The sequence below is a fragment of the Hyposmocoma kahamanoa genome, unplaced genomic scaffold (genome assembly GCF_003589595.1).
Source record: "Hyposmocoma kahamanoa isolate Upper Pololo Valley unplaced genomic scaffold, ASM358959v1 76, whole genome shotgun sequence".
Lineage (NCBI taxonomy): Eukaryota > Metazoa > Arthropoda > Insecta > Lepidoptera > Cosmopterigidae > Hyposmocoma > Hyposmocoma kahamanoa.
Window position 1 is genome coordinate 13,043,877 of NW_020653900.1, and position 72,089 is coordinate 13,115,965.

The 72,089-nt window shown below is 35.2% G+C and overlaps 3 protein-coding genes across 3 annotated transcripts in view; 2 read left to right on the top strand and 1 right to left on the bottom strand.

Moving 5' to 3' along the window:
• Positions 1–13,482: 13,482 nt before the first annotated feature.
• LOC113232640 (Y+L amino acid transporter 2) lies at positions 13,483–37,548 on the bottom strand. Its single transcript, XM_026467411.1, has 13 exons — positions 37,544–37,548; positions 36,026–36,278; positions 29,011–29,154; positions 25,034–25,136; positions 24,264–24,389; positions 20,872–20,965; positions 19,024–19,165; positions 17,189–17,319; positions 16,879–17,047; positions 15,246–15,339; positions 14,375–14,533; positions 13,951–14,006; positions 13,483–13,717 (listed from the first exon to the last, which is right to left on the bottom strand). Exons 1-13 carry the CDS (start codon positions 37,546–37,548, stop codon positions 13,715–13,717), a joined length of 1,479 nt encoding a protein of 492 aa, XP_026323196.1. The 3' UTR covers positions 13,483–13,714.
• A 31,123-nt stretch (positions 37,549–68,671) lies between these two features.
• The window catches only part of LOC113232415 (NADPH-dependent diflavin oxidoreductase 1), a 13,969-nt gene continuing 10,551 nt past the window's right edge, over positions 68,672–72,089 (top strand). Inside the window, exons 1-3 of the mRNA XM_026467128.1 lie at positions 68,672–69,056; positions 69,257–69,543; positions 70,702–70,882. Coding sequence (XP_026322913.1) covers positions 68,672–69,056; positions 69,257–69,543; positions 70,702–70,882 — 853 coding nt within the window. The remainder of the gene's footprint in view (positions 69,057–69,256; positions 69,544–70,701; positions 70,883–72,089) is intronic.
• Positions 71,906–72,089, top strand: part of LOC113232478 (U3 small nucleolar ribonucleoprotein protein IMP4) — a gene marked incomplete at its 3' end in the record, with an annotated part of 4,097 nt that continues 3,913 nt past the window's right edge. The window contains exon 1 of the mRNA XM_026467220.1: positions 71,906–72,089. This exon is cut by the window's right edge and continues 3 nt beyond it. Coding sequence (XP_026323005.1) covers positions 71,906–72,089 — 184 coding nt within the window.

Consider the following 72,089-nt stretch of genomic DNA (forward strand, 5'->3'; position numbering starts at 1 on the left):
CAAAGTTTTCATCACACTTGCACGTAAATAGTATGATTCTATGCAGGCTAATTTGACTTTTCATTACCGACCATGGCTGAAATGAGAAGAAAAAGGCCCGAGGGTTATAAGTTATAGTCAAGAGGGTTGTAGGCCTCGTGTCGCTGATTGCAGCCATGTTAATAACTCAATTTCGCCTAAAATGTCCATTACGTTAGTTATGATGAGGGAAGCATAACTCACCATCCTGGTGTAATGTTCAAATTTATCTCTTAATCTTATCTTTCATACTCGAATTTTTATATTTGTTATGAAACCGAACAGGCCTCTCTCGGACCAAGAAGTTATAGACTGTCTTTTTTTGAGACCGAGTAAAATGACATTTGTAGGGTTGCCAGTTTTCATAAAATTTCAAATAATTATGGAGTTGTTGTGCATGGTTTTGTAAGAAAAAAAACGCCAAAAATATCTTAATTGTGAATGTTACAACGTTTTAATAATTACTAATTGCCTTCTTTATTATTATTTTGACATCGTACTAGTATCGAGATACATTTTTATTCACATTTTAACAAGAATAACCGGATTTCATTCTCTATATTGAATTAAACTGAAAAACTTTAAGATATGTTTCCTCTTTGTAGTTTTCACAGACATACTTCTAAATACAGTGTATGTACCTATATATAATATAATAATGGGTCGAGGATGATTCAAATGAAACAAGTTCGGCTATTTATTCGATAAGCTTAACCAACATTCAATCGATAGTCGATAGATATTTATCGACTGCAATCACTAGCTGCTCGCAAGCGGGCAACACTTTTGCATAGTGAACTGTCATTTTACTCCGTCTGCAAAAAAAGACATACTATAATAAATATATTACTCCAGTTTTTTGAAGCTATAATATTTGAATTTTATAAAACGCATCGACATCGAGAACATTCTCTAGCGGTAATTTCGGAACTACATTGATAACAGCGAATTTGACAGTTTAGTTTAAATTATTTTTTACAGTCACTAATATAATGTCATAGTAACTTACCAGCATAAAAAATTTATTATACCATAAAGTTTTGAATTCTTATTTAGGTTGACCCCGAAAATACTGCGGGTTTTTGGGTTATAATTCCATCCACACTTATAACGTTTGCTAGAGGTTATTTCACGAAAAAAAAATTTATATTGTGGTAGCAAAAACATTGTGATATTCGATAAAAGAAATACTGCAATTGATAAATGTTTACAAAATGCTTTGAATAGTATTGTTGAATAAGAACCGTCTCTACGGTTTTATTTACATGAAACTTCTGAAAACTCGGGTTACACCAAAGAGTTTTAGTTAAACGATCGGCTGTTTCTCATAACCATGTTTTGTATGGTCCGAAAAAAGTCGCTAGGGTAATTTTATTGTTGCCAATTACGAAAATTAATTTAAGACATTAATTTTACACTACTTATGTTATATTTTTTATTTAAAAATAATAAATCATGTCAAGTTGATTTTGAACCCTCGTTTTGGTACAAAATTATGTAGATTTTTTCTACTGGCAACACAAATATTGACCTAAAGGACTTATGTCATGCTATAAATTAAAAATAACGAACAGCTAATACTAGCACCATTCTAGGGTTCAGAAGTAACTTGTCTGTTATTACATTTGAAATTATTGAATACGTTACAACGTTTTGCTAGTCTTATGTTTCGTCTCACCTTTATCTATTCGAATTTAAGGTCATCGGAATTATTAATTTTCTATTATTTTAATTGAATATATACTAGGCAAATTTTTTAGATACTTTTATTGACAAATTTTATTCAAATTAATAGTGTAGACAATCAAAATCCGAAACTGAAATTTGTAATAATGTTTTTAACAGATTTCAGTGTACTAAATTGTCAAATCTTATAAAGATATAACGTTTAGCACAAATACATATTAAACTTTTTATAAACAATGAAAACTTCACATAAATCATTAACTGAGTACAAATTCATCAAATCATGTAATTAGAGATGAACAAAATAATAAATATATCCAGTTTGTAAACATTTTCTGCAAAGGTGATAGGTGGCTCTAACTCTAATAAAAAAAAGTAAGAATCGTGCTATTTTAAATAAAAAAATTCGACCTCAAATTACGCCTATTTGCCAAATTTAATTGAAATCGATTAACAGAAAGTATGTGAAAACCCATAAACCTCTTCTGTCCTCTAATTTATCACCTTTAGAGTAAATAACATTTTCAAATTTGAATGGGGACAACGTACCCCCTTTCCAACAAAAAAAATCTAATTGAGAGGTTTCTTTTTGAAATTGGTTAAAAATAAGGTAAAAAAAAGCATGATTTGAAAGCATTCTGCTTAAATTGTGTACAAACATAACACTCTGTTTTCTTCATTACCTATATTCAGGTGATCTGCCCGTGAATATGGAAACCTATATTAAGGAACTAATTCGACAAGTTAGACGTCAAAAGACAGTGCTAATGCTTTCAGGGTCCAAAAAACAACGTGTTAACCTGTATCTCGTTTTTACCACTATTGGATCTTATATTTAATAAAATAAGATATTGAAATCCACTCAGTGGAATGAGAACCGCACACCGGCGTCGCGTGTGCACGTCATAACAGTTGCATAGAGCGCTGTAACATAATAGACGAAATAATCTAAAGTAATTATAACTTTTTTTATAGTATAATAACCTTACACTGCCTGTGGTAGAGTATATTAGTCAAATGTATCTTTAATTTCTAACTTTTTAGTAATGCTACCGAATTGTTTGGTAATTTTTTTTAAGTCACAGATTGAAATTAACGTGTGCGGAACGAATTATCTGAAAGGAAAAGTGTTCATAAGTAAAATCCAACCATATACAGGGTGAAATGAAAAGAGTATGGAAGATTTAAGGCAAATCACCGCAGGAAAAGCGAGAAAAACTACTACTTTTGATCTAGCAACAGCATTAAAAAAATTGTCAATTTCATTCATTTTGTATGAAAAACGTTTGATTAAGTTTGACCAACTCCCGCTATCCCGATTTTTCGTTCCATACAATGAAACGATCCTTACAAGAAACTGAGTCGATCAGCACTGAAAAAAACATTTGATCAATTCTATTCCTTTTCATGGACAACTCACACTTGGCCAAAAAATTTACTATGCCAAAATTGTTTTCATAAAAAATTACTTATTATTTTTCCTTATATCTTCTATGCTTTCGGATTTCCTCATAATGTCCCATTTAAAACAACACTCTGTATTGTCCTGGGAGGTTGTTAGTATTTTACGAATAACCCTGTATATAATATATACTAAATGTATATTATTATGTAGCTTTGTATCGCTGCAATCAGCAATTTGATCTATTGTAATCTATATCTAATATGATCGGTGTTAGCACAGTATATTTACCTAACCATCCAATAATAAATATAGATTAGATTATACCTCCCTCTTATACCTGGGTATCATCATCATCTTCAACCCATTTATACGTCCCACTGCTGGGCACGGGTCTCCTTTCAGACGAGGGTTGACTTCACACGTTTTCCGAGGGTTGTGGTAAACCTTCTTCAATGTGCAGGTTTCGTCACACACGAGGCACTAGCCTCCTGAGAACCGGATGAAGTCAGTGACAACCTACTGCACTGGCAGATCTGGGGACAGAACCTGAAGTCAGAAGGTTATTTGGCACGCACAGGTTATAGTGCCCTGCTCGTACACCCTAAGGGTCGGTAGGGAGGGTTACTATAATCAAAATATTATGTAAAAAGGTATGGGGGCTGCTCATAAGCATTTAGCTATTTATTATTTCTGCTTTTTATGGCTAAGCCAATTTTAAAAAGCCTGGCAGTGTTCACATTCAAAGTTCTCGAGATTACTTACTAGATTTACCAAACAAATTTTGTTCGTTGCGTGAATGAGAGCGATTTATCTGTTTTAGACAGAGGACCAATCAGGGATGATTACTGAAACTAAATTATCTAGGATTTTTTAGCACAATACGCTTTGTATAGGATGAAAAGCAAACTTCCAACATTTAACACTTTGTGTTGCTTTACTAAAAAAAAATTGGCTTCCTTTAGATGGATAATGTGTGTCAATTTCCAAAAAATATTTATGTGTCGTAGAATTTATTATACACCGTGTATGATTCACCTTTTTTGAGCTCAAAATATTATTCAAATGTCAAAAGACAATAAACACATTATATTCCTATGAAACTAATAAATATCACTAGCTTTTAATGCTATTTATTATAAATATAGGTCAGCTAGAGTTAGTGAAAAAAACGTGGAACCTCCATGTTTTATTTGCTTGAGAATTTAGAAGAGGCTTTTGGCGACAATATTTTAACAGATGTAATAAAACTGGTAAAAAAGAAACAATCTGCCCCTAACAAACTTGAAAATCAGCCTGGCGTTCAGTCAAATTCTACGCATTTTTGAAAACCATGACTGAACTTCAGAAATCGGTAAATAACCATTTCAAGTTAGTCGCTTAGGACCTGGCAAAACAGATCTATTCATCCTGATTGACCTCTACTTTAAGTGAGTTAAGTCATAATGTGTATGTAAATTGATCAAAATGTGAATTGATATAGAATTTTAATGGATAAAAATTAAAATATGTAGACTTTTAGAGAGCCCCGTGTGATAAAGGAAATTCAGGGCCGTATTAAAAAACAGCTTCCTAAGTCCTGTATTAATAAAACATAATAATCGGCAACTTGCACTACACCATCTCAAGTGACCAAGACCAAAGTATAATAAGTACAAGCAGTGCAACTCTAGTTTAAAATATTTTTTTAAACTTTTAAAACTAGTAGCAGTGGAGCTCCTTGTGAAAAACTTTGAAGGTTGTAAACCCTAATAAGCCGTGACCAGGTTCACGGCAATAAAATAAGAAAACTTCAGGTCCACGGAAATTTACTAAGTTTTGGTAAAGAGAAAAAAGAGGCTGTAACAAAAATAAAGTATATAAAAACAGGTACAATACTACAAAACACTCCCTAACTTAATTACATACGAATATGCTCATGGATGAATATAAAGTAAACACTTACCCCAAAAGGGCCGAGTTATACTGATTTACAGATTGGTATTAAAATTGGCACATGATCAACAGTAGTTATCACAAATTGTTATCAAAGTTGGCACATGATTAGTAGTAGCTATTACAAATCTGGTAAAGGAATCAAAATTAGACGCGATTAAAATTTTAACAGCACTGTACGCTGCCGCGTTCTAGCAAGGAGTGACGATTGAACGAAACAAAATCAGAATGGCGAGACAAATAAATTATTAAAGAACGATTCAAAATTTAAAAACGCGTGGCCAGGAAGCGGAGAAAAGGCGATAAAAAGGTGGGATGGCTATGTAAGGAGGTCACATCGTCACAACTTTGTCCAGAGAAGTGCTGCCACCATACGTATTTCTGTCTTTGCGGTCCGGGTGACATGTAGACATTGACGCGCCAAAGTAGCGTGAGTTTTTTTATGACACCAAGTAACTGACAATTCGTGCGCATGGTGTTAAGCAACTCCCCTGTCAATAATAGTTGTAGATTTTTAAATCACAAAGATCTGACGGCCACTGCGCCTGTCAGTCTGAAGCATAAGTTGACAAGTCCCATGTGCCTGTAATTTCACCAGCAGCCTTACCCTTCAAAACCAGAACGTAGTGCTCACTAATGTAAGCTGCTAAGCAGTAATCTGCTTAGCAGCAAAAATACGTAAGGTGGCACTGCCCTCGACGAGCTCTAATGCTACTAAAAATTCTACAAGGAATAGCGCGAGCGACACGCGTTTTGCAACGCGAGAGTCACTCGAGGTTATGCGAATGTGTGCGTCCGTACACGGCGCGCATCACGGGCGTGCACACATACATTTGTATAGAATGACACTACTTGTCTTATACCATCTCGAGTGTTTAATAACATAACTTTGATAACTCTCAAATGATGCATCAATGAATGTGCACTTTAGTGGTATTTATTAATGAAGACTTATTGACATCAATTCTGAACTTGAGATGGATTTATTAATTACGGACTTAAAAATGCATGCAATGTGTTTATATGTAGTATTTTCAAACTGCGTATGGGGGTATATTCCACAAATCCCCACTGATCCTAAAGGGATCCTAAAGTATGATTTAATTTTTATCGATATAATCAACCCATCACATAGCGTTTTCTTTTAAAAAGTGTAGCAGCTTCGATTTTTGCCAGTGTCTGCGTAGCAAGTAGTACTCCAGTGGGGATTTGTGGAACATACCCATATGGGTCATTTTTCATAGCGTAACATTTTGTGTACTGTGCATTGTTACTAGTTGTATAAATTAGTGCCAATGGCTGGAGATACCTAGTAGATTTGTTGGCTGCATTTTCTAAATCCAGACGTATTAGTAAAATTTCAAACCATTTTTACTTTAAATATATTCAAATGGATTTTTGGAAAAGTTAAATGCAATAAGTTTAATTAATTTTACGTTAACATTACCAATTTATAAAATGAAAATGATAATCATCAAATGAAAATTTAAAAAAGAATAAATACGTGTCGAACAATAACACTAATTACTTTATCTCAGACTAGGGAATTCCCTATTCTATGAGTACCAGAGCAACAGAAAAATGACCCACAATGCCCAAATTGTACTACATAAAAGAGGATGGACAGTAATTTAGTAGTCTATTAAAACTAAATCATGTATAAAATAACAATATCAAATAATGGATATTTGTAAATAATATCAAGGTGCTTGTATTGAAGAGAAGTGTATTGGACAATGTTAAAATGAATTTTTGATATTGATATGAAACAAAATTGCATTTAACAAATATAATTTATGAAAATTTGTTTAAAAATACGATAAAACTGCAGCAACTGCCTCTGTGGCCGAACGGTTGCCATGCTAGTCTGCCAATCATTTATTTCTATTTATGATCTGTTTAGTGTATCGAGAATATTACACATCAATATCAAATATTCATATTACTAAAGGAAGTAAGACAGCTATTTTTACATTTTAGTCGCATGTTAATTATGCACATAATAATTTGAATATATATATATATATATATCCCCAAGCGTGTTGTTGGAATGTGTGTTATAATTTAGTTTATGCTACTGTTATATTTCAATAAATCATTAATTACTTACTATTTAATTGTTTTCTTTTATTAAATAAAGCTATTTAATATCGTCTGTTTAAAGGTAAAACCACATAAGTGATATTATCTACATTTTCTATAGCTATGGGAAGAATATCATTATCTTTCTGCATGTGTAACTCAATAACAAAAAAGCTATAAACTTAAGAAGGGTTTTATCTGCAGAAAGATGGTGAATTTCTTACAACTGGTACATTATTTGAAGATTTTTTGTGGAAAATGTTACTTATGTGATTTTACCTTTAAACAGACAAAAAATATTACACAGGAACATTTTGATAAAAAGTACAGTTAGCAACCCCTTCAAACGGCCCACACGAGTGAATTGTAGTTGTTTCTTACGATACTATGAAATAATTAATTGTAAATGACAAATGTGAAAAAATATTGATAGGTACCTACATCTTTTGGTTCGTGCAATTGTACGGTCTGTAATTGTACAATACATTCAAGGATGCTGGACGCGACATTCCCCCTCCAAATCAGAAGGCTGATACTAGGTTGAGAAGTCGACATCCAGTCTTGTTGTCAGTCATATATTGACTATAGAAGTGCAGCCACCTCTCTGGTTCACCAGTTAACTGTGACAGCTCCTTGGTCTGTGTGCTCTTGTGCAGATCGGATGAGTGGGTAATCTTGTAGCTCTGCTGTTGATAGGGTTGGCCTTGATAATGAGTATGATCTTGACAAGTATGAGTATGTCATAATTCATTTATTCAGTGTCATGTGGATTAACAGAGGTGTTACATTATAGTATTCCAGCACATGAACACTTTAAGGGCACTACAATGATAATAACTAATTATTAATCTTGTATACAAGCTGTGTCATTAACTATTTCAATTATGAAATATACCAAAATCAATATAAAAATTTAGATCACAATATTTAACATTAAAATACATAAATATAGTGTCAAAATTGGACACAAAACAAAAAAATATTAATAATCTTAATGATTAATAAAGTAAATTATAATAATATTAGCATGTCAAAAATGTGATAAAAATTAAGGTACATCATATGCAGTGATGTTCTTGATTGTCCGGAGAAATTTGAGCAGCCGCTTCTTCCACTTCCACTCAATGGTGTTGGTCTGTACTCCATAGAGTATCATTAGGCCACTGATGTCACCTGTACTTAATTGTAACATCATGTGTAATAGTCAATATTTTCAATAGAATCTCCCCACACCTATGTAATGTAAATTGTACCATCAATCTACCAATATTCATTCTTTCGCATGACTAACCATTGAAGCATCCTCCTTTATATCATATAGCATAATATATTGTAGTAGCAGTAGAAGCCCTCGTGAGAGTTCATCAAGGGAAGTATTGCCACCTTACCTATTTCTGCCATCAAGCAAGAGATTTACTGCATTCTTGTCAACTTATGTGTCAGAGTGTCTGGCGCAGTGGCTCACCTTAGTGATTTAAAGCTGATTTTGTGACTGCAACCGTTGTGGACAGGCATGTCCCACCATCAGGTGCACGACTTGTTCAACCCGTTACTAATTATAAAAACCAAAAATATATAATGACATTATAATGATGAACAATAAAGGTTATGCAGTTTGGCTACATCCTATAAAGGTACAAGTAAAGAATTGTTTATCAAGTGTTCTGTAAATAAGAAACAGCCTGCATAACCAACGATTTTATTCTAAATAATTAGGTCTATAAACACAATTTACGTACTTAGGGACAAATCTTGCAAAACTGTTTTCCAGTAAATTCACTTAATTATGATGATGTGCATTCCTAATACCACCAAAGTATCTGCAAATAAAACAACTGCGGTTTTTAACAAAACTTATAACAAATTTATTAATGGAAGATTACAATTTCATCACTTCTTTTTCATAAGACTTAATAATAACTTCGTGTCGCTAATTTGCGTTTTTTGGCGCCTTTTGTGTTTTTCAACAGGTTTTAATTTCGGCTTCTTAGCTTCATCTTTTAGTGCAGATTTCTTCTTATTAGGACGTTTGGATAACTCGTCAAGCTGTACTTGCCTAGATGTTATGTTCTGAACTAATGCATTAGGGTGTGTAACAGCTTCTTTAAACAAAATTTCCTTTTGAAGTGCTACTCTCTTCTCAGCATTCAATTTCTTCTTTAAAATCTTATTTGTCACCTTGTTCGTAGATGGTTGTTGCTTCTTTACAAGTTTATTATTTGCTTTGAACTTGCTTTTACTGAGTTTTACCATATTAGTACCTTTTATGCCGTTTCAGACTAGAAAATTTGGAAGAAATCCAAAAATCTTTGGAGAAATCAACAAGTCAACGACGTGAAATGACATTTCTGAACCACCCACCACAGACATAAATTCACACGTTATTCCACAGACTACCTAATGAACTACGTTCATTATTCTGTGGACAAAAAAATTATAGAAAGTTTTTTCAATCATTAAAAAATTTTTAATATTGTTTTCACGACATCGGAATACATAAATCAAGCCAAATGTTTAATTTTTTTTCATACGCGTTTTAAATACTTTGTTTAAGAGAGTTTTTTTGTATTTGAAATAGGTATTTTCGTGAAACATTTGATTCATAATTATATCTCTTCAATAGTGGCAATAACGTATGCATTTAATAATACATAATTATGTTCATAATTCTTTGTGTTCCGCAGTAAAGATGGCAAGAGGCGAGGACATCTTCTTATATAAAAATCTTTAGTAGGCATTGACTTACAATTATATGGACGTCGTGTCCGCGCTAAAAAGTGTCCGCACTTGTAAGGCGCTAAAATCGTATACAGAGCGCGACACTCCGCTTTAGTCTTCATTTGTTCTACGGACAGCGCGATACTGCGATGACATAACAATTTAGATTTCGAATAGGTTGACTTGGGACATTTTTTTCGTTGTTTTTGTATTAGACCCTTAGAGGATGGAAAAAAATTTCCATAGTCTAAGATTAGACCCGTCGTCCATTTATTTGTAAGTCAATGTTAGTAGGCCATTTAATAAGAAGCAGTCATTACATACTGAAGTGGGCAATGTAAAAATAGGTGATCGAGCGGCTAAACTCATAGTAGGAGCTTGGAAACTTTTAGTAATTTATGACTCCGAAGGCCAATCACACAAGATCGTATAGGATGGAAAAAAAGAATACAGGATGTAAAGCTTATGCCAATCAATCGGTCACAACTTGAGGATAGAAGTCTTATTATCACTCGTTGAGGTCATAGTAGAAACATATTAGCGCTAGTGTATTATTTTCCGTCAAAGCTGTAGGTCAAAGAAGATCAAATAAAAGGTAAATTCAATTTCTTAAGTTATTATTGTCATTTGTGTCTAACAAACATAGCGACATAAATTTCGACAGGACATCGACACATACAAAGTGGTTATGGTTACACATACTGCTTTACTAATATTACTAATTATTATGTGTTTTAACTTCACCGAAATACAGACTATAATATAATTATTCATCATCTGGCTTGATAATACTAAAATTGTTTGTACAAGTACAACACATGTTTATCAATAAAAATGGGCACAAAGTATAAATTCCAAAAATACACAAATTAATAAAAATTATATATGTATAAAAAACATTTTTTTCATACAAGAATAATGTAATAAACATAAAGTAATAAAATTAAATGCTAGTTCTGTATTAAATAATATATTATCGTCTAAAATAACTTTACGAAATAGGTAATTAATTGGAATGTTAAAGTATGATCAAAATGTCAATATTTACAAAAAAAACTATCAATAGCTTAAAATACCTTCATATATCCATTTGGATAACACGAAATTCATCATTATTTACCTGCCTGATGAAAAACACTAGCAATGGATGCAATGAACTTTTTTAAAACACCTCCTTCTGTGATTTTTAAAATTGTGCACTAGAATTTAGAATATTATACATAAGCAACCGATGGTCTCAATTATTAATTCATGTAATGTATGCTGCGAACTAACGCAGAAAACTAATAAAAAAACTTGATATCCCTCATTACCGTGGTTACTATACAATTTGATTATCACTAGTATCAGGCTTCTTGACTGACAACCAACCCGTGACCATGGAGCGTGCAACCGTTCCGAAATATCGGGAAAATAAAAATAAGTCATAGCGTGGTAAGAAACCCGATACTAGTGACAATCATTTAGTGAATAACCACGAAAGTCTTAAAATCTATATTGTACAATTTATTCAAATGATTTTATCAAAGAACACGATAATTGTTACGAAGGTTTTGTAGCTTAAACAAGTGAAGTTAGTTGTTTTTTTTTCATGATTAATTACTAACATAATTATGCAAATCTATAACGGATTTCTTAGGGAAAGTACTGGTTTCATTGCAATGGAAACTAACGACACAGCCTTTATGACTTCAATTAAAATTCACACAATACATACTCAATTCACATAATTTCAATTGACTAAATTATTTACTAAAGCTAGGAAGCATTCATAAATTTATCATAAAAATTAAAGTGAATTTATTACATACTAATATTTCAAAAATAAATCGAAATTACCTACAATGTTTTAAAAGTTCAGATAAGTTAAAAAAATATACTTATTTATATTTGCAAGTAAAAGGTGCATTTATTGTTTGACAATGGTTGCATCTTATAGCATATTTTGTTATACTCGTATTTTAGTGACAGTCGATTTGTTTGTGAGAACACTTCGTCCAGGGAAGTACTGCCACCACGCATATTTCTGCCGACAGGCAGTAATGTGAGCGTTACTGAGTTCCGGTTTTGAAGGATAAGGGTGCTGGTAAAACTAACAGACACATGAGACTTTATACTCTATTGAAATCGTCTATGTAATGGCGCACTCAGTTTCTCTTACTCTCTTATATATTTTGCATAGAAAAGCTACGATTACGTGTCACTACGTATTGTCCATTCAAATTGTACGATACAAAGTGAAAATTTATTTACTTTTGCTAAAATGTTTTGCTCAATAAAATGAGAGAAAGCAGATCTGAAAATGGACATGGACCCTGAATTTCCAATAAAGAAAAATGCAACGAAAATTCAGATCTACGATTTAAAATATAAAAGAGAAAAATATTAACTTACGTACAAAATAGTTAAACACTAATGATGGGCTTTAAGCTTTTAACAAATGGTAGGTAAATTTTTATGGAAGAATACGTTTAAATGTATCCCAAAATGCCCACATATTAATGGTCATTTTATTATTTAATAATGTATGAAAAAGACTACAACATTTACTCCAATGTTTTAAATTCTAAGATTCCTATTGACAAAAAAAAATCCTTCAGCTGGTAATAAAAGCCATGTTCCTGACATTTTGAAACTCTGATTCCAGGATACCTTGGCGTTTATTTTATAGAATGCACTTTTCCAACATCGTAATCTAAATATACACTTTAAGAACACAATATTCGTTCCGATTACATATATAAGTATACATGTCATTATTATATTGTTTACTACAACGACATACTTCTACTGTTTTAAATATATCGACTGCGGTTCAAAGCAAAAATTGAGTTCTTGTCATATAAAACTTGAACAAAATCAAAATTCTTACTATCCACATATATATTTTCCACAATTTACTATTTTATTCTTTACTTATTTAATGAATCTTAAAAATGATTAACATTATTGTTAACCTCCAAAACTTTATATAGCAATGCCATTTGTTACCTACTACTTTAAGAAAATAGGTGATTTACACAACATGAACTCGTAACAATCTACAATACCTGAGTAATATATAAGTATATATGTTTATATATTGTTCGCAAGTGACTTAAAACTACAACAATCAACAACGTGTTATTTTTCCTTACATACAAGTGTGTAACATTAAAAATGTACCAAATTGTCTATAGGCCGAATTTACTGACTCTTAGGGTCGTGTTCCAGAACTCTACTCAATGCTCAAGTCAGGATTTGAGCAGACTTGAGTATGATTTCAAGTGCATTAAACCATACTCAAATCCTGACTTGAGCATTGTGTAGAGTTCAAAATACAGATATCATCCAAATACAGATGTTAATACTTTTCATTGAATATATTCGTTCTTTTAAACAATAGATCATTTTTAATTACACCCTGTATACATAACACTCGATGTTCCTATAATTGCTATTTATATACTCAGTAAAACACATATAAATGCTAGTTGGAGAGCCTATTTTCTTTTTTAATCATTATTGTTCATTATTTTGTTTTCCACGACATGCACTTAGCAAAATTAAATATAAATTAGTAGCCGCTTTCAACATTAATGTAAGGATACTATGATGATCTTGGCCTAGCACTACCGTGCCGTCAGTTTTTTAATTCACTATTTTTTTATGAAATAAGATGTCAAAACATTTAAAAAAATAGGCTCGCCATATTGTATACATTATGTATAAATATGACATATTTTTTTTTACTGAGCATGTTCCGATGTATCATTTTGATAATTAATATTGTTTTTTATAGCCTTTTGAGGCAGCGTCAACTACTAGTTATAGGTGATTTTTAACCGATTCAATCCGATATGTCAGCAGCGATGTACATTTCCAATATGGCGTTCACTAGAAAACAAAAAAAAACAAGGTTAGTTGAGGTTATGGTGGGAAAGTGGTGGGAAGTGGGCTGGTTTTCGAAGTTACAATTTTTACACGAATAAATGTTTAGTTTAAAGAAATTACGTTTTGAGTTTATTTGTTGTCTTTTTAAGCTGATGACACTACAGCCAATGTTTAATAAATAAATACTTTATTAAACTTTTGAATCTACTTTTCAATTGATTCCTTATGGCGCTTACCTTCATTTTCGGTCGCACTGCTAAAGTTAATTTTTGTACTAGATGAGTGGCAGCATCTGAAGTAAAAAACAACAAGCACATCGTTATAATTATGCATTCAAGAAAACGATGCAAAAAATTATACTACAATATTTTTTAGTAGACAGATAATTCCGGTTAACATAAACGATAAAGTACAATTTTTGACTACAACTCAATGATCCGCGCGGTCGAGTGGCTTGCACATCGGTTTTCATGGCGTCACCATCTTTGCGGTCCCGGGATTGGATCTCCGGCCGGGTTAATGTTGTAACTTTTCTATATTGTCTCGGGTCAGACAAAGTAAAGGTAGTCTTTGTGATACCGTTGTTGTTTCCAATTTCCATAACACAGGTGCTTTAGTTACTTACTTTAAAGAAAAAAAAAAATAAAAAAGGTAACTTACTGGTAATAAAATCAAGTCCTCGTATCCGAGTCCTAGGTTCAACAAGCAGCAGGTAAAAGGGCACTGCAGTGAGGATCATCAGGCAACCGATGCCGGTCTCTTGTGGAGACGCAACAGCAGGCACGGAGACCACCAGGATTGTGCAGATTATGTACACAACTGAGAAAAAAAGGTGAGGTGAACTTGAATATCACTTTTCATAACACTTGCATGTAATTAGTATGATTGCATGCATGTTAACTGACCGTGGCTGTAATGAGAAGAAAAAAGGCCAGAGGGTTTAATTTGCGGCAATATAGTCAAGATAGCTTGCATGCAATCATAATAATTACGTACAAGTGTGTTGTAAGACATTGCACCTATATTTCACGGGCGGTACGGGAATTACGAACCTCGACTCCGATAACCCTTCGTCAGCCTTCATCAGCCTTCGACTTTGGGCTTCTAATAGAGTCTATAATAAATATATAGAGTCTATAGTAATTCCTTATTTACTGGGCGGTTATTTAATACGCAATGTACTATTAAAGGTCACATTTAACAGCTCGCTTTGCTTCATTTCGGACCCCTAGTAAAATAAAGCCACATGTGATCATACGTCAAAGTGCTTCTATATCGCGAAAGTCGTTAACATAATGCGAACTAAAGGTATTAAAATGTTTTAACTCTCTTACTTAAACATAAAAAGTTAACGACTGATTTCGTTCGTAGAATCTTTAAGCCTCTCTCTTCTGAAAAGTTATAATTTTGCATATGTGGCCTTATTAGGTTATTACACCAATGGTATTTACTGTAAAGTGCTAACAGGAATTATTTATGGATAGTTTTAAACTTTCACACTCCCGACTAATTTTTTACGCTTTCTACTTACTCGGGAAGAACATGTTGACTTTGATAGGTCTCTCCAGGTCTGGGCGTGTGTATCTCAGTACAGGCAAGCACACGACGGCCGCACCGATACTCAGCTGGGAAAAGTAACAAATATGTTTATTGATCATCGTCAGTTTAGAGTTTAATTGTCTTTGAAGAAATGCATTAAGGTAAGATTGAAATCTCTTTATGCTGATAAGAAAACTTTCTTCGGCGAAATTATTCTGTCTTTAGTAACTACCTTTTGGGGCCGAGCTGTTGAAATCGTACACGTAAATGCACAGATGACTGTGCTTTATGGCATTTTAAAAGAGGTTAATTCTTTCAACAAATAAACCTACTAAGGCAATAGCAGCAGTAGTTTTGGTTTTGAAGGGTAACGGCGCGTGTACACGCTAAGAAAAGTCGCCTGGTCTTTGCAAGAATTTGAGTCGTTTCTAAACACGAACTGTGTACCCAGCCTCGGCCGGACAAGAAAAAAATCTTGTCTACCGCATGGCGCATTGCCAGTAGACGACACGTTTATGCGCGTGGACTGGTGTTGCAAAGCGCCACTGTTGTACCACTAATTTTATTGCGAATAATAAAATGCATGATGTACTTATAAGTTTAGTAAAGGAACGACTCGTATTGTGGGACAAAATCTTACAGATTTATAAAGATAAACGACGTCCTTTTAAGGCATGGGGAGATATTCATTATTCTATACATATAATTTGCAATCACCATTTTTTTATTAGTAGTGAACATATTTCTTCACACAGTCGGTAGTAAAACAACAGCTACACTGACACGTTTACTGTACACACGTCTGCCCGAAAGCATTCGTATCGTGTACATACTCATCATTTTCTAGTCTGCAACAGACACGACATATTTTCGTGGCTAGATACGACAAAATTCTTGTCGCGTACAAGGCCGTTCTCGTCTTTTCTGTTGCAGACACGACGAATTTCTTAGCGTGTACACGCGCCGTAAGCGTGCTGGTGAAAGTAGAGGCACATGAGACTGGTAAACTTATATCTTAGGATGACGGGCACAATGGCAGTGTCCCTAAGATCTTTGCGATTGAAAGCTCTGAGTGGCACTGTAACTGTTCTTGGACAGTTACAGTAATGGACAGGCGTGTCGCTTCCCACCAGGCGCAAGATTTGTTCGTCCCATCACCGGGTATTATAAACAAAAGGTACTGAAAACAAAAGGCAGAGTGTCAAGCCTTTTTATATAAGACCAGCGTCCTGATTTTCATTTAAATCGGAACCGATGCGATCGGGTTGTCTCGAAATCAGATGGGTTTCTGAGCGAGAAGATGAACCTGATTCCTACTATCTCTTTCTAATTTGTGAGTTAAATCAACTATTGGTCCGATTAGAAATGTCAAAGTTTACGATGGGCCTGTTGTAAATCACAATTATGCGCCTCGACTCGAAAAAGACACAGTTTCCGATCGGGAGAAGCAATAAAATCAAGCTGCAGATTGTCAAGTCGTTCATAACAAGTGACGTAGGTACCCAATTAAACTAAACAATTAACCCGCCCGTTTTCAGTCTTACCGTATGCAGCAGACTGACAGAAATGGTCACCACAATACTTTACCACAGCTTTAACATCCATATCACCGTAGAAGTGCTTACCCAGGTAGCAAATCCAACATAGTTAATAAGCGCATAAATATCGCTGACAGTGAGGTACACAAGGCTGAGGAGGGCGACGGCCAGCACCGCGGGCGCAGGGGTGGCTCGCGTCGTCACCATTGTCAGCATCTCCGGCATCTGTCCCTGCGCTGCGCCGGCATAGAACAACCTATCGGGGAAGGCAAAGATGGTGACAAACTCATCCACTAATGACGAGGCCCTGTACTACACCTACCAGGCATAATAAACGATCAATCCGGATCGCGTTGCCATGATAAACACCGGTCGAAAACGCGAAGAAGATACTAACCGTGATGAGGTAAGAAGTACACCATTGACAGCGCCGAAAGTGGAAGCAGCGACGAACAGCGGAATGGAAAGCGCGAACCATCCGAAGAGACGTTCGGCGAAGGTCACTGCTACAGCAGCCGATCCTAACACCTGCAGGACGAATATGTTTTAGAGATGAGCATTACCATCTTCTTACGTAGGCATTAAGTAGACTTTAATACGACAGAGAACTCGCTTGCCAAACGCGTGCAAAGTCTCATTTGAAAAACTTCACTAACAAAACGTTTTTAGACGACTGAATCCATAAAATTATTACTACAATTTATAATTAAATCCAATACTATGTATTACCACAAGTGCATAGAGAAATCCGTTAAGATTTAACGGCTCGGTTCGTAGCTCAATTGGTAATAGCGGTGTGGAGTATTGTCACAAATAATAGGGGAAATACAATGGGGGAATCTGTACAAAATGACATAGGATTTTGTTTTTTAGTCATAATTATTTAGTGGTAATAGACAGCACAGTCATATTCTACACCAGTAGCTTTTGGTACATTATTTACTGAAAGTAATAAACATTTACAGAATTAAAACAACAGAAAAAATAATAATTCGTAGTTTAACTGAGACAAATCAAAAACCATTTTGTCCATATACAATGGACAAAATGACATACCTATTATGTATGGCCAAAGTGACATACACGTGAAAACTATACAATTATTGACAAAGTTTACAAATAAAACGCTTTGTTCTTCTAGGAACATGCGAACAATTTAAGCATCATAATCAGTTTCCGGGCTTAGATCAAGAAAAAAGATCGTAGCAATATATGCAAGCACAGTCCTCATCGTTAACTTGAGGGTTACACGGAAAATTTTCTTCTTCGCTGTCATCTTCAAACAACTTTGTAGTGACGTTTGGTCTCTTCTTTGCTGGGGTAGCTTTGAGCACATTTTTCATTTTAATTTTCCATGGATTTCCCTTATATTATGAGTAGCAGTTAAAACTAAAGAGAACTGCCGAGTCTTTGGTTTACGTTTCCCTTGTCCATTAATGAAATGTCCTTTTGGGGCTGAAGAAAGTTATAATATATTTTATTATAATAAATATTATAATGAAGAAATTAAGTTAAACTCCTTTAATAAGCGCATAAGGTCAAAATGGCATACCTATGTCATTGTGTCCGTTGTTTATTTAGGTCGTAGAGCTCCCTTTACGATTTAGGTCGTTTTGCCATATAACGGGTTTAAAAAAGAAAATTCAACATTTTTTTTTAATATCTTATTTGTGGGCAATAACAAACTATTATGGAATAAAATAAATCGACTCATCCGTAGAACAAAGATCTATGTTCAAGACTACTTGTTCTCAGGACATAGGTAGTACATTTCGTTCGTTCTTCTTCGCTGTGGATGTCAGATCGACCGTTTTTTGATTTTATATTTCCGAAATGAAATAAGGTATACAAATCCTCAAAACACCTTTACATGGGCCTTAGTTTGAATAACGAAATTATTCTCGTAATGTACCTATTCTCTTTTCGCTACATAATCACAACGGACTCTGTTCTTCGGATGAGTCGAAATAAGTACATTAGCGATAACCTTATTATTTACATATATAGAAACACTTGTCGTAAAGAAAAAACTCGTAACGTACAAAACCCACGAGAGTTCACGTTTTGACAGGTTAGTAAAACCCCCTTGGGCCATATAATGCAGTTGTCAGTTGTCTATGTCACTAAACTATGTCATTTTGTCCATATAAGTCATTTTGTACGTATTTCCCCTATATATATAATGATATACAATAAAATAATTATTACAATTTATAACGTTTTTTTTCTCACCTCTGTAGGCGAGAGTGTAGTGAAAAACGCAATGTTCGTTAAGGTGTACACAAGTGTAACGAGCGCGCATGAAATGGCGATAGCACGAGGCAGGTTCTTGACAGGGTCTTTTAGCTCCTCGATTATGAAGTTTAAATAGTTCCTGTAAGAAAAAAATAAATATCAAACCATGTGACTAAAATACACTACACTTGTCGGAGTGACTGCCGTGCGACTTCTTCAATTAATATTATGTTGCAGATTTGTCCCTCGCGGTAAAGATGGCGTGTAAAGTTAGTGCAAAGTAGCTATTAGCGCCTCTGTCGGTTAAATTTGGACTCCTTATGTTTCACTGTCAATCGTTAGTCAACCTTTTACCTACCTACTACTGAGATACGAAATTTATCTATGGTATGAGCCGTCTGACGTCGTGCAGGCACCTATATATGCTATATTGCTACAATAATTGTAACTGACAGATTCAACGTTATTATTATTTCCTTAAGAGGGAGCATGCCAAAAAAGTTTTGACGTTGGCTCCGCCCAAATTTGTGAAACAAATATATGCCTGAAGTTCGCGTGACCTGCGACAGGAGATGTTGAATTTTGCGCATTAAAAGTACCAAATTCGTTTTAGCGGAATAACTCTAAAACTAAAGGGATTCAAAAAAAATCCGTAGTGACAGTTCTCAACCATGCATAAATATAATTAATTATCTAATTTTTGTCCTAATAACCTGTAGCATTTCGAGGATGAATCGGAAAAATGTGAAAATTAGAGGTCATTTCGTGATTTTTATCTATCGAGGAAACTTAATTGTTTTATGTTTCTGATTAATGTCTATGCTTGAATATATCGTGCAGTTACTCATACAATATTTTATTTTTAACTTTAAAGTGGATATACCCCTCTAAAATCAAATCGAAGATTAGGAATTTTTCCTCTGCTCCCTCTTAATGGCGGTCGCAATGAAACTAATACGTACATTCTCGTTTATAAATGGACTTAAATTATTATTTTTATTTAAAAATAATCATTCGATGTTGTTTTTAATTTTCAAATTGAATTATCTCAATTCCACAATTATGAGTTACTATTAGTTAGTGTCATGTGCGACATGTAAATTGTTTACTTATTGTACAATAAGTAAACTTAGTCAATTTACATCAAACGACCGTGGCATACAGTACGCAACAAAATGGCGTTGCTGAACGTACTATAAGGTCAGTAGTTGAAAAAGCACGTTCTATGTTGGCAGAGTGTTCTCTATCGAAAGCGTTTTGGGAAGACGCGGTACAAACGTCTGCTTACTTGAAAAATAAGTCGCGCCATCGCGCACTTAATAATTTAACTCCTTTTGAAAAAAATGTATAACTTTAAACCGAATCTAAATAATCTTAGAGTTTTCGGATGTCGAGCTTTAATTCATGTACCTGATTGTCAACGTAAAAAAATTGATAAGAAAGCTGTGGAATGTATCTTTGTTGGATATTCGGATGACCCGAATAGTTCAATACTTCGAGACCCCCGATATCCGAGAAGGATTGAAAAATCTCGTGACGTCACATTCTTCGAAAATCATTTCTATTATAATCACTAACTAGTAAACAACGCTTTTCCAATTTTCTCCACAAAACGTAATTAGTTTTTTTTAAATTGATTTCATGGCCTAGTTGTGTCAATGTGGTGATGAATAAAATTATTATATCCTGCAATTCTAATATGGAGTATTTTCATTCTATCGGCAAATATAAATGCCTACTTGACCCAAATTTAAGAAGTAGCTGTTTTTAGCGATTTGGTTTCTTAGACTGAACTTAAAGGATTTCGACTAACAAATTAGGATTTATTGACGCCTATAAACTTACCATCCGTTGTACGCAAACAGCCCGGAGTAAAACGACAATGCTATCGACGTGACGTCATTTGAAGTACCTTCGAAAGAGAAATGCTCCGTTTTTCCTGAAAAAAAGAAACGTTTAAAATTAGATTTGACGACGACCCAATGGTTTATACAAGGGGCGCTGGATGAAGAGGTTCAATACCGGTAGTACTAAATTGGGAAATAAACTTTTATACATTACTACGGTAGTATGCTCGCCAACACAGGTTCGGGCCTCCATTTTGAAAGCCTTTCAAAAATTTTGCTATCAAAGTTAACAGCAGGTCACTAAACTCTATATCGTAAGTAACTTTAAATCGGCGGTCGGAAGGCGTCGGCGACGGCAAATGCTCATTGGATGATTGCCGCGATCCGGTGCCGTCTGGTATGAAAGGCGATTGTGTCATGCATTATTGTTGTAAGTATAATGGCACTGTGAAATTTTGTCTTAGGTATTCTAATCGACAGAAAACTGAATGAAAGAGAACTCATCATTTTGCCTTCCACCACACTCTCTCTCTAAAAAGCCCACTCTTTTAGGCCATAGTCGCTACGTTATAAACCATCTTCGACATGCAGATTTCATCAAAATGTTTTACTTCACCGATAGCTTGTGGAATTGCTACTAAACATACAAAACAATATACATCATCACCATAATCAAGCCATTTGTGCGTCTCAGGCGAGTGAGGGTCATTTGATTGGTCAATTTCTCGATATTGAATTTCTATTCCTTGGCTGAAAAACTTTAGACAATTGTCATCGCTGAACTCGGTGTTTAAGTACGTCTAAATAAATTAGTGCCTGAACAACAAGAAAAGATACTTCCTAATGATCAACACTTGGGCAAAATGGCGCCTATAAGAGATATCAACAAGCTTTAAACTGATATCGAAAGTACGTTACCTAAGGAATAAATCAATAACTTTTTTAAATAATAAATAAATAAAATAAAAAAATAAAAATCATTTATTTCAGGCCGTAAGCCCATGAAAAAAAAACAGCACAAAAATAAAATTAAAAAAGAAACGAAAAGGGGTATTAGTAACACAACACATCTTAAAACTATGTTAGTACAAAATTGACACAATACAATTAATATATACATATGTTAGGAATCACTACCTGCTTTATATGTCCAGTAGTGATCCCTAACATGAAATCCAGCATTGCGCTATCAATGCGACACGCAAACATCTCCAGGATGCCACCGCCACCACCACGCACTCTTTTCAGCAGAGACGTCACTTTTTTGCATCTAACTGCGTAAAAGTCGTCAGTCCGCGCTTCAGCGAACATGCCGGACGCGCTGCAACGCCGTGGTAGTCCCAACAACATCCTGAAGATGTTATTGTATTGCACTCTCAGAGTATTGTATGTACTCTGAGGAGTTTACCTCTCCTGTACATCGAGCGAATCTACGAGCAAGCATATTTCCACGCACAGCCAGAGCCCTGCGCTCCCTCTCTATATCCATGTCGTCTTTTAAATTGTCTGTTACGACGTGTCCCAGATATTTAAAACTATATGCTCTACCGAGAGGCACGCCACCGAGCACTAGCGATGGTACAACGTTAGGGAGGCGGTTGCCTGCTTTGAAAACAAGCAACTCACTTTTTTTTGAGTTGTACATCAGCCCATGCTCGACCGCATACCTCTCACAAACTGCAACAAGTTTCCTGAGCGCATTTATAGACGGCCCCAGCAGCACGATGTCATCTGCGTAGCAGATGTTATTGACGCACTTGTCGTCAAAAACACATCCAACATGCATGCTGCTGAGCTCGTCCAGAAGCCCATTCACATACAGGTTGAAAAGCAGGGGAGACGTAAGGCCCCCCTGCCTCACACTGCATTCCAATCTGTATTCATCAGACATCTCGCCAGCCCATCTCACCTAATTTATTTGGTTACCGTACCAATACTTTAGTAAGTATATACATTCAGCCGGCACATCCGTGTGTCCTAGTCTGTCCCACAACAAGTCGTAATTTACCAGGTCAAAAGCCTTCGACAGGTCTAGGAAACACGCATATACCGGCGTTTTCCTTTCCGTATAGTATTGAACAGTTCGCTTAAGGCACCAGATGGCGCTTTCGGTAAAAGAAACTAGATTATACTCAAAATTTTAACATTAAATACTCCCATACATTTAATATAGAGAGACTTTAGTTTGCTGATACAAATGGAATAGTTGGAAGTACACCATGCGTTCGTATCATCTATGTAATCATTGATTTTATAATAAGCTTTTCTAATTAGTACATTTTTAACGTGAGCTTTAAAAATTTTTTTCTGATAAATTTTGTACAATGTCTGGAATTTATTTTAAAAACGTAACGTACCCTACAAATGACGAGCTAACTTTATCAAGTCTAAGTTTAGGGCTCGCAAGTTTATTTTTGTTTCTAAGATTAAGGTTAAGCCTGTTACTATTTTTCGGAAATAATGCTATATTTAAGCGAACATATTGACTTAGCAGAGAGTTGAAAAATTTAATTCTTTAAATCATTTAAATATTAAAGATGTGTTATCAGCAAACAATATAAGTCTAGTCAAATCTTGTACTATAAACAGCAGATCATTTACATAAAACCTTAGAATAATAACGCATAGAATGATAGTTTCATGTCAAACGAATTGTCACAAGTGAGGCAAAAATCAAATTCATGTAGGCTAGTTTTAGTAGTAGGTTAATTTTCGGTTTTAGTGAATATTTATATAAAAATACAAGTTGAAACGCGTTACTTGGTTGTGGAATGTGATGTTAGTATCTATTTTATGTTTGTCTGACGTATTTTTACACTCATTTACCGCACATTTCGGCATTTTTAGCTGAAATTCTTAATCTGTTCGCGGTGCAAGTTGACCTTGAGCACTGAAGGCCCGCCCGCTCGTGTAGGCCCGCTTCAATTTGCCTCACTTAGCGTGTGCGGACTAGGTTTCTATGCGTTATTATTCTAAGCATAAAACTATCTTTTAATTGAATAAAAATATAATGACATAGTCTAGTGTGAGTTATCCATAAAAATTAATCAAATTTTTTTAGTGCTGATCGACTTAGTTTCATGTAAGGATAATTTCATTGTATGGAACGAAAAAAATCGGGACCATGGAAATTGGTCAAATTTAATAGTTATTTTAGTTTAGTTGAGGTATTTCCAACACAAAAAGAATCTTCAAAATCGATTCACAAATACTGAAGTTATCGCGGGACATATTATGTACATACAAAAAAACATACAGTCGAATAAAGCACCATTCAATGTATACCTATACTTTTATTAGCATTATTATTTTATAATAAACATTTTATGTAAAAACAGTTGTTCAAATACGAAACTGCGTATTCTGTAACGTTATAAGGTGAAGTCTAACCTTTGCACAGCTGGTAGGCGCCTGCTGCGATGATAATAAAGAGAGCAAGCAGCTTCGCATACGTGAACCAATCTTGCACGCGAGTAGCTGCTCGAACCGACCAACAGTTCACGAATGTCAACAACACTGAGGACAATATCACAATGATTTGACACAATTTTCGCGATTGTTAAACATAGGAAATGAAACTATTTTTCCGGATTTAAATCGCTTATTTCCTCTAACGAAAAATCCTAAACAAAATTTACTCTAATTCTCATTAGCAATTAATAATAAATGTAAGTTAATAAAAATTCATATTATTAAAATGAAATAATTTGTAAAATATAATGTAGCGTAAATTGGAATGTTTCTTTGTAAAATTAAAAATAAGGTATTTAATTAATAACTTTTGTGACTATAGTGAAAAAATAGGGTGGTTTGCATTAATATTAGACATGACTAGTTGATGACTATACCATCTCAGTCAACCGTGACCATGGGACCAGTAAAGGGCACGAAATGATGATTTGTTTGAAAAAACAAATATACGCGATTTAAATCCGAGAAAATAGTTTCATTTCCTATACAAAATAATTAATAAATGTTTCCTAACATTCACTGTAACGATAACATATCTTTAAATAATCAAAGAATGCGCTTTCGACTTGTTCGCCGGATCACTTCATATTATAAAAAAAAGATACACGGTGGTCAAACGGGATACGTTAATCAGCTTCAATTAGATCTTTTTGGTACACCTGTGAAATATCATATAAGTTAGTACTTACAAATACAACAGGCAGCCAGCAGCCTGGTAGCTTCGTTTGGAGGGTCACATTCCGGAAACATCGGCTTAAGTACGTACGTACTGAACGTTAGCGCTACTATAGCCTGAAGGGACAAAAAAGGCAATGTTATACACAAGAACTAATGATACAGGACTACAGCTTTTAGCCAAACACATTACGAACAACAAAAGCTATATACACATCCGTTGTATCTGTGATAAAACCAAGAATATACAATACAACACAAATCAAGAGAAAGAATAAAAAAAATCACGTCCGTACGAACCGTTTGTTTCAATAAAAACCGACTTTCAGTAGCAATATTGCAAATCCACGGTGCAAATAAAAGTTCACAGATCTCATGGTAGCCCCGGACCCGATCTGGGCGCCAATATTAAACTTTGGCACTTAGTCTGGGGCTATAATTTACAGTTTTCATTACATAATACTGCCCTGTTAAGCCAAAAGGCGCTATCTCTCTACCATTCAATAGCTATAATAATTTCGCATCTAATGGTATAATAGAAATAGCGCTATCTAACTTAACCACTAAATATCTCAATTTTTCCTTAAATTACGTAGTATGTCAATACATGTATTAGTCAAAAATACATATAAATTAGTTTTAACATCTTCAAAAAGATTTATTTTTGAAGATGCGAAAATACAATTAACAAAAATACGATTTTATCAAAACTTACTCCGATTGAGATAGCACTTTTGGGATTATCAGGGCAGTATGTTATTTTTGAATTAGGAATTTAGGAACGTTTATTAAATAAGAAAATTATAAGCCAAATATCTAAAAGTAACGTTAAGAATAAATTCTGCTCATTCTGATCTTTCCATTTCAATTTCCCCTAATATTATAAATGCAAGCAATACAATTTTTATCATAGATCTATTTAGCAATCAAATTACTGAACAAAGATAAAGCGGCAAAAATCCAGCGTAGGATAAGAAAAAATAAAACCCACAGAGATGTAAATAGCCTTCAAATGATCTTCCTACGCTTTGAAATTTATACATAGACGTCATAGACCTAAGTCGGAGCCAAGCTATTATACATATGAATATTGGAACGACAAATTAAACAAATTTTAATCTTTTCGTAGAACTTTCCAAATTATGAAGGAAGAAAAGATTGCGTAATGCCACGGAAATTAGATACCTACTAGAATGTCTTAAGATAGAGTTTTATAGGCAATCATCGAAAGGTTAATAGACTTGACAGATAATGTAATGAAGAAGTAATGGACTAGAAAGCAATTTTTGTCTAGTATTTATCCTACTACATAGAACAATGTGAGTTCATTTTTTGGATTTCTTTTTTCGAATTCTGCCCTTTGACTTTATTTTAATAAAAAATGTCAGTAGAAGTGGTTAGTTAGCGTCTGACGCGTTCCAATTATAGATCTCGAAAAGACCTCAGAGGATAGAAAAAATTAAGAAAGACCCATCTGAGCTCAGTGCGCCATTTTCGCTTGTGTCATTCTATAGTGCGAATTCTCTAAAATCCTAGAAAAATGCCACCGCAAAAATGATAACCGCACCAAAAATATTATCCGTGGTGGTATTTTATATCATCGAAAAGTCTTATTTTTAATAATGTTTCAATTTTCTAGTCATCGAAATTCTTTTGTTACAAGAAACGACAGTAACGCTTATAACCCCAGCAATAAGTAAGGTCGCTTTTCTGGAGAACTAAATTAACTCTAATTCGTCGTCGTTCAGCAATTAACCGCTAGATGGCAGCACGTTGATTGAATTTCAATGTAATATCAAAACGTCGTAACTTGCAATAATAGGTACTGATTGTATTAAACTTTCAACGATACGCCAACAGGGCAAAGTTTAAATTATATTAACAATCCAGAATTTGTTATTTCTTTTTAAATTTGAAACTACGACCAATCAATATCAAGATTTTGTAGCGTTTCAAATTAAGAATGTTCGACTTTTGGCGACATCGGGTCTGATAGTAATGGAGGCGTAAGCCACTTTCATTGTATGTTTTTTTAATCTATCAAGTTTCCTAGCTTTTGAGTATTTACCTTCGTATAAGGCTGTCTATTCTTATTCTATGATATCGAGTGATATCTCTACAAGTGCTTGTACGCAAGTGTATGGGTTATGATACTTATCTACAAAAGTAGTGGGAGTTGATGTGGTTAGGGGGTAAAGGTCATAATGGGACAAAAGAAGGTTCCTACGCGTTGAGACATTTAATGTAGGCGTCACTATTTTGTTATGACGTAGTGTACAAATAAATTATGTAGGCCAAGTGCGAATAGAAGATGTTGACACCCGCCTCTTCAGTCCCTTCGAGACCATGGACGTTGCAATACGTACGAAATGAGGTAAATAAAGTATGTTTTTATACACGCTTAAGTCCCTAATTTAAAATCATAATAAATATACCAAAAATAAACATTTATGTTTTTGTTGTACTATCTGACACTTAGAACTATATTTGGCAGTAAGGTAGTAAGTTCAAACGTGCAAGCACGTTCCCGACGACCCCACCCCCGCTCCTGCGTTTTTCATCGGACTGGTATTTACGCTAGCGGTTTCTTTTGCTACCACACAGTTACCGCCACTATCGCCGTTTAGAGCGACATATTAAAAATAAGTATTATTATTTTTGTACGAAAGTAACATCTGATGCATGATTAAAAGTAATAAAAAAAAATTGATAATTATGGTGTAAGTAATATATTGTGAGCGAATCGCGATATTAATTAATTTTATTTTGTTAGAAAACTTACTGTGCGTCATTAAGAATTACTTATATCGAAATAAGAAATAAATTGATATCATCATCATCGATATCAACGGAACGTGACAGGCGGCCGCCATTGTGAAAAACATACTTGACGAGAAAGGACGAGTTTTTTCTTTGGATGTATAGTGAAAAGATCTTATAATATAATTTGTAATAGTGAACGAAGTTTCATTTCTACATCTATTATGAAAAGTTTATAATATGCAGTTACTGCTAGGTTGCCATAGTATTTTTTTAAAAAAAACCTTGTACTCATATATAACACACAATCACAATCTGAGACATTGCGCGTATGTCTGAATAATGCCTATTCATTCTATACTTGAACAGCCCTTAATAAAACTTTAGGTAGAAGCCAGTGTGTAACTATGAAGGACATGTGATATGAAATCAGCCTGCAACATTTGTATATACAATCCATTTTTTGCATTTCAAGTAACTTTGTGCTTTAAGATACGAGTTTGAGAAATGTTGCTGTGCGGTACGGGTCACGAGTAGCAGCGGACTGCCTCGCCTTGGTCAGCATTAAAAAAAACAAAGTGAAATACAAAAAAAAGCAAATTAAATGTTGAACCTTTTTTTCTTTATTAACAATTTTGGCTTGGATACAAGTCCTTTGAGCGATGTCTTCGTTTAATTATGTTTCTGTAAATATGGCCGCCACAAACAGGATAAGCAATTTGAGGCGGCGTGCTTGGATTGACTCGGGATTCCTTAGAACGGGCTCGAGATTCGTATAATTTCGCGTTTTAATCTTCGATTACGGCACAATAGCACTATCCTATTCCATTTTAAACTAGATTTCACAAAATAATTGAACGTCAAAATAAAAAGGACACCTTTCCCTCCAAAAGACCCAGAGCGAATCAATGTTGCACCTTACTTTCTAAAATTAAAACTATAATTATTTTGAACAATAAGCCCGTCACTAACAGTTTATTGGTTCTCCATACAAACTTTTATCCCCTATTTCATCCCTCTTAAGATTTATTTTTGTGACAAAAAGTAGCCTATGTCCTTCTCCTAGGTCCCATCTATATCTATACCATTCATCAAAATAAAAATGTAAAAACTGCGTAAAAACGTAACAGACAGAGTTACTTTTGCACTTATTATATTAGTTTAGATTTGTACCTCCTATAATAACATTAAATAATTAATAAAAAATGCATAAGATAGAGACACCACCTACCTGAGAACAGGGTCGGACGATCATGCACTCTATCCAGAGCCTGATGAAAGCGGCGAAAGGCCCGAAAGTCTCCATGATGTAGGCGTAGTCCGCCCCGCTTAAGCGAATCATCGTGCCCAACTCCGCATAGCAATACGCGCCTATCTGTTGATTAAACGAGCAGAAAATGCTTATTACTCCACACACATTTCTAAAGGGGTACAAAAAGAGAATATATACGAGGTACAGAGTGCTCAAAACGTACGTACGTACTCAAAAGTGCGTGAAATTACATCTATTTGCCAAGTTTTATTGGAATCGGTGACCGGACAGTGCGCGAAACCGGATTCATCCCCTAGTTTGCCACCCTTATACTCAGACTACACAGCGCTCGCCTCGCGTTTCAATGTGGCAGAGTTTATATGAACTCGTACATTACAAAAAATCCCGCATCCGGAACGCTTCCGCGGCCGCCTCTGTGTGACCAGAGCGTTAGAGCGGTTACACACGGCGACTTTTACACACGCGCGCGATTTCCAGCAATGCAAGCGGGCGATTGCATCGATACAAACGCGTGATTGCATCGCTACACTTGGGATTTATAAGCGTGTTTGCATCGCTGCCGAAAGTCGCCCTGTGTAACCACTCATAGATGTGGAATATTATCTTCAAATTTAAATAGGACTACCGAGGTGCCCTCTTTCCATCAAAACTAGAATCATCAAATCGGTTCACAAATGCCGCAGTTATCGCATAACATACATACAAACTTAGAATAATAATGCATAGAAACCTAGTCCGCACACGCTAAATGAGGCAAATTGAAGCGCGCCCAATGGGCCTACACGAGCGGGCGGGCCTTCAGTGCTCAAGGTCAACTTGCACCGCGAACAGATCAAGAATTTTAGCTAAAAATGACGAAATGCGGTAAATGAGTGTAAAAATACGTCAGACAAACATAAAATAGATTCTAACATCACATTCCACAAGGAAGTAAGGCGTTTCAACTTGTATTTTTATATAAATATTCACTAAAACCGAAAATTAACCTACTACTAAAACTAGCCTACATGAATTTGGTTTTTGCCTCACTTGTGACAGTTCGTTTGATATGAAACTATCATTCTATGCGTTATTATTCTAAGCATACAAAATAAAACTTTCGAATTGACAACCTTCTCCTTTCTTGAACTCGTTTAAAAATAAGAACGTTTATATTATAATTGTAAGTCAATGGTTTATATTTAAATAAATAACAATTAGATATAAAGTAGCATTTAAATGAACATAGTACAGCTTCACTCAACATTTATTGAAAAATCGTTTTTTTTTTCGAAAAAAATTTTACGTTTTGTGACAAAACAGAAACAGCTGAAAATTTTAAAACTGTAACAGGTATTTATTTTTATTGAGTATCATATAATCTTTTTATTATCATGATATTCTTTTTACTATCATGGTGATCTGTAACACAGGTCCCCAACCTAGTACAGGCTCCAGCTCTCACTAAGGTGCTTCATATTTAACATGATATGTAACAAATCTGCATTTTGTAAACCTTTTTGAGAGAAATAAAGCATTTTGTATTGTATTGTATTGTATTCTTATATTTTTTGTGAAAATACTCCACTAAATAGTTTTATTGATCCAAAGATCAAACAAACACAAAGGTCCTTCGATCCAGCTGAACTTGAACTAACCACTTTTTCGCCAAACCGGGGCTGTCGCTTTCCCAACTAAGATACGGAACTAGTTAACAGACGTTACGAATTTCTTTACGTGCTTGTTCAAAATCAAAATTATCTTTATTTTGCACGTAAGCAAGTTACGCTTGATATTCGAGTTCGTAAATCATTTATATATTTACTCTGTGATGTAATCCCTAACAGATAATAATTATCCTCTCTTTAGTAAAGCTGCCTTTACATGATTTTTGAACTTATCAAAGAATATATCCAGAACAGCCTTTGGAATGTTATTATAACACTGAATACCTTTCTCCACAAAAGAACCGAGAACCCTCCGAAGTCTTCTTCCATTTATGTCTAGTATTAAAACTGTATACTACGTCACTCCATTTATTATATAATTTACTATCCAAATGCACAGAAAGTATACAAATGTAAATAAACTGTGATGCAATGGTCAATATGCCAGTTTCCATAAAAATCTCCCTAAGTGAGGTACATGAACTGTTGCAGACTTTGCTAACTGCCACGCCGAGATCCCGAGGTTCGATTCCCGGACCGGGAGAAATATTTTTATGGCTTACAGTTATTTCTCTCGTGACGATATGTGTGTGTCCATGGCACCCGCGACACAGGGTTTCCCTAGTGCGGGGCTACGTTGAGTGTGTCTGTAAGTGTGGTTTTAACAGCTTTTTGCCGTAACACTACCTGTGTGAAATTACGTGCAATGCCTTTGACCAAAACGGCCACGAAGAACATTAAGAAAATTGAGAGTGTTCTTAAAAAGGAGTGCGTAGTGAGAAGAATAAAAAGGCTTGCATTCAAACTTGAAACTTTGGTGAATGACGCTAGTACATAGATATCGTGAATGTAAGTAAAGCGAGAGAGGTCAAGATCGTGCTAAGTGGAGATCGATTGTCTCAGCCTATCCCAATGGGAATCCAAGGACGTGAGTATAATAAGCAATAGTCGGAAAAAAGTGTTCTACATATACATATAGACACATGTATAGATACAATACAATAAAATACAAAAATTCTTTATTGTACACCAAAAAAGAAAACAAATCAAATACAGTTAAATTAAAATTAGATATAGTTACAAGGAGCGACATAGAGTTGTTAAAACCACCAAATATTGATTAATTACTTTTTCGAATTCCGGATTTCCGGAAATGGTTTTACTTTATCGTAAGACAAAACCCACTCCCAAAATGCACTCCCAGGGACTCACACGCACTCGGAGCGGATAATGATATTTTTTATAATCACACCCAAACAAATTACACCCAAACTCACACACAGACAATTTACGAGAGAAATAAATGTAGGCCATACAAATATTTCTCCCGGCCCGGGAATCGAACCTGGGACCTCTGCGTGGCAGTGAAATTAAAATCACAATAATGATTATAAAAAATACCATTATCCACTTAGTGAGTTTAGTCTTACGATAAAGTAAAAACATTTCCGGAAATCCGGAATTCGAAAAAGTAATTATTGAATATATGGTTTTAACAACTTTATGCCACTCCCTGTAGCTATATATATGGAACATTTGATCCCGATCATTGATAATAAGTAAGCAAGTAAATATTGTTGATTGATTGTTGTATGAAATTGTGAAAAAATAAAATTGATAGCCTCCAATTTATTTTTGGAACTCTTCAACACAGACGGCACTGACTTTTGAATTAACTGTTCGTGACGTCAACAGCGGAAAATAGTCCTTCAACATAAACGAGAGTTTCTGACGAGGCCAAGTGCAAAGTACGCACTTAACAACATCACGCGCTTTTAGTCGTAATGTTATTTATATTTTTAATTGAACTTTTATCAACGAGCCATGTGTCATGTGATAACGATTGCTTCTATAAAAACATTGCGTGTTTATACAATTATATAATTTAGAGTGAAAACCTCGACGACTATAAACTTATAAACTTCTAGATTAAATATATCATCAAAGTAATGTAGTATCTGAAAGAGGTATAATTTAACTATTTATTTTTATTTTAATAATATTTAAGTGAAGGGACGAACAAGCCGTGCGCCTGATGGCAAGCTACACGCCTACCCATAACAGTTGCAGTGCCATCCAGAGCTTTAAATCGCAAAGATCTGAGAGGTAGTGCCGCTGCGCCCGTCACCCACGTGTCTGTAATTTCACCAGCACCCGTACCCTTCAAAAGGTACGAAACATATATGAAATGCCTCGGCGGCAGAAATAGGTAAGGTGGCAGTACTACCCTGGGTGAGCTCTTTTACAACTATTGCTGTTAAAAATGCTAATTACAAACATTATTGTGTTTACTGTTCTGAAAAATTACACACAAATCACACACGGGTTTAATAAGGTCACATTTGCAAAATGACAACTGTTAAGAAGTTTAAAGTTTCTATGAACGAAATTAGCCGATGTCATTTTTATGCTTAAGTAGGTGAGCTATAAAATTTTACATATCGTCTGGGATAATGCTAATCCGCGTATGTAGTAATGGTAAAAGGCGCGTGTCTGCCCAAACCAAATTTCTCAGGAGAGGGATTTAACATTATTGTTTTGCTATTTCAATGGCTACGAATTTAATTTTTGCACAGTAAGCGTTTATTTATGTTGTCTACGGACTGGTAACTATATGTAGATTCCCGTAAATCACGCTAATTCGGTTGCCACAACACATCGAGTCGAGATATAATCAGAAATAGAGCCGAAATGTCATTTAATTTGTCTGAAAACTATTCTGCGTAATCATTACTCTGACAACTGCGCTCCGATTGGACAGCCAGTATTCGAAACATTCGTCGGTGTCGCCAATTGTTTCACTTCAAATCGACCGGTTTACCTTAGAATTTGCTATAATGGACATAAATTGCAAAATTACATATTTAATTACCGATGAAATGTGATTCCGTTTGTTTTGCAATTAGTTGTTTTGCTCCTTTTCCCACACCACCAAATGGAAGTGCCCTTTGCTAGAGATATTATCTTTATTACAATAAATACAGAATATTTTTGGAATATACGGAGACCTACGCACAGGTCAGTTGTAGGCGCTGTACTATTTCAGCTTTCTAATTTGTGATTTCAGTGCAAACGAGAGTTGATATTTAAAGGCCCGTTTACCTGAAAAGTTGCCAGCGATGAATGACCCTTATTTCGTTTTTATTTCTAGTTATATACTCGATGCCACAACATTTACGCGGATTAGACTTGGTCACTAAATTACCGAAATGGAAACTCATAATCAAATGTTAGTTATACGCGTAATTAGACTAATTCATATAACACGTATGCTGTGTTCCGTGTCTCGTGTATGCTGTTACAGGGTCCAGTGAAAATCAGCGTCGTAGCACTTTCAGCAAGATGACTGGATGTAAAAAGATAAACTAACTGAATGACTGATTGTCTATTATGCCATTTTTTGTAACATAATTTATTTCAGTTTTTTTTTTCATATAGTACTAAATGACGGGACGAACAAGTCGTGCGCCTGGTGGTAAGCGACACCCCTGTCCATAACAGTTGCAGTGGCACTTAAATCACAAAAATCTAAGGGGCACTGCCACAGCGCCCGACACCCTGAGACATAAGGTGGCAAGTCCCATTCGCCTGTAATTTCACTAGCACCCTTACCCTTCAAAACCGGAACACAGTAATGCTGACATTACTGCTTGGCGGCAGAAATAGGTAAAGTGGCAGTACTACTGTGAGCTCTACTGCTACTAAAATAGCGTCTGCCACGGTTAGCTAGGAGACGTTGGTTCGAATCCAACTGGATCGAAGTGAATTTTTTGTAAGTGTTAGATCTTTGTTTAACAAACTAGTGTAAAAAATAATTGAATATTATGGTGGTGAAACATACTGACAATCAATAAAACCTAATCAGAAAAAAACAGTTTTTGCGTTTCTTTATTTACCATAACAGAGATAGAACAAAATACACTGTTTAGTGTCATATTATCGGTTATTAATATCGTATTTAAGAGACTAAAACGTCGCCATGTGCATATTAAGTACTCAAAGCACATGTAATAATATGTTTCTCTACCGTAATGTTCCTTTGTTTTAATAATAATAATAAATTTATTTATTTCTCACCACAATACAATGCAATAAACGTAATAAAATAAAAGTTATGTACTATTCTATAGACTACCAACCAAACAAACCAAACCTTAAAGTGGTTACACACGGCGATGGATTTATAGGCGATTGCATTAATGCAAACGCGCGACTGCATGGATACAAACGCGGAAATGCATCGCTACACTTGGGATTTATAGACAATTGCATCACGACTGAATCGCGTTAGCATCGCTTTTGCATCGCTGCTAAAAGTGACCGTGTGTAACCGCTCTTAGCCTTAACTAGGCTAATAATAACAAGAAGATGAAAAAGGTTTAAATCGCAAAAGCAATCATCGGGAAACAGAAAATAGCTTGTTACTGGAGAATTATAAACAGTCCGTCCAAAACCGGAGGGACGAAATAAATAAACGATGGAAAATCTAAATTGATGGTGACATTTTAAGAAGCTTTGGGGGCGCTTTTTCTATTTCTGGGAAGACATGCACGTTTTATTTTCAATTATTTTCACAAATCTTTAATAACCTCGCTTTCCCTACTGGGAGTAAAGCCAAAAGAATGAACAATTCAATTGCAGCACGGATATAATATCGTATCGTACCTATCTTAACACACACACATACTATGTGAAATTTTATAACTTTCCTATTTAGGGCATAAAAAAGTAGTCGCCTAATTTCGTTCGTAGATTATTAAAACCTCTCTCCTCAAAACTTGTCGTTTTGCAGATATGACCTTATTAAACTAAGAGTGTGATATTATGTAAGTATTTCTGGTCCGTTTGTAAGAATTTTATTTAAGTGTTGCACTTATCAACATTATCAACCATTCATACGTGTCACAACTGAGGGCGAATTCAGGCCAGAATCTAAGGAGAGAATTTAGGCCATAGCCTAGCCCAACCAGCCAGCGGATTGGTTCACTTGTTATCTAAAGGTTTCTCAATATGTAAATTTGACACGTACAGTACTTTGTCACTTATGGACAATCTGCAGAATAATTTTATCGATCAAGTAATTTTCCTAGTACAAGGAATAAACCGATGTAGCTAAGACGTCTGAAGAAGCACCAGAAAGACCAGTGCACTAGCACGACCGCGCACAACTAGCACGAGAGCGACATAAATCGCGAGATACTGCTTTTCTCGCATAGAAATGTCGCGCTTTATGTCGCTCGCTCGCGCGCAAGTCGCGCCCTGTCGTGCTAACCGTACTGGAGAACAAATTCAAAGAAATAGAGACCGAAACATAAAATAACACTTACCATACTAAAAACTCCGGAGGCAATCCACACGAGAAGACTGGCGTTCACACTTCCCGTATACTTCAAAACCCCGGTGGGGGACACGAAGATCCCACTACCAATGATGGAGCCTACGATAACTGTGATCCCATTGAGGAGAGACATCTTTGCCTGTAACGCCCCTCCTTCTTCCGGCTTTCCTTCGCCATCGTCTTCCGGATCCGATTTCAGAGCTTCCGCTTCGCATTCTTCTTGTTTTGATGTTTTTGGTGCCCTGGTAAAAGAATTAACAAGCGGTTTATATTCAAGAAACAGTACAAACGGTTCCTGGGCGGTATACATTAGGTGGACTTTTTTTTTCTCAGAACGGGACTCCTGTAAATTTTTTGTTTAAAAAGAACGCACGCTTATGATAGTCACGAAATGTTTAACGATTAAAAAATATAAAAAGAACTAAAAATTATTTAATGAAATAAAAAACGATAATTTTATTTTATCCTTAAATATAGAATTGATCTCTTGTAAATGTGCACTTTTTAAAATAAACTATATTTTTTTATGTTTGATGCCATATTCATTGTTCCGTTTATATTAGGATGATCTACGGATAAATTATAAATGAACTGCATTCAAGGTATTATTACGTTTAAACACACTAAATTAATATTTGGTATTCAAAAATTATATTTGATCTACTTTCTTATATCATTCTTTTTTTTTAATGACTGATGACATTTGTAACCGGTATATCTTTTGATATTGATCTCCTAATAAATCTTGGTTGCTTGGTTGCGCCCTCCGTTCAGTAAGTTAGGTTCCATAAAGTAGCACGAGCTGAGCGAGCGTAGCGAGCGTGTCACGGCAGCGGCCGGCGAGTGCCAGAAGTCAATTTGCTTGCGTTTCCGAACATATTTTCAGGTCAAATTATATTAAAATTAATATAATATATATATAGTATACAAATAGAATCAACATTTACTTAGTCTTAAAAACAAGTATCTAAATTTTATTTTAACGCTCATTTGTCCCGGTTTTGAGGGTCAACATAAAACTATCAAAGTTAATTTATAGAAATCAAATATTTTTTGCGTAGCTCAGAACAAATTAAAATATCGATTGATTTAATTTATTTTATGTCTCAGAGAAAAAGATGACTGTACCATCTTAGTCAACCGTGACCATGGGACCTGTAAAGAGTCCGAAACGTTGGTTTGTTTGAAAAAACAAATATACGCGATTTATATCCGGAAAAATATTTTCATTTCCTACTTTATTTATGTTCTTTTATTTTTTAAATTTTAATTAATGTATATTTTTTAATTGTGACACCCTAACAGGGTCATGTTGATAATATTTTAATTTTAAGAGCATTATGTAACACACGAAAGCAATAAATACTTTGATTTTAACGTTTAAACTTGAAAGGGATCACTACTAAGAATCCTCTTTCAAACAAAAAAGAATCAATGAAATCGGTTAACAAACTTGCCCAAAAAAGAAATTAAATACAGACGAATTGAGCCGTCCGCGTCCCCTTACGACATATTTGTCCTAATCCATTACGATCTTACGCAACTTCCAAAAGTGTTCTATTACCGGTTGGACAAATTTAAGAAAGTAACTCTTCCAAATTAGATAGATAGATAAACACTTAATATGACACAATACAGATTGAATACTACAGGAGAAATAAAACATTTTTGTCATAGCAGTGAAATGGCGCTGACTCAACATATGCCTAAGTTCCCTAAGGTGCTAGTTTTCAGTCAGAACAAACGAGAGGTACTAAATCTAGAATTTAAATTGGTTCTGGTCTGAGTGCATTTAACAAAAATTTTATCAATATATCACGAGAATATTGTGATGAGCACCTTAATGTTTTCAAATTAATAGGTACAACTAAAATAATAATATCACAACACTACGCTTCGAGAGTAGTGTAGGCATTTACTCGCCGATTTGGCGGAAGTTGCCCTACTTACTCTTGTTATGCTATGGTATAGAGCTGTAAAGAACACGAGATACTTTATTTTTTTATAATAGTGACGGGACGAACAAGTCGTGCGCCTGATGGTAACCTACACGCCTGTCCATAACAGTCGCAGTGCCACTACGTACATAGTAACTTTCTAAGTGTTAAAATACGAATATATGCTATTTTAGATCCCAAAAAATACATTCTATCCGGGTGGACTCGAACCAAAGTCTTCCAGCAAACCGTGTCAGACGCTAAGCCTACTAAGCCACGGAACAAACTAGAGGATTTTAATTTTTCTGTGCTTGTTGCATATCTTTGTTTTTGGTTTTTAACGACTTTTTTGCCGTAGCGCCATCTATGAGAAATTTATTTGTTCACTCAGACAGATTCGAACTCAGCCGGATAGAAGGAAATTTTTCTTATTTTGTCGATCTTTGTATTAATAATTATAATAACAAACTAGTGGAGTAATTTCACAAAAATAATTGAATGGTCTCATTTACAAGATTTCAAATAACCTCCTAAGACCCAGCAAACAACAATGGGAAAAGCGTTATATGCCCTGTAGTATATTAAATATGTTTTGTATGAATAACGTATTGTTTTAGATCTGCCTTCCGCTGACTAAAATGCTAAATGATATATAATGCGGCTAAATGATAATAGTTATTTGTTATGCAAGTTGTTGTTTAACGCGAGTGCTGGTATTGAAACCTGAGCAAGCGAAGGAAGCTAAGATTGAACCACGAGCGAAGCGTTTATCTTCGGATGCGTTCTGAATTTACACCTCATCAATTTTTATTCTTGCTTGTACTTTTTATTTTGTGTGATTAAGTGATTATTGAAATTCTTTTAGTTCTTCGACGAATTAAAAGAATTTAATAAACACAATTAGTTGTCAAGTTCAAATTTGAAAAAACTTTTCCACGCTAGCGTGCAAAAAAAACGCTTTTGCATGCAGATTTCTAATGAAGAAAAAAGCCTTTCCGAGGTAGTGAGGTGAAAAATATTTTTTTGAGATGTCATAAAAAACCATAACCTAGTTTTAGAATATGGAAATTGTTTGATGGTATTTCAACTATGCATCGTTAGGGTAAGTTCCAATAAGTGGAACACGTTAAGCAATTTCACCTGTTTGTAAAAGAGAACAATTTTGTGGTCTTCTTTTGCTATTTAAAACGGATATTAGTTTTAGTTAGTGGACGGCAGAGATACTCTATGGTCATATAGAATGTACAACGCTAAATTTGAACGCGATATTTTCATTATTACGTACACTGGACGTTTACATGATCATAGGGATCACTACAGATATTGTGCACATTTTTATGTACAACCCCTTGGGAGGACAATATTATAGAGAAGCAACTGTCATTTAACCCACAAAATGTAGGTACTTTGTTGATGTGAGGATGTATGGATTTAGTCGATCAGTTAATGCAATTTGATATAAATTGGATAATGCGGTCGTAATGAACCTATAAGTACGTACAGTATGGCTTCTTGTTATTTACGGCCCTGTGCACGTGGTGAAATTGAGATTTATTTTTGTAGGCAGTATTAATAATAATAATAATAAACAAAATCAGAGACAGTGTTAATTAACAAGACAAAACGGTTTTTGATTCAGCGGTCGCGGGGAACCCAAGGCCTCTATTATTCCGTCGTAATCTTGTTAAAGTATTGTAATTAAATATTTATTTTAGGACTTAGAGACTTAAAGTAAGTATCTTAATCAATATATTTATTTCCAGTAGTAATATTTTAAGCGCAAGCTTCAGGCTCTCCTGTTGAAAATTCAAAAGGAATGCTGTTAACTTTTTTCTGCACCTATTTATTTATACTTTTTCTACTTTTAAAACTATAACTTTCTGTTGAGAGCATATTAGTTACTTGATGTAGGTATAGTGTATTAGTTATTATAATGTATTTTCATACTTATACATATATTATTTGGAAGTATTTAAACATATACAACACACACACCCACACCTACACAAATACATCTGTTACAGTTTAATATGTACATATACACAATTATTTTATTCTTATATTGAAATACCTAAGTATTGCGTATGTTGATCCATGACCTCACTTAAAGTCCTAACTGCAAACCAGTGCTGGGAACGCATTGCGTTTTCCAGCAAATACTTAGTTTGTTCTTCTCTTTTTTTGTCTTTTGTAGTGTCATTGTGGTAAACAAATACATGTGTTTTCTTTCTTTCTTTCTTTTTATATTTTATTTTATAACATGGAAACTTCGAATAATTAACCCTATCAGTATCAATACAATCCAAGCGCAAGAGCCTGCTGTGTAAGTAGCCATTCGCGACAATATACATAAAAAGTTAAAAGTGTATGATAAAATTGACTTTTACGGATAGGTGGAGGTAGATTATTCCAAATTTTGGCAGAAGCGTACTTAAAGCAACCTCTTGCGCCAGCCAATTTAATCATGGGTACACATAACATGGGACCTCTGTCCCTAAGTGATGACATATTTTTCTTAGAAATTAACTTATCGTACAAATACGGCGGACATTCGTTGTACAGCAATCTGAACAAAAAACACATTAATTGAAAATTTAAAACATTTTTGTGATTAGCTTTATTGAATGGCTCGATGTTACACCATCATCATATTTAATGTTTTTTTTCTGAAATTACTCCACTATTTTTATATATGTTTGTTATAATTTATTAATACAAAGATGAACACTTAGAAAAAATCTTCGATCCGGCTGGATTCGAACCAAAACATCTTCCAGCTAACCGTGCCAGACGCTATACCAATTAAACCACGGAACGAACCAGCAGACCTTAAGAATTTTTCTACTTTCTGTATGTTTAAATCATCTAGGTCAGCCTTTCCCAAAGTGGGCGATAACGCCCCCTACTGGGCGCTGCAGGCCTAAAGGCGGTACGAGACCCAGAAAAAAATGGGGGCATTGTGTAGAGGCTTAGGGGGAGACTTGTAATTTCATCTAGGAAGACTCTTAGACACCGACTGAGCTCTCGACTCTCGACTACAACTTGTGAAACTAACTCGGTTCGATATGTCTCTCTGTGTAGTTCATATATCTGTCCTGTTTTATTGAATAAATAAAATAAAAATCATGTCAATCGGTCGCTCCGTTTCGAAATGAAAGTAGACACAAAGAAATAAAAAGGCAACAGACACAGTTTCGCATTTTAATAGTTGTTAGTATTACTAGATAGGTAATTTTCGTAGATAATAGACCGCGGGCAATCATGTTTTAACAAGTTTTTGTTAAATAACCCGTTGTGCATTCCTGTATTAATCGGCTGGTTCATAGAATACTTGTTCTTACTTGTTGAGTACGATTGAGCGTCGAATGAGATAAACGAGTTTATGCATGTTTGTCTTATTCCTGTCGGTGCGTGCTGCTTATGCAATCCTATATAAACAACGTAATATTCATTTTATTTTCATTTGCGGTTTCGCGCGTAATAGATAAGCAGTACTTAAGTTCGACACTTACTTACGTATTTCTCAAAACAAAACAATGTCGGAAGTAAAAAAGAAGAGACGGCAATACTGTGCGGAATATATTAAATTCGGATTCATTATAAATCCCACAAACCCATCGTCGCCTTTGTGCCATCTATGTCTAAAAACATTTTCGAATGAAGTAATGAAGCCTTCAAGACTGCAAGATCATTTGAATAAAATGCATCCAGATAAGAAAGACAAGAGTGGAGCATATTTTCAAGACCTAGAGAACAAGTATAATACTCAGCCAAGTGTAGCAAATCTCTTTTCGGCGGCTGCTAAGCAAGATGACGACGGACTTCGAGTTTCGTACAATAAATATCTCTTTGTTAATTGCTCAAAAAGGCAAACCACACAACATCGGAGAAGAGTTAATTTTGCCAGCAATAAAGGAAGTAATAACTACTGTGCTTCATAAACCCGCCACAGATATTATCCGAAAAATTCCTTTCAGTAATAATTCTGTGCAAAGACGATTCGATGAAATGGCTGAAAACATTGAAGAATCATTGTGCAATCATCTGAGGACTACTCAATTCAGCTCGATGAGTCCACTTTACCAACTAATGAAGCATTGTTGCTGTCTTACGTGAGGTTTATTAAAGATGAGAAAATATGTGAAGAATTATTGTTTGCTAGAAATTTAGAGACCGATACAAAAGATGAAACCATAGTCAATACATTTCATAAGTTTTGTGATAAGAAAGAGATTCCCTTGAAAAATATTGTATCGGTTGCTACGGATGGCGGTCCGGCTATAACAGGGTGCCATAAAAGCTTCATAGCGTACTTAAAAAATAAAATTCCAGATGTCCTTGCTGCACATTGCGTTATTCATAGACAACATGTGGTTGCTAGAAATTTAAGTGAACGACTATTTCAATCACTGCTATATGTCAAAGCCAAAGCAGTGAATAAAATCCGTAACAGATCTTTGAATGATAGATTATTTCATCAGCTTTGTGTTACTAATGACGAAGATTTCTACCGTTTGTTGTTTCCTACTGAAGTTCGTTGGCCATCAAGAGGCAATTGTCTGACTCGATTTTACAACCTGTTTGACTCTGTAATAGAGTTCTCGGAAACTAAAGATACAGAATTGCGCAACAAGCACATCAAAGAACGATATAGCTTACATGACAGACCTGTATAAACTGCAAGGAGATGAACTAAATTTAATTAAAACAAAAAATGTCGTTGCTGCTTTCGCAGCCAAACTGCTTCTACATGAAAAGAATATGGGCAGACGTGAGTTTCACAATTTTCCGAATTTATCAGTATCCTGCAGTAACGACGACTTGTTTGCCTACTGCCAACATTTGGAAAACCTCCACATTGACTTCACCGAACGATACCAGGACATTTTGAACTTGGAAATACCAGACTGGGTGTTGGATCCATTTTCAAATGTCAACACAGCAATATCACCTCAGCTGGAAGAAGAACTTATAGAATTGACAACGAACGACGAAATAAAAACCAAGTTCAAAAATGGCTACCAAGAATTTTGGCTACAAAAACCGATTCCGCAATTGTACCCTGGATTGTGGTCAATCGTTCAACGATTCTTGATAGCATTCCCATCATCATATTTGTGTGAACGTGGTTTTAGTGCTGTGACAACGCTGCTTACTAAAAAGAAAAATCGTTTGCATGTTACCGAATGTGGTAACTTGAAGAACAGCCTTCTTGAGTAAATTTTAACCTGATATCAACAAACTTATTAAACAGCATCAGATTCATCCTTCACATTAGTTTTTATATTAGAATCGATTATGTTTGTTTTATTTTGAATAAAAAATATTCTGTCTGAACACTATAAAGTTGCGTTTCAATAATCATTCTCATTAGCAGGTGTAGCCCGTAAGAGTTGACTTGAGACCTGAACACAACGGCGTACTACCTACTGCGCTCAGGTCTCAAGTTAACTCTTGCGGGTTATAGTAAAAGTCTCGTTTAGAATGAATGTTTAATCTCCGCTAATATAGCTTACAATAATTAATTTAATTTGAAGTTATAGTCGTTTTTAAGTAGGTGAAAAAGTGGGGGCGCTAAAAAATAATTTATTATCAAAGTGGGCACTAGACAACATAAGTTTGGGAACCCCTGATCTAGGTTGTAAAATACCTATTGGATTTATTTACAAGAATTTCGCTAGGTGCTTGTCTTTGGAAACAGTAGAGCTCCTTGAGACAGAGTTCGTTCAGGGAAGTACTGCCACCTTGCAGGCCTAGCAGTAATATGAACATTGAACAGGTGAAATATATAGGCATATGGGTCTTGTCAACTTATATGTCAGTGTCAGACGCAGTGGCAGTGCCCCACAGATCTTTCTGATTTAAAGCTCTGCGTGGCACTGCAACTCCACCAGGCACATGACTTGCTCGTCCCGTCACACAGTGTTATAAAAAAAATACAACATACTACTTCATTCTTATTAATTTAATAATGAAATCATTTGAAAAGGATATTAGTTATTATTTTAAATTAAGCCACATTGAACTACTTGGAATGAATTTTTCCAACTAGTTGTATTTTTATTGAAATATAAATTAATAGGACTGCTGTGACTTTTTTGTCCCAATAGTTCTACAATAGAATTACTCAATAGAACTAGTGGGAACGAACGAATAATCTTATGAAAAATATATTGTTTCTGAAATGTACCACAACATTTACATTTTAGTTTAAGTTTGAGAAATTAAAGTAATCAGTACCTGTTCAGTGCAATCAAGTAATTTGAAGCTAAATGAAGACGCAGAGTTGGTGCTGCCGTCGCTATCTTTCCTACCATCTTTGGTGTATGTTATGACTTTACTTATTAAGATAAACCGATTTCAATATTTCCTTTTCATTAAAAAATATATCACGCGATCGTATTCCAAATTATATGTTTTCGTCATTTTTTATCTATATTAAAAAATCTTTGAGTCTAAATAAATAAAATAATTTTATTATCAGCAGATAACACGTCCAGAACTTTTATCTTCATGCGCCGGAACACTAATTCCACAAAATACAAACGCGACGGAAATGTCTAATTTCCTTTGCGGTTTCAACTTATCACTTTACGTCACGAAATCACGTGACCGTCAGGTCACCAAACGTGACAACGTGACACGCTTGTGTGACCACTGCGTGACTACGGACACACTGACTCCAGAATCAGTTTCCCGACTGATATAGAGGGAATTGCTTTTGAATAGCCGACATACAAGAATGGATTTAAATCGTTCTATCCGGCCATCTTGATCAAAGAGTACAACAAGCTTTATTAGACTAACAAGATGCAAATATATCTTTATCTGCTGTTCGTTAGTTTGCAAAGGGTTACTTTAGTTATATTTATTTATTATCATATTGACTTAATAAATCTCATTGTTTTGCACTAGACTGAAGGAAATAATACTAGTATCAAACAACCATGACCCAAAATAAATAATTTATAAAAATATAATACAACGTGTTCAAAACGCCTGCATTCGATTCTGTTACAAAATTTCACCGAGGCGTCACATAACACCTTTGCTAAAACTACACGGTATTCTTAATATGTAATCTAGAGGGTCTTTGCATCTTTCTACTTTGATGCATTCTGTTGTTAGATACAAAAGTCCACCTTACAGTCCACATGCCAAGTTAAAATAGCCTACTTATTCCTATAATTCACGCAGAGTTAATAGTTTTTTATTGGTAACGCCATAAAACAAGAGTATTTGAGGGTAGCTTCCGGTATCAGGCATCTAAATGCTGGAATAATCTGCCTCCTCCACTTAGACAACCTATCTCAAAATTCGTATTTAGAAAACGTATGAAAAATCTGTTGCTTACACCAGACACGCTTAATTTAGTGTTTAATTTTTACATTTCCAAACAACGTCTAACAAACAATATGTTAACAATTATCAACATTCTTAGCTTCTAATTTTAAATTTAATTTGAATCTTTAAATGTATGTGTGCGTGTCCGTGTCCATGTCCGTGTCCGTGTCCGTGTCCGTGTCCGTGTCCGTGTCCGTGTCCGTGTCCGTGTCCGTGTCCGTGTCCGTGTCCGTGTCAGTGTCCGTCTCCGGGTCCGGGTCCGGGTCCGTGTCCGTTTCCGTGTCCGTGTCCGTGTCCGTGTCCGTTGCCGTGTCCGTGTCCGTGTCCGTGTTTACGTTTTAACTGGTTTGAATTTGGTCTACGCAGACACCGCCCGGCGACCGCGCGGTAGCTTGACGGCGTGGCCGCGCGGTTGCAGATATTATTCAAAGGAATTTAAATATTGTTGCCTAGTAAATAGAATTCATATTCGCCATTAATGTACATGAAAGCGTAGTAACTGGGCGGTCACCGCCAGGCGGCCGTTCGAAAACTTTTGTGTCCTCTAACTGGGCGCTAAGTGTTTACGTAATACTATAGCACGTAACTGTACGTTAAATCATACCAATAAAGATAAGTCATACTTTCCATACGACCAAACCAACGAAGTATTCCAATCACCACATTAACTTACACGTCACAACGCATTATTACATTAATTCTCACTCTGTCTCTACGAGTTACGCCACTAGAAGGGCAACGCTCTCGTTTCTGTATTTCATTCACTCTAACGTCGTGCTTCTTCTACAATACCCAACATTTCCTAGCTTTCCATAAATAAGTCTACGAAATTCGTAGCACTATGCTACAACAACCGATTAACCGTTATCGTTATGAAGTTACATAAGCAACCTATAGACAGTATTTTTCTACCTATAGGTATTTACGTTGTTATGCAATCGATGTTGTTTAATCGACCATTGGGTTAATACACATGTACTAAAATAATGCTATAAAGTGATTGCGCTTGATAAAAAATTTTCTTGTAATTTAGATATTGATGTCTAGGAACGTCAAGAATGTAAATACATCTTACAAAATTCATAAGCGCCTATTGAAAAAAAATAGCAATTGTAACTGTTCTAATTTATTTTAAAATCTGCATAAAACATTAGGCACCAATGAAATATTGAAAAATCTAGATGTAGAAGGTCCACAGCGAATATAGTCATACTATATACATACATGAGTAAATTTCTTAAGTAAACCTATGGCAATCGCGGACCCTTCGCTTCATAGTACATACTGATCATTTTATATCTATATAATTTATATACATCGTCGATCATATGGCATCACAACAATGTTACACGTTAAAATCGATAATCCATTAATGAAGACTTAGGTCAAATACCTTCAAGCCATTATGGTCTATATTACCATATATGATGTAGCGATGAGTCGAGATAATTTATAATTGTTATTATTATTTTTGTATTACTTATGTTACGACTGTTATTTTTTAACCTCAGACGCAAAAAGGGGGAGTTTGAAGGCTTTGTCTGTACATCGGTTTGTCTTTGTATTTCTCTGTGGCATCGTAGCTCCCAATATAACATTACAATGCCCTTGTAGGGTCACGTGCTACACCTAAACAGATTTCCAATATATTGTTCTTACGTATGAACGGTGATCTAGTATGACCTTGAAAAGAAGGTATTTGATCTATTCATGTCGGTCGGAGTCAGTCATGTTATTAATTTGTTTCTGTTTATTTCCATCTCGTCTGGAATAGGTAAAAGGTACCTATTCCAAACATAGATACTCACATATTATAGTATCCGTATGTACTTTATATTATGACGTCAAGTGAAGCGATAAACAAGTTGTGGGCTTGGTGGTAAACGACACGCCTGACCATAACAGTTAGAGTGCCCCTCAAAGCTTTAAATCGGAAAAATCTGAAAGCACTGCCACTGCGTCCATCACCCTGAGACATAAAACTGGCAAGTTCCATGTTCCTGTAATTTTCCCGTTGATCACATTACTTACGGAGAGCATGGGGATCCTTGGTGTCGACATCTTTTGTGACGTTCAGTTCCATAGTCACTTAGATGGCAAAGTCAAGCTGGCGTGCTCAATAGGGCTGAGCGGTATTTCAATGCTGAGCAGAGACTGCTACTCTATAAGTCACAAGTCCGTCCCCACATGGAATACTGCTGCCATCTTTGGGCGGGAGCTCCTGGATGCCAGCTTGGGCCCTTTGACGCGGTTCAAAGACGTGCTATGAGAATTGTTGACAATCCTGTGCTTACAGACGATATTGAACCACTGTCTTGGAGGAGAGACTTTGACTCCCTTTGCCTGTTCAATCGCTTGTACAATGGCCAATGTTCTGAAGATCTGTTTGACATGATGCCAACAGCAACATTTTACCACCGCACCGCTCGCCACCGGCAGTAAGTCCATCCTCACACGCTGGAACACCGTACGGTTTCAGAAGAACTTTCTCCCACGTACAATTAGATTGTGGAATGAACTCCCTGTCGTGGTTTTGCCGCAAGAATACAGCATGGAGTCCTTCAAAAGGGGTTTGAGAAGGGTCCTAAAGGGTCGGCAACGCGCTCGTGACGGCCCTGGTGTTGCAGGCGTTCATAGGCGACGGTAACCGCTAATTCATGCGGGCCGAATGCTTGTTTGCTGCCTATAAAATAAAATAAAAAAACTTCTTGGCGGCTGAAACAAGTATGGTGGCAGTATTTCCCTAGACGAACTCTTTCATAACGAGCGCAACTGCTACATGTTGAGTGGCTTGATCACCGGTTTTCGTAGTGTCGGCATCTCTGAGGTCCCGGGTCCGATCCCCGGCCGGTCAATGTAGAAAATCTAGCTTTTCTATATTGTCTCGAGTCTGGGTGTTTGTGGTACCGTCGTTGTTTCCGATTTCCATAACAACAAGTGTTTTAGTTACTTATTTTGGTATCTGAGCAACGTATGTGCTGTTTTCTAATATACCTCTAATAAGTATAAAATTTATATTCTAAATTAAAACAAGTAACTGTAAACCATCGTAAAGAAACGCGTTTTAAAATTAAAGGAAGCACTTGTCTAAAAACCTCTGAGAAAAGATTAAAGAGCCGCTTCCCAGACGTCTCTATTGAATTCAAAGCAATGATTCTATAGAACGGGAACAAAATGAACGTACGGTCACTGACAAAAGTTTCGTACTGTTCGAGTTCGACTGGTAGGTCACCTTCTTGCTAATTTTTGTAGAACACTGCTGGGACTTAAGATTTTATATACCCGGTCTGTAAACGTTTGAATTGTGATTAAAAGTAGTCTACTTGTGTTGTGCGCTGCAATGAGGGGTCCCACAAGGTCGTTTGCTTGAACCCTTTCTTTTCCTTGTGCATTGTAAATGACCTCAAACAAGGTCAAAATATAGCTTTTGATGTCAAGTATACAGGAATAGGATAAGTATTAAATGTAGGTAAGTAGTGTGATGTGAACATTACGTACTACATACTCTTAGTATAATAACGTCACATGTAGTAGTCACTTTGTGATAAAAAATAATATGAACTACATGAAAGAAATTACAATGTATAGTCAGGTGGATGGTAAGAGAAACATTCTTTATTTTGAATATGATGTTTTGAGCTCTAGGAAGAACAGATACCTCCAATGAACAATACGCCAACTTTAGTTCTTTTTTTTACCCGCACGGGAAACTCGCGATACATCGCGGGTGACATGGACACACACATAGACTTAAAAAAACTACAACCATACTCATGAGAGAAATAAACGTAGACCAAACAAATATCTCTCCCGGCCCGGGAATCGAACCCGGGACCTCTGCGAGGCAGATCAGCGTGGTAACCCTTCAGCCACAGAGGCAGTTTATTAATCATAAAAAATTATCGACCAATTATCGAAATTGGTCGATAATTTAAAAACTCTCATGTCTCCTTAAAAACTATCATTTTGCAGATGTGATCTTATTACACCAAGGGTACTTCGTGATCCTCTGGCACATATGTTCCCAAACTTTTTGGGTCCTGCCCACTTAGGCAAGATGATAAATTTTTAACACCACAAAAAATAATTGAAAACACGTATTTTTATATTAATTTAACACAAAAATCACAAAGAAATAAAGTATATATTTGTAGTGTAGTTTATATAGATAATTCAGGCTTTTTTCCTTCACTCCCAGAGCGGCATCAACGCTCCCCAATTGCTTCCGCGGTCCGTACTAGCGCCCACTTTGAGGCACTATACTCTAGCATTCACGATATATTGTGAATGTGGCCACAGAATGTGGTCACATTTATCGGCAATTTTGAGAATACTTTCAAGAAAATATTCATAAAAATCCATTAAAAATGTTACTTATGGGTCATACACAAAAAGGGATGAAAAATTGTTCCAGATATTTTAAATTAACTTAAAAATATAGTGTAGAGATTCAATTGTCTAAAATTATATCATTTGACCATAAAAACTATTACTTTTTGAGGATCATTTTGCATCTAAGTGATATCATTATATTTCTTTTAACTATATGAAACAAAAAATACCTCGTCCCGTAGACTTTTCGGATGCCAAATGTAAAAGTTTGAAAGACAGTTAAAAATACATAAAATTACATAAACGAACTGTCTTTTGTTTTGTGTTAGCTGTCATATAAAATTAAATACATTCCACTGTAAGGCAAAATATCTATATTTTTTGTTAAAGATTTATAACCTTTATATGAAACAAAGTCGACTGTCATTTTTAATATCTACATATTTATTACACAAATATTATGTAAAAACGATCTGTTATAACCTTATAACATAAATGTCACAAGACTCAGATACTACTTGACCATTGTCGGTCAAAGGTCAGCGATAAACAAGTTGCCTGGTGCTCGTAACGACCGTTGCAACTCTGATTTTAAACACATAATTATAGATAACTACAGTTACAACCACTGATATGAAGAGTATATATATTTACCTACACAATATGTAATACGCACAGTATATAAATACCTCCCTCTGATATCCCAGAACGATTAAAAATTATATGCAATTAATTTTCAGAATTTGAATTTTAACTGAATTCAAAAATAGACGATGTGCAAGAAATCGTCATATTGTTTAAACTCTACTGCTCATTTGTAAAGCAGATTCCCTGAGAAGAATGAACAAGAAACTCCAGGTGCCACTCTTTGTAAATATAGATTTGAATACATTTCGGTACCATTTACAATATTTATTTCAAATAATATATTATATATAAATAAGGACTGGACAGAGATAAGTACTTTTTTCCATTTTCTAAGTATTACTCAATTATTTTGTCAAACTCGTATCTTAAAGCACAAACTTACTGAATAGCAAAAAATGGATTGTATATACAAATTTCGCAGGCTGGTTTCATATCACATTTCCTTCATATTCACACAATGGCTTTAGCCTATTCTTGAAGTAATGCGTTCAAGTTCACCCCCTTGACAAGGTATTTAAAATAAACAAAAAATTTTGCCATCTTCTGACTAATCACTCTTTAGAAGATACGAGTTTGAGAAAGTAAAGCGTCGCAATGTCATTGTGTTTCTGTTAGTATTTCTTAAAATATGATCTAAAATTACTTTATTTTACGCTTAATTTTCCTGTACTCCTTAAAATACGTAGTAAAGTAATTACTAAATAAAAGTATATGAAATACAATCATTCAATCGAGATTCAAAGAAGCGTAGCTCTATCTTACATAAAACCGAGTTTTAAGTCACAAAGATCTGAGTTACACCCTGAGACAAGTCCCATGCGTCTGTAATTTGTAATTTCTAGTGAAAATCAGCACCCAGACTAATCAAAACAATAACGCAGTTATGCTCACGTTACAGCTTGGCGGCAAAAATAGGTAACGTGGCCTTACTTCCCTAGACGAACTCTTTCACAAGGAGCTTTCTGCTAATTGATCTATCAAATGTGACCTACTTACCACCTGACTGGTTATTAATAATTTCATTTTCTTTCTCGGATAATTGCAGTATGCTTTATGGGGTGTTATTTTGGCTGCGCCTGTACTTCATACCGAAGCAAGAGAAACAACATTACTAAATAAAACACTTTAATACAATGTTTTAAATTAATAAAAGCCAAGTAGGACGAAAATCTTATTATATAATTATGGAAGAAAATCTGAATATTGATATGTACAACTGACATTGAGTTTACGTTACGTCGAACAATATTATTCGGATAGGTTTTACAATATTCTCATTACAGAGTACTAAAAAAACCGACCTCAGAAGTCATTTATCCCCTATTTTGCCAGCCTTAGAGGTGGAATGTTTTCTTCATTTAAATGTGACCACTACAGAATTATCCTCTTTAAAGAATCATCAAAATCAGTTCAGAAATGACACACATATATACAAAAAGCATACAGTCTAATTAAGAACCCCCTTTTTTGAAGTCGGTTAAAAAAATTGGTAGATAACAATTTTTTTATTGTCTCCGTTGCCGAACGGTTACTAAGCTGGTCCGCCATGCAAAGGTTCCAGGATCGACTCCCGGGCCAGGAGAAATATTTGTATGGCCTACATTTATTTATCTCTTGAGTTTGGGTGTAATAAAGGCAACCGCGATACAAGGTAAAAAAAAACACAAAAATAAATTTAATAAAAATTTAACTCATGCCTTTATTCATTCCGAATTAACTTACAATTATACGGACTTATAGGGCGTTAAAATCGTATACAGAGCGTCATTCACGCTTTAGTCTTCGTTTGTTCGACTGACAGCGAAGCAAGCAAAATTAGACAGTACTGCGATGACATTACAATTTAAATTCAACGTTTTAGCTTTTTCATATTCCTTTACATGTCACTACGTTTAAATAGGTTGATTTGGGACATTTTTTTCGTGGTTTTTGTATTAAACCCGTCGTCCATTTATTTGTAAGTCAATGTTCCGAATATAATTGTGTCTATACATCGATCTACGTACTCCACCGACTGTGTACCCAGACAAGACTGATTTTGACAACACTATGATTTGTTCCAATTTCATCGAATACAGAGAGTCCTTTGCATGCGCCTTTATCATTATTTGTTCCACATTGTTATCTATAATTATTGTTTGTGTGTACATTGTGTATTTGTAGTAATGGTCAAAGCGATTTATCTGTCCGTCTATACCAATTTATCACTACAATGCCTTAAATGTGTAACTGTCATCAACTCCACAAACCATTATCATAAAAATAAACAAAAACATAACTATTAATAGAAAAATATGTGGATTAAGTACCTAACATATAACTTCAGCTTGAGTAAAATTGTTTGTGAAAGTTTAAAATGTGAAGAAAAAAGTCGTTGAAAGACCAAGTACAAAGACACGACGGAAGCACATAGAAAAATTCGTTAGGTCCGTTGGTTCGTTCCGTGGCTTAGTTGGTATAGCGTCTGGCACGGTATGCAAGAAGACGTCGGTTCGAATCCGACCGGATCGAAGGAATTTTTTCTGAGTGTTTTTCTGAGTGGTCGATCTTTGTATTAATAATTTAAAATGTGAGTTGTAATAGTAATAAAACACACACTCATAGTCCCGCCCTGAAGAAATCCTGTATTGCGGGTGCCATGGACACACACATAGACAACCAACAACCAAACTAACTTTATTAACTGCCTCCGTGGCCGAACGGTTACCATGCGACTGCCACGCAGAGGTCCCAGGTTCGATTCCCGGGCCGGGAGAAATATTTCTATGGCCTACATTTATTTCTCTCGTGAGTTTGGTTGTAATTTGTTGTTGTCTATGTGTGTGTGTCCATGGCACCCGCGACACAGGGTTTCCCTAGTGCGGGGCTATGTTGAGGGTGTGCGTTATTATTATTAAACTCATGAGATAAATAGGTAAATGTAGACCATACTAATATTTCTCTTGACCCGGGAATCGAACCCGGGACCTCTGCGCAGCTGACTATTATGGTAACTGTTCTGGCAGAAGCAGTTAATTGCTTCTATTATAATTTCAATACAGAGTATTAAACAAACGGACCTCAAAAGTTCGTTTTATGCCAAGTGTTAATGAAATCGGTTACCGGTAAGTGCGCGAAACCGAATGCATCCCCAGGTTTGCCACCCTTAGAGGTGGAATATTTTCTTCTAATTTAAATGGGTCCAATACTGAGGTACCCTCTTTCCAACAAAAAGAATCATCAAAATCAGTTCACAAATTCCGGAGTTACAAAAAAAAATACAGTCGAATTCAGAACCTCTTCACATATGATTTCTCGGGAAAACACCTTCACACTGCAGTAACATCGAGTTCAGCGGTGATATTTATTTAAAGTTATTCAGCGAAGGAATACAAAATTCTATATCGAGAAATTGACCAATCAAATGACTTCTTTGCCACCTGATGGGTTAGAAGAAAGAAAAAAGAAAACAATGAAAGTTTTTCAATTTATCACAGTACCTACTCAGTGTATTATTAAATGTACCTAGTTAGTTATTTAGTTATATAGGCTGTTCATTTCCTTAAAAAGGTTTCGCTACATCACAAAAGAAATTGTCTAATCGTCTCATTAACGGCCACAAACACAAAAACGTCTTTCTATCAATTGCCAATTACCATTAACCATATAATGAGTAACCTCAAGGTCTTTTACGAATGTCACACTCTAAAACAAAAGAACTGTTGCAAGGTTAATCACTCGTTTTGTCCGAAACTATTGAATCATCTGTTGTAGTAGCCGAATAATATTTGGAATAACAAAATTGACGTAGCAGTGACGAAGCGTTTGAAAATTTGAAAAAAAAAAAAGTTCGAAATTCCCCGACGATGCAATGTGGTATGTTCCAAAAATCTCCACAAAAAAATCCCCACGGGTGGGAATCCTAACGTTTGATTTAAATTGTAAGTACAGTGTCATTGACCCAGCGCGCGTTTTCTTTTAAAAGTGTAAAAGCTTCGATATGTTCTCAGTGTCTGTGTTGCAAAACTACGGGGATTTGAGAATTGAGAACCTCCTCCTTTTTAAAACGATCTCAATTAGAATGTTTTTTTTCTATGTTACGTGATTACTCGTGATTTGTGAACCGATTGATTCTTTTTTGTTGGAAAGAGGGTACCTTGGTCCCATTTAAATTTGAAGAAAATATTCGTCGTCTAAGGGTGACAAACTAAGGGATGAATCCGGTTTCGCGCACTTTCCGGTAACTAATTTCAATAAAACTTGGCAAATAGATGTAATTCCACGAACTTTTGAGGTGTTTGTTTTTATAAAAAAGTTGTAATTATTTCGGATATAAATTGCGTATATTTGGTATATCGAGTTCTTAGGTTTTCGCGATTGTTACACAAAGGAAATGAAACTATTTTTCCGGATTTAAACCGCGTATATTTGTTTTTTCAAACAAACCGACGTTTCCTAATTTGAAATTAAAAAACATCCTAATTTCAACAGGGAAGATGGTTTCTCCGTACCACCAGTTTGGGATCCAGTATTTCCTCTGATGAAAAATCCTAAACAGACATAAGACTGCAGTACTAATTAATATGCTTTAGTTTATTCTTTTTTCTATTAATAATTAAATTAAATTGAACTTAATAAAAATTCATTCAATAAAATAATTTGTAAAACTTAATATAGCGTAAATTGGAATGTTTTCTTTGTAAAATTAAAAATAAGGTATTTAATATTAGACATAACTGGTTGAAGACTGTACCACCTCAGTCAACCGTGACCATGGGACCTGTAAAGGGCCCGAAACGTCGGTTTGTTTGAAAAAACAAATATACGCGATTTAAATCCGGAAAAAAAGTTTCATTTCCTATATTTAGTATTTCAAACAAACCAACTCATCGGCTCCTTTATATGTCTCATGATTGTGGCTGACTAAGATGGTGTCTCAACAAAATGTACTCGATTTTGACATGAAAAAAATAGTTTCATTTCTTATAAACGTATGTCCATGTCGAGGTTGGCTCATTGGGTCTTTTGCCGTTTCATGTATACGTGGACATGTCCCACAGTGCCCACACGTAATAAGATTTATTGGAATAGATTACGTCTGTTTTTGACGGTCCTATACACGTTTTGGACAGGTAATCACACAAACACCGAATTCAGTCATTTCGGCGCCATCCAATTTCGTGTCATCTGAATTTTTTTTTATCAAAAGGCGCACGACTCGTTCGTCCGGTCGCTTGGTACCATAAAAAACTCTCTTTCTTTGGAGCCTATAAAGTTTTCCATATATTCACACTGAAATTATGTCTTCTAAGTGTCGCTTAATATTTTTAAAACCATTTTTCTGACCATTTTATGTTAAAAACTATGTTTTTTGTTTACAAATTCACACCGTCTCAGCTTTGCAATGACTATTAAATTTCAATTTCAATATAGAAATTGATAAGATTTAACTTAAATTGTTTGTAATGTATGTAGACCTTACAGCGTTTACACAGCGTTCAAATTTGCTGTTACAATGTTACAGTTTGCATAATTGAATGTATGGCTGAGTGTACTAACTTAAAACTCTACCATATTTTCCAAATCGTCTACACAGAATCCATTCCGACCCTAAGAACAACTTTCATTTCACCTTCAGCCCCCTAACTGTAACCTTGACCTAGAAAGGGGTCTAACCCCTCGGAACGTCTGATGCAAGTTTTATAGGAGTATTGTGCAATATACATGTAGTTTTAATGTGCAAATACATTAAAACTATACCGTCGACAGTGTTTTGTAGAAATGGCGAAAAAATTTCAGGGAGCTAGTTTTAGGTTTTAACGTTTGTTTTAAAATTCGATTGTGGTTTTGTTTAAGTTTAAATTTTAAAATTAAATTTAAAACAGGACGCAATATTTTAAAACAGTTGTGAAAAACTAAAAATGGCTTCGAAATGGCATTTCCGCCATATTTATACAACTGGTGGAGATAAACTGACCTCTGTGATAATTTCGATAATAATAGTAAATCTATCCTTTTGGCTGAACCAATGTAATTAAGTGGACAGATATGACAGGACGACGTCGATAGTCCAGTGGTTACCGTAACAGACATTTGATGGTTTGTCCTAGGTTCGTGAAAAAGTCACCGATTCGTTAAAAGGTCAATGATATAGGCTTTAATAATAAAATTCCGGTTGTTATTCAAAAGTTTGCGAGGTTTAAAAACTATAGAGAAGCCACAGATAAATAAATACAGTAGAAGTGCTTAGTGGACGTGACACACGTGCCAACAGTACGCGGAATTCCGCATATTTGAGCTAAATTCGCCATTTTTGCTTAGTAGAATAAAATAGAATAGAATAGAATCATTTGTTTCATATTATCAATTTCATAATATCACAATTCGAAATATAATGTCAAGGGATAACATGATCGTCATTAAGGTAAATAATACGTAAATACGTCGAGTTACGGACACCAGCCCGTTACACCAAGTACCAAGTACCTAAGGTAAATAATGATTTTAATGTTAATATAAAATAAAATAATTAAAAGAGAAATAAAGGAAAATACAAACTACAAAAATACAAATAAAAATTTAAAAATTTTAAAATACAAACGTCCAAAATTAAAAATAGAATTACAATTTCTTTAAAAAAAAATCCTCTACACTGTGGAATTCATTATCCAATAAAAGGTCTTTCAGTCGGGAACAAAACACTTCGTTATTTGTAAACATTTTTTAGACTTGTGGGTAGGTGTTCGTAAAATCGGGGCCCGATTTTACGAACTCGATTTTTCGATATTTTTTTTTTTAGACACACCTGTAATATTGTCCATGGTGGTGTTTCATATCACCGTTAAGTCTTATTTTTCGGGATTGTTACACATAGGAAATGAAACTACTTTTCCGGATTTAAATCGCGTATATTTGTTTTTTCAAACAAACCGACGTTTCGGGCCCTTTACAGGTCCCATGGTCACGGTGGACTTATTTTATTTGTTAATTTTTTAATGCCAGTATAATCAATTTAGTCCATCGAAATCAGACCTCCTGCTTGGATTGAAGCTTCCACCCAACTAACTTGTTAGTGAATGTCACCTTTTCAACATTGATAATTTTTAATCACAATGTAGGTCACACCCATTTCAGTCGTTATATACCTTCAACATTGTTATGTTAAATGTTCTTTTAATTTGTTTACATTACGAATACATATCGCGTATCGTTTACGTCGATTCGCTGATGTAAAAGCTGATTCAATATATCCAGCTGATGTTAATGGTGTTTGTCGAACACTTAATGCGCGGGTACTTCTTAAATTTGCTACTTATTAATGCGTACGTGTATGGATGGAATGGAGGACAAAAGCACTTGGCTTTATTGACATTAATTGTGAGGACATTTCCATAAAAAAAAAACAGCTATTCGAGGGCTGCTTTCATCCCTGTAGACTGAGACATAAGTTGCCATGTGCCTGTAATTTTACCAACACCCTTACCCCTCAAAACCGGAACGCAGTAATGTGAGCATTAAACAAACAATGTAGTTTACAACACAAAATAAAGATTATGGTAAGAAAACATGCTTCTTAAAATATTAAGTGACACCTAGAAAACATTATTTCAGTGTCTAAGGAAAATTTTGTAGACTACCGCTGTGCCTGTCACCCTGAGTCATAACTTGACAAGTTTCATGTGCTTGTAATTTCACCAGCACCCTTACCCTTCAAAACTGGGACGCAGTTATGCTCACATTCCTGCTTGGCGGCAGAAATAGATAAGGTGGCAGTACTTCCCTGGACGAACTCTTTCACAAGAAGCTCTACTACTACTGTCTATACTATAATACTATTGTGTGGTAATACATTATAATGTTAATACAACTTGTAAGTTAGTAGATGTCTTATATCGAGTTCTTAGGTTTTCGCGATTGTTACATATAGGAAATGAAACTATTTTTCCGGATTTAAATCGCGTATATTTGTTTTTTCAAACAAACCGACGTTTCGGGCCCTTTACAGGTCCCATGGTCATGGTTGACTGTCACCCGTGTGAGATGTCTTATAGTTCCACTGGTGGTAAAACAGCGTTATCACTTGTACTCCTCAACGCTAAGCGTTCTCATCATTTTTATAAATGTAGAGCTTAAATAATTCTCAATTTTTGTGCAGTGTTCTACAGGCAGGTAGGACTCCGCACGTAGCACTCCACACGGCCTTGGCGTTCCTACATACGACATCAAGGATGCACGCTGTCGCTCCTGCTTCGACCCAGGTCATGCGGTAATGCCGCACAGCCGTCCGGTTGGTGACAGGGATGGTATGCCGATTAAACTAACTAAACTGCACAACATATCCCAGAAAGCACAACTGCATCTAGGGCCACAATTGTCTCTATCTATTCATGATACTCGTAAAAACTTAAGACTAGATAGATAGAGAGAGAAATAAAATTAAATTTGCAAAAATAGCAACAGATTGATCCTTTTTCTTAGAGACTTAAAATATATTAAATCAATATATATTTTTATCTGTTCTGAGCTAATGTTTGATTTGTATAAATTAACTTTGATAGTTTCATGTTGAGCCTCAAAACTAAGACAAATGGGCCTTAAATAAAACCTGAAGCCATGGACGGAAACGCAATCAAATTCTCTTCTGGCACTCGCCGGCCTCTGCCGCGGCATGCTCACTTCTCTTGCTAGGTTCGTGACGTTTTTCATTTACTAACCTACTGAATGGAGGGCGCATCCAAGATATGACCTATATGACAAAATTAATAATCAAATATTATTTTTGACTATCGAATATACAGTAAACCTACTTAAACATAATGATTGAGTGCAGTTCATTTATAATTTATCCGTAATATCCTAATACAGACGGAAAATAGTTAATATATATATCAAACATTAAAAAAATATCCTTTATTTAAAAAAACACATTTACAATAGATCAATTATATCTTGGAGGATCAAATAATATTATCCCATAATAATGTGCCAGAGAACCACACCAATCAGCTGGTCTCAAATTAGGTAACTTCCAGTACTATAAATCCCAGTACTACGGTATTCGCTCCGGGGCTACCCAAAGCAAATACAGTTAAGTTCCGTAGATATATAGTTCCGTAGGATCAGTCCTACCACAGTACAAACCGTTGGGACCCCGAAGTCGTCAGAAGTGTCTGAATGAAAACAATATTTGTACTGTCTGAGTCAAATGGCTTAATCCATCTTCAATATATTCAGAGCACCCCAAACCGGCGGGGTCAAAGGTAAAAGACATCCCAGGGGTATGCCCCAGGGATGCGGGGGGCGATCGATGCGCCCACGTGGCTGACGCGACATCCCGCAAAAGTTGAGGTTAGTTAAGGTTATAAAGGATGAATATTTGAAGAGTAAACATTTCAGTTAATAATGTAAAATTTAAATTAATCATACCGTTGCCAGCAGCAGCTCTTTTTTATTGTAATTCTAAACTATATGCTATATGATACTAAAAACTCTCTTTTCTATTATTGAATTTTCGTATTTAATAATTATTCATTTATTATAGAACAGTCTATGGCGATGTTCATTTTTTAATTTTAAGCTTTCTTTCTAATTAAGTTTGAAAGACGTTATTATCTTATACTTTTCTATATACATTTATCAATCTAGATTTATTTTACGGAAAAAATATACAAACTTAGTTGCTATTATATACCTATCCTATAAGTTTATAATATTTCTACATTTATGCCAATTGTTTATTTATGTCTCATATTTCCGCGCGTGATCTCGTATTTTTTCTCTCTCTGTATCTAATATACGAGATTCCATTTTTTTAGACAAAACCGTGGAAAGTCGAGAACAAAGAAAATTAAAGAACTGCATGTTTACAAAGAGAATACACAGGCAGGCAGTATCTCTTTATTTATTTTTTAATAATACTCTTTGGTATAGTTTTAAACTTTAGAACTTGATTTTGTTGAAAGAGACAGTTGCTGCTTCTGTTAAACTCCTGTAATAATCTAATTGCAATAACAAATAATAGATACCAACATTTACATGTACCGATGAAGATTTAACACCATTTAACACAATTTTCAATAACGAAATTAAGTACCCAAGTTATGGGATTAACTGTTCTCTAAATAAAAAATACACTTGAATGTGAACCCTTGTGTATGTGTTTTATAACTTAAAAAATTATACTTTTCATTTCAATCATTTAAAATAGGTATATAATTATTGTAAACCAACGTTTCCTTCAATATATTTTTTTTCTCCAAGAACCTGTGGTGACACAGAGGGGGAGAATTAATATATTGAAACAACGTGACATACTTAGTAGGGCAATGACTTCCTTATTGAAGGAAATATTGAATAGGTATAAGATTATTTATATTGTAATATGGGTTTCCCAGACAGTCTATTAACTTTATGGATAAAATTTTGTGCAGAAGAAAGGCACCGGGAGCTAATGGCCAAGGATTCGGTTCCAAAGGGTGCAAGTAGATAATCGGAGCCGAAGTCCTGGTACTTTAGTAATAGTAGACCTCCTTGTGAGAGAGTTCGTCCAGGGTAGTACTGCCACCATACCCATTTCTGCCGCCAAGCAATAATGTCAGCATTTCGGTTTTGAAGGGTAAGGGTGCTGGTGAAATCACAGGCACATAGGACTTATCAACTTATACCCTTCAGATCTTTGCGATTTTAAGCTCTGAGTGGCACTGCAACTGTCGTAGATGGACACAGGCGTCTAGCTTACCATCAGGCGCACGTTCGTTCCTGTCCCAGTTTTACTATAATTTAAGTCTTTAAGTAGATGTCATTCCAACACCATAGTCGAATAAAGTCAAAGCCAAATAATAATTTATTTCATAGGTAAAATTTTTACACTTGAAAACGTCATTTTTTAAGCTATTGCTCGCTCACTACGCTGACTTCCCTGATAAATATAAGCAAGAAACTCTAGGGATTGCTCTTTTCAAATAAACTTAAATGCTATGAAAAACACTTTGAAACAAATTTGTGTGGAATCTAGACTTTTGTAGTCTTTCCATACTGCTTCATCTAAAACATACTCCTCAATTTTGTAATGTGACTTTTCATTGAAAATACTTTTACATTTTTAACTTAGGAAATGATAATCTTAATATATTCTCCGGAATCTTATTGTCAAAACGTATACAGTTTCCCATAAAAGTATCGTTTACCTTATTTGAACGAAATCGTGGTACCATGAGCACACCCCGGACACTCCATACAACGGTCGAAAATTATTTACTACTACTACTAGTAGTAGTAGTAGGTAAATAATTTTCACAGCAGCAATATAATTTTAATACAGCAAGGCGCTATCTGCACACGCGCAAATGTGTGCGTGAAGTGGCAGGGTCACCCATCACTTTTTTGCACTATTACGTTGCGTGTCCAAGTTGATCATCATTACTTAGTTAATAATTAGGTATATTCGATTTCGTCTCAGACATAAGTTTTTTTTACTTACCTACTTCGTTTCATCTTTCGGAAAATTATGATAAACAGCCGTACGCAGCACAATTCACAACCATTATAAATAGTAACGTAAAATGATGTTTTATATTAACGTACAAGTTTCGTAATGAATAAATGAAAACTATATACAAATATCAAAACCGTCTTTGCGTGAAAACGGCTCGCCGGCAGCCTTGTTGTCGTTCAGTCAAAGTGACCGGCAATGTGCGAGGTATGGTGCGGTATCTAAAGCTAGGGAGGGGCGGAGAGTGTCCGTTCTCTTTACTTTTTGTTCTCTGCCATGAGTTTGGACTTAGTTCTAAGGTTAATATTCTGGATATCTTCTTTGTTAATTAAATTAAGTATATTTTTACGGGCATACAAAATATTGGAGTAAATGTACTGTGATGCCACAGTCATGATACCAGTCTCCTTAAACTTTTCTCTGAGAGAAACCCAAGAACCTAAACCGTACACAGAACGAATCGCTCATTTTTGCAACACAAATATTGTTTGTAAATCTGCCGCTTTACCCCACATGAGAATCCCGTAGGACGTTATACTATGGAAGTAACTAAACTAGTCTACCAGTAGCAACATCGGTAAGTTCACGTATTCTACGGACTGCGTATGCAGCGGAGCTTAATCTGCTGGCTAAGGAAGATATGTAGAAATAATTGAAGTTTTTTATTTAATGTCACTCCCAAAAATACAGCTTTATTGACAAAGTATTTTGGTGTCCAAATCTAGGTGTTCTGAGAAGTGCCCCAAAATTGTTACCGTTGCTCTGGTACAGATTCCCTAGTTCGAGACAGGTGGTGCGGTTGCATGACACATTACTATTATTATATCTCTCAAAGCACCAATATGAGAGAATTTACATAGATTAAGGTACCTATACCCAAACTCGTCGCTAAGTAAACGTCAGATCGGCTTGTAAAGCCGATGAATTATCGGTGCTGAAGAGATGGAGATTAAAATCAGCGGCGAAATGGATAAACGCAACTTCGGAAGATTAAATGGCGACTTTCGTTCGCTTAAGTACCTAAGAGTACCAGATGTTTTATAACGAATTTATTTCACTAGAAACTTTTCTGACACTGTAGGGTCTCCATGTCTTCTTCTTCTTAAGGTGCCTCTCCAACTAGTGAAGGTTGGCAGTCAGCTCAGCATATTTATCTTTATTTCTAGCGAGTATGTGTCATGCCTAAGTACATGACCCAGATATGCAATTTTTTGCTGTTTGTTTACACATCTGTCCGTCCAACTACTCGCAGAACTTCGTCATTGGTGACTTTTTGAGTCCATGGTAAGTGCAACATTCTTCTGTAGGTCCACATTTCAAATGATTCAATACGTTTCCTGAGATGCTCTTTTATAGTCCAGGCCTCACATCCGTATAGAAGTATTGGCCAGATGTAACACTGGAGAAGTCGGGTGAGCAAAGGAATCTGAAGACAACGGCAGCATAATACTTTACTCACAGTATTGAAGGCACTCCTGGCAACTTCAAAGCGAGTTTTAATTTCAGTTTCACCGGCCCAGGCTTCAGTTAGCCATATTTGTATTTGCAGGCCCGCTCAAGATCTCCATGTAGACTTACGCTGTGCTAGATTCGTAAGGACATTGTATCACCTTTGATTTTATTATTATTAATATGGGTAACCGCCAAGTAACGCCAAAATCAATCAATTATTTACAAGAATCATAGTGTGAGAACCACCCCAGATGCAAGAATAGAGGAATGCTTACTTTACGCTGACTTTAATAGCAGTAGAGCTCCTTGAGAAAAAGTTCGTCCAGACAGGTACTGCCACCTTACCTATTTCTGCCGCCAAGCAGTAATATATGAGCATTACCCATACCTGTATCCATCATACTTCGTTGCGGGCATGGTGGGATTAGACACTTTGTCTCGTAGGCGTAAGATGCTTCTACTGGCTCACTACATTGCTGCGTTTCATCATAAGGTGGATAATAACATTATGTCCAAGGTAGACTTGCTGGTACCTGTGCGTGTGCCTTGGGGTGATGAGGGTGCAGTGGCGCCGCGCCGTAGGCCGCGGCTTTTACACAAACCCGTCACTCGCACGGTACACGCTTCGAACGCGCCTACCGTTCGCGCAATACGCCTGATCGGAGACTTGCTCACTCAATACGACCATATCGATTTATTTGCTGATAGCTTTGCTTTTATTTATAGAGAATTTTGTAAATTTTTAGAATATTAATTTAATTTTTAATTTTATTTTTGATTTAATTTTTTATTTTTGATTTAACCTAATTTTTATTGACTTTGTATTTTTGACTTGTAAGCGTGTTGGCTATTTAGCTGTAAGTTTACAATGTAAAATAAATAAATAAATTAGGTATTGCGTTCCGGTTTGGAACGCAGCAATCTAAGAGTGCTGGTGAAATTACAGACACATGGGACTTGTCAACTTATGTATCAGGGTGACGGGCGCAGTACCAGTGACTCTAAGATGTTTGCGATTTACAGCTCTGAGTGGCACTGCAACTGTCAAGGATATGCGTGTTGATTACCACCAAGCGCACGTCTTGTTTGCCCCGTCAATAAGGGTAATAAAAAAACGCTTTTTGTTATCTTTATTGTCTGGAAAACGTACGTAAGCATTTTTTTTATGAGACCAAACGATGAGATGAACAATACATGAATATGGTCGTAAGTGACACGCCTACCCATAACAATTGCAGTGCCACTCAGAGCTTTAAATCACAAAGATCTGAGAGGCACCCTGAGACATGAGTTTCAAGTACAGTGACGTGACGTAACGTGAGTTTTTTCCACCGACCCCTATCACTTTTTTCACGATTAGTCGCCTGGATACAGTCCTGCTCCTAGCTTGTACATGATCACGTCACCTAATAAAGAACAGCATCTGCTATGATAGTAGAAACCAACTCTTTGCCACTTACAATAAGGATTTTCAAACTCAGAAGTGTATTTAGTTTATTACTTTTATTTATATACTTAGGTTTCTTTTTTTAAATATTGTTTGCGTGGTGCAGGTGCCTCTCGTAAATAATGTTTTTTCATGTCTCTGCTTCCGCGATATCTTTTAATAAAAACCTGACTTTTGTTTATCAGAGGTGTGTCGTTTATTTAAAAATATTAAAACTATAACCAGTTAAGTAAATTAGTATGAATATCGGCCAGATATAAGCAAACAGGTAAAATTCCTCATTGTAAATTGACATTTACACGTCATAATATTTAAATAGGGTCTGCTGTGTAGACAGTAAATGGAAATTAACTAGAAATAAAATGGCATGTTTAAATCTGCATTCCAATTAACAATTAATTATTGTATGCGGAAGATATTATTTGATTAAAAATTAAAAATACAGTTATAATTATTAAACGTGACCATTATAACTACGTAATTACTTACTAAGAAAAAACGTCGTAAAACTTAGTAAGAAAATACGTCGTCTTGCAACACACAAACTTGCAAAAAAATCTCTGCTACATCCAGTCTAGGCATGGATGGAATTACGTTCCATTTATACGTCTATTTTTTACAATAATTACTAGTTTTCTATTTCAACACATGATCACATTGATTAAATTTATCGATTACTTAGAAAATATTTGAAAACATTCGAACATTTGACATAACATTACAACACGTCAGAACTACCAACAGAGAGACACGGCTATTTTCACATTTACAATATTTGTATGTACCTATATATCTGCACAACTACTCTTATTATTTGAAGTGAATTCGTATAAAATTCAACATAATACTATAAAACTAATTAATATCGACATTAAGGGTCGTATTCTAGAACTCTACTCAATGCTCAAGTCATTATTTGAGTATGGTTTTAAGCACTCGAAATCATACTCAAGTCCCTGCCATTGGGGTCGTATTTCCAGTGTGGGAAATCATACTCAGATCCTGACTTGAGCATTGCGTAGAATTCTGGAATACGACCCTTAGACTACTCCATCCACTCTTGTGTTCAAGTAGTTTTCACTAGAAGCTAAATATAGTGCATTTCGTTATTGCCAGTAAAAGCTGAATATGGATAATTTTTGGGCCTTTAAATTGTGGCAAACAAAATTAAGCAATACTGCAATGACATTACAATGCTCAATTGCATTTCAGTACACCTGTTTGCTTATAGTACTCCCCCCCCACCACCGCCCTTCAAAAAGTGGCAGAAACTTATGTTCGAAAGATAACGCTAACAGTGTTTCCCGTCCTATATGCTCTTCGGTTTCTATTAATTATTTGTCAGTCTTAATTATTAAAATCTTTAAAAGATAATGACAACACAAAGCAGGAAGGACTACATTTAATTTTGAATTTAAAAATAAAACAGAAAAAATTATAATGCCAAGCACTGGGTCGTTATCGCGGCACTTCGTTACTTCAACCTTATTTTGGACCTTTCGATAGGCATCACAAAAATACAGGCTGTTTTTTTCTCATTTGGTTGATTCGATTCCTAGGTGAGGCAACTTTTTAAAAATCTTTGAATGCAGTATTACTTACTTTTAAAAAGAAAATTATGTCTCCATAAAGCGAAATATCCTATCTACAATATGCAAAGTTATTCCCTCCGTGTCGCATTACTGTTGGACACCCTGTATAGTCACCATATTATTTTATCGATGCGGAGTCGAGTTGAACCGTGGTTCAAAAGCCAAGTATTAAGTGCAAAAAACGTCGGATATCTGTATTATCCATCACCACAGCAAGATACGATTTCACAAGATTTTAGCAGATTTGTCGCAAACAAATCACGTTTCTCACAATTCATTTTGGATCAATTTATTTATACTAATTAATTCGGTATACATTTATTTGCCAGATACAGTAATGAATAATGATAAAGGTCTTAAGTAAAATTACCTATATTGTATTCAACCTCCAAGCAGATGTGTAAATATTACATATAACCTAATAAGACATTATGTCACAGTACACGTTCTTGAGCAAGGAATTTTCTTATTTTGAATTTTGTTTTATGAACGAAAAAGTCGTGCGCCTGGTGGCAAATCGCAAAGATCTAAGGGGCACTACCACTGTATCCGTCACCCTGAGACACAAGTTGACAAGTCTAATGTACCGTTCAAAACCGGAACTCAGTAATACGCACATTACTTACTGTTTGCCGGCAGAAATAGGTACAGTGGCAGTACCTCTCTCGATGAACTGTTCTAATAGGAGCTCTACTGCGACTTTTGTTAAAAATAATAGGTTCTACACTTCGAACGCATCGATCATTTTAACGAATATTATACTATTGGCAGGTGTACGACCATTATAATATCATGGTATAAAAATTAGTTCTTGAGACACTAAATAATAATAACGCATACACTCAACATAGTCCCGCACTAGGAATACCCTGTGTCGCGGGTGCCATAGACACACACATAGACAACCACAAGTTACACCCTAACTCACGAGAGAAATACATGTAGGCCATACAAATATTTCTCCCGGCTAAGGAATCGAAGGAATCGGTCACGGAGGCAGTTAAAATCATGCTTAAAAGCTGAGCAAATATAAAAAAATTGGATTGATTCGTCTAAGAAAGAAACTTTGAACCTGCTACGCAATGGTGAGAGTAATTATAATAAATTATCATTATATAACTGAAAATTTTTAAATTCGATCGAAAATTGTTAAAACCAACCATAAAAAACATGCGCTATTTTGAACCGAGAAAAAAAAAATATTTCCAATTTGGAGAACTCGATACAACTTAAACAGTTCACAAAAAGTTAACTTAGAAATAATCGATATAATAAAATAAAAAAACTTTTTATTCCTTACATTACTTTTAATGTCTACTTTAGCATTTAAATAATATATTGTTACGTTACATTTTATTGATACTTAGGCATAATGAGTTCGTAATAAGGTTATTGAAGAGATCAGATTTCTATCCCTTACTGTTTTATTTTTTTTATATTATTTCGGCACCCATTAAAATGTCAAGGGTGAAAATCTATAATTTAAAAATATTGTGAAATCTTAGGAAATAATTTTAATTTATATTTATTAATAATACTCACATTTTTTATTGACGAATTTTAATCTCTTAATACACTATGTTAATAATTTGATTTAAATGCCACTCCACTAATAATTTCCCGCCTTTTTTAGGCAGAGCGACTGAGTTCGCTAACACGGTCCGCGAGACTGCCGTGCGCCAAATATGAGCGAGATGGGAAGTAAAATCTGCCTAAGATAGAAAGAGGCAAAATTATGACAATTGCCGTTATCGAGCGGATAGGGGTGAAAAGCGTGGGGTGCAAAAGAAAAGCGGATGTCTGACCCTAGACCAGACCGATAGGTATTGCCACACTAAAAATGTTACAAAATTTTTTATCTAACTTATCGCTGTTATTATATATTCAAAATCTCAAAATGATCTTTAAAATAATTTATAGAATAATGTTAATTTGAAAATTGTAAGAAGAAAACTACCATTCACTAAGGTAAATGCTTAATTAAATGAATAGGATAATGCGTTTACTAAAATATAATTATGTTAATAGTTTTGTTAAAGTTCTGGTTTAATTCCAGATAACATAAAAACTATTAAGTTTTAAGAATGAGAATAATAATTCGAGTTTATACGGCTTGGAAGCCCAAGAGCCGGCAGCTACCTTGCCCAACCTCAACGCATTACCATAGCCATACAAAAGGGGAACGCTGCCAGCATCTTGGGCACCTTGTCGTGGAAACCCTTTCTACAATTTCAACTTTACATACCTTACCTTACCTTAGAAAGTAAAATAGATTGACGTTCATGCGATAATTTTCATGGTACCGCTGTCAGCTGATTGGCTTACGTCAATGTCAAAAGTTGTTGACATTTTGAGAAGAGAGATAATAAAATTTCATAAATTTAAAGCATTTTGTTTAATTACTGAAATAAATATGAGTGGTTTCGGTAGAATTTTGGTGTTATATGGCAGTCAGACGTTCACGGCGCAAGAAATTGCAGAAAGAATATGGCGTACGACGAAAGCATTAGGTTTTCGGGGACCCGTTCAGGCCATGGATGATTATCCGATTTCGAAACTGATTCATGAGGAATTTGCTATATTTGTGTGCGCTACGACGGGGCAGGGGGATGAGCCTGATAATATGAAAAACTTCTGGAAGTTTCTTTTGAGAAAAAATTTGCCCGCGACTTCTTTAGTGAAGCTAAAGTTTGGTGTAGTAGGGTTAGGTGATTCTTCCTATTCGAAATTCAATTTTGTGGGAAAGAGACTTCATAAGAGGCTGATGCAGCTGGGAGCTACACCATTGATTGATGTTGGTGAGTAGAATAAAAATTGTCAATTGGCAATAAATCTATTACTATTGTATATCTTGAAAGTGGTAAAAGACAAGATGTATTCTTTAAAGTGATTCTGGGCAAGTGAACAAGGTGCTTTATGCCTCTTTTACCCCACCACAGCCAATTGAAAAAGCAGTTACAATTTCACATTAATTTTTATTCGCAAATAATTTCTACAGGTCTTTGTGACTACCAACATGATCTTGGCCACGATGCAGTCTTAATACCATGGACTAAAGATTACTTCTCTAAATTAACATTATACTACCCGGACATTGGAATAGAAAATTCTAAAAATAAGTTCATTCCTCGATGGAAAGTAACTCTGATAACAGCAAACCCTATGGAAGGAAACAGGCTTATTGACGATATATATTTTGGAAAGGGGTTGCATGATGGCTTTGTAGATCCATTGCTATTACAAGTAGAAAAAAATGTTAGAACCACAAGTGAAGATCATTTTCAGGTATTATTATGTTTCTTTGGTTACGTTTAATTAGGTAATATTTTGATTTATCTGGCTTGATTTTATTACATACTTTCTTAACTTTTGTTTTTCTAATGGGGCTGACATGTTCAATAATGATCAAAGGCCTTAAATAAATAAAAAGTAAAAAAATATATGCATATTACTAATAATAATAATACCTAAAGGCATTATGGATCCAAATTCCCTTGCACAATAACATTAAAACAAGTTGCATTTATAATTATAATCATTTATTATTGTCAAGAATACTTCAGAATTCCCTATTGCAAAAACAGAAATCATAATATCACGTGGTGACTAAAATAATAAAGAAAAAGCTTAAAATTTATCTTGGGTTCAAATCTTGACTTAACTAAAACCTAAGAGAAAACCTAAGAATTCAATATTTACTACAATACTTCCATACAGACTTGTAAAGCAGTTATTTATTTATTTATTTATTTATAGCCTTTACCGCTGATAACTTACTAACTTATCGAACACATTGTATGACATGCATAGTTATTATATTTTACTTATTTATTATTACTCAATTTGTTTACTCGGTACCTTCAGCTTGTCCCAAGACATAGGCCTCTTCCAGAGATTTCCATTTCTCCGTATCTTTTGCTGTTTGCCTCCATGCTCCTCCAAAAACATATTTAAAATTGTCTTCCCAGCTGAAGAATGGTCTCTCTTTCTTCCTTTTTCCCTCTCTTGGGTACCATTCCAAAGTATCCCTTGTCCATTTATCAATTTTTTCTCTCATCACGTGTCCTGCCAATGCCATTTTTGCTGTTTTATTATGTGTGTGACTTTTTTAGTCTTTGATTTCCTGTTTATTGTGGGCAGTTTTACTTTATCTTTCAATTTTATGTTGAGCACACTTCATTCCATACTATTCTGACAAATATCAAGATTTTTGTAATGTTTTTAGTGAGTAAATTATTATGGATCCTGCTAATTCCTGGCCTATTCTTATTCTGCTGCACAATACCACTTTCATACATTATCAACTACATTTTCTGCTATCAATTTATAAAGAATTGACGCATTGTGTGTGACATTCAAAAAAGGAATCCATACATTCAATAAAAAATGGCAAAGGAGACTCCTTTAACCAATTACAGATTACTTAAAACTTTTTTCTTACAGGATGTAAGGCTGATAACATTAAAATCAAATGTTTCTCCACTGCACTATAAACCAGGAGATGTGTACAACATTCGCCCGCGTAATAGTCAGGAAGACGTGAATGACTTATTCAGCATTTTTGAAGAACATCATATTGATATCAAACCATATTACAGGCTTTTGGTAGAACAGTGCCACGAAGGTAAGGTCTACTTTATACTGTAAATTGCATCAAATTCATACTACAAACGCCCGAGCATCGCTTTTCTACAGTCTTTTATGCATAGAATAGACTTTATGTTTTTTTTTTAATTATGCGTATGTATAATTTCTCAACGAAAAGTTTATGCGTTTTGATTTTGATCGTAGTCATAAAAATTAATCCGACAATAATAAATAATTACATTCTCGCATAAGTGAAATTAGTCTTATCTTTATTATTTAACTTTAATTATTTTTACTTCCATTCGTTATGTATGCATAATTTTAAGTACAATCACGATCTTCGTATCTAAAATAGTGGTGAAGGTTTATGCTTCGAACCACAGATACTAAAATTAGTAGCGTAATTTCGACGATATAGAATCGAAATCATTATTTTGTAGAATTAATCTCTATAGCAGAATAGCGATGTTTGAAAAAATTACAAAAGCGCTCTACCGCCGCGCGGCGCGCGGCAATATTTCAATAGAAATGTTGGCGCTTAAGTACTCAATGGAATAACTAAACGCACTGTCAATGTCAAATGCGATAACGCACGTGGATTCGCTCTGGACCTTTTGGAGGGAAAAGTGTCGTTTTTATTTTGACTTTCAATTATTTTGTGAAATCTAGTTTAAAGTGGAATAGGATAATGCTATTGTGCCTTAATCGAAGATTAAAACGCGAAATTATACGAATCTCGAACTAGAATACCCGTATCGGCCCGTTTTAAGGAATCCCGAGTCAATCCAAGCACGCCGCCTCAAATTGCCTATCCTCTTTGTGGCGGCCATATTTACAGAAACATAATTTACAAAGTGAAACCAAAATGAAGAAAAGAAAATGAAGAATAGGCTGTATGGCATTATGCCAAAGCCGTTAAAACTGTACTTAAAAAAAAAAAGATAACGCACATGTTCTGTCAAATTCGTGTTTAGTGATGTTTTACAGTTGTTTGCATTTATAATTCATGTAAAAGTCGGGAAGACATAAGCTTCTAATAAATGTTTGATTAAGAACAAAAATGCTTCGGCGACAGGCGCGTTTGCGCCGCGAGTACTTGTACAGAAAGTCGGCAGAAGACAAACAAAAAAATATTCAAGCTAAAAAAGATCAATTGAAACGAAGTTTGGAAGAAAACATCCCTATTCATGGCGATTTGCGTAAAGAAGCTCTAGCTTTACAGAAAAGAATAGAATTTGAAGACA

Coding starts and splice junctions, on each gene's coding strand:
- LOC113232640 (XM_026467411.1), bottom strand. Junction 19,166..20,871: donor CTGTTTGCGTACAACGGATG/GTAAGTTTATAG, acceptor TTTTTCTTACAG/GAACTATTTAAACTTCATAA. Junction 15,340..16,878: donor ATGTTGGATTTGCTACCTGG/GTAAGCACTTCT, acceptor TACTTTTCCCAG/CTGAGTATCGGTGCGGCCGT.